This window comes from Loxodonta africana, chromosome 3 (assembly GCF_030014295.1).
Source record: "Loxodonta africana isolate mLoxAfr1 chromosome 3, mLoxAfr1.hap2, whole genome shotgun sequence".
Classification (NCBI taxonomy): Eukaryota; Metazoa; Chordata; class Mammalia; order Proboscidea; family Elephantidae; genus Loxodonta; species Loxodonta africana.
In genome coordinates, this window is record NC_087344.1 from 207,695 (window position 1) to 263,832 (window position 56,138).

The 56,138-nt window shown below is 51.9% G+C and overlaps 2 protein-coding genes across 2 annotated transcripts; both read right to left on the reverse strand.

The window, feature by feature from the left end:
* Window positions 1-456: 456 nt before the first annotated feature.
* On the reverse strand, window positions 457-36,840 carry SHC2 (SHC adaptor protein 2). The gene is made up of 12 exons (XM_064280022.1): window positions 36,361-36,840; window positions 30,299-30,369; window positions 24,424-24,484; window positions 24,123-24,242; window positions 21,742-21,795; window positions 21,506-21,557; window positions 21,284-21,410; window positions 19,660-19,813; window positions 17,729-17,792; window positions 11,968-12,126; window positions 8,396-8,694; window positions 457-597 (listed from the first exon to the last, which is right to left on the reverse strand). Exons 1-12 carry the CDS (start codon window positions 36,838-36,840, stop codon window positions 469-471), a joined length of 1,770 nt encoding a protein of 589 aa, XP_064136092.1. The 3' UTR covers window positions 457-468.
* A 2,843-nt stretch (window positions 36,841-39,683) lies between these two features.
* Window positions 39,684-43,928, reverse strand: CIMAP1D (CIMAP1 family member D). The gene is given in 4 exon segments (XM_003422533.4): window positions 39,684-40,231; window positions 41,555-41,668; window positions 43,006-43,113; window positions 43,802-43,928. Coding segments are annotated over 4 exon segments (897 nt in total).
* Between the last annotated feature and the right edge of the window lie 12,210 nt (window positions 43,929-56,138).

Sequence of the window (56,138 nt, forward strand, 5' to 3'; positions counted from 1 at the left end):
GGGCAGTGTTTCGTTCTGTTGTGCATAAAGTTGCTATGAGTCAAAGCTGACCTCACTGCACCTAAGAACAACAATAAAAGGAAATGAAGCCCTGATACACACTACAGTGTGGGTGACCCTTAAAAGCTTCATGTGTATTGACAGAAGCCAGTCACAGAAGGTCACAAATTGAATGGTAACATTTATGTGGTATCTCCAGAAAAGGCAAATCCATAGAGACAGAAAGTAGATTAGTGGTTGCCAGGGGCTGGGGTGAGGGGTAATGAATGGAGTGACTGTTGTTGGGTGTGGGGTCTCTTTTTGAGGTGATGGAATGCTCTGGAACCAGACAGAGGTGCTGGGTACTACTGAGCTGTAACTCTAAGCAGGTGAATTGTACGTACATGAACTGTGTCCCGATTTTTTTTTTAATGACAGAGAAACCTGGCTAGTGGATGGCGGCCCCATACGCACCTGGAGACACCTCGCTCAGGGCTCCCGCTTGACCACGCCACGCAGGTGCAGCTCACTCTCGGCAGCCACAATGGGCTGCCCATTCTGCAGGTGGTAGTCGATCAGGTGGCTGATGCTCTCAAACAGCACATCCTTTGTCCGCACCTGCTGGGCCGGGGGCAGCAGTCAGCACACGGGGACCTGTCAGGGCAGGTGCACCACCCCATCCAGCCACGCTGAGTGGAATCCATATCTTAACAAGCCCTCAGGTGATCCTGAGGCTTGCTGGCAGCTGAGGACCCCTGACCAGTGAATGCCAGGGCTTCAACCACAGATCAGCCTCAGAATCCCAGAGCTCTGACCAACAACTGGTAGTGGGCTGAGTGGTGGCCCCCCAAAAGATGTCACATCCTAACCCCTGGAACCTGTGACTGTGATCTTATTGGAAATAAGGTCTTTGCAGATGTGATTACGTGAAGGATCTGGAGATGAGGAGGTCATCCTGGATTATCCAGGTGGATCCTAATTACAACAACAAACGTCCTTGTAAGATGGGGAGAGGACAGAGACAGAGAGAGGGAGGCCACATGAAAAAGGAGGCAGAGATTGGAGTGATGCTGCCTCACGCCAAGGAACACAAACGATTGCCGGCCACCGCCAGAAGCTAGGAGATGGGCAAATGACAGAGTCTCCCCTAGAGCCTCCAGAGGGAGCCTGGCCCTGCCAACACTTTGACTTCAGGCTTCTGGCCCCCATTATTGGGGAGGACAGATCTCTGCTGTGGTAAACCATCCACTTTGTGGTGACTTCATACGGCAGCCCCAGGAGACCAGTAACCCTGCAATCTTGGAGACACACACCTGAACACTAGAATGCAGAATCTGAAAACCAACCACATCTTAGAACGAGAAAATCCCAACATCACCTAGTGCCGGAAGTGGGCAAAATGCTGAGGGGCCCTCACGTGCATGGCCTGGACTTCTCATGGATAATGCTAGGCTCACAGGGCACCGAGCACCAGGGAGCAGGCAAAGATGCACATCCCCTGGCTCCATGGTAAAATCATATATCTCAATGGCACTGGGGACAAGAACTGGGAATATGCATTTTAACAAAGACTGCAAAGTATCCCCCACGTGTCTGTCAGTTTGTCCTACTGTGTGATTTTCATGTTGCTGTGATGCTGAAAGCTATACCATGGTATTTCAAATATCAGCAGGGTCAACCATGGTGGACAGGTTTCAGCAGAGCTTCCAGATTAAGACAGACTAGGAAGAAGGACTCCTAAAAAATTGACCAGTGAAAACTTTATGAACAGCAGCAGAACACTGACTGACATAGTGCCAGAAGATGAGTCCCTCAGGCTGGAAGGCACTTAAAAGGCAACCGAGGAAGAGCTGCCTCCTCAAAGTAGAGTCGACCTTAATGACGTGGATGAAGTCAAGCTTTCAGGACCTTCCTTTGCTGAGGTGGCATGACTCAAAATAAGAAGAAACAGCTGCACATATCCATTAGTAATCAGAACGTGGAATGCACCAAGTATGAATCTAGGAAAATTGGAAGTCATCAAAAATGAAATGGAATGAAGAAAGATTGATAAACTAGGGATTAGTGAGCTGAGATGGACTGGTATTGGCCATTTTGAATCGGACAATCATATGGTCTATTATGCCAGGAATGACAAACTGAAGGTGAATGTCATCACACTCATCATCAAAAAGAACATTTCAGGATCTGTCCTGAAGGAAAAGGCTGTCAGTAATAGGATAAAATCCAAATGCCTACGATGAAGATCAGTTAATACAACTATTATTCAAATTTATTCACCAACTACTAATGCCAGAGTAGGGGAAATTGAAGACTTTTACCAACTTCTGCAGTCTAAAGTTGATCAAACATGCAGTCAAGATGCCTTAATAATTACTGGCAATGGAATTAGAAAGTTGTAAACAAAGAAGGATCAGTGGTTGGAAAATACGGCCTTGGTGATAGAAACGATGCTAGAGATTACATGACAGAATTTTGCAAGACCAACAACTTCTTCACTGCAAATACCTTTTTTCAACAACAAACTCTGACTATACATGTGGATGGAATACACAGGAATCAAATTGACTGTATCTGTGGAAAGAGATGATGGAAAAACTCAATATCATCACTTAGAAGAAGGCCAGGGGCCAACCAAGGAACAGACCATCAATTGCTCCTATGCAAGTTCAAGCTGAAGCTGAAGAAAATTAGAACAAGTCCACAAGAGCCAAAATTACAACCTTGAGTATATCCCACCTGAATTTAGAGATCATCTCTAAAATAGATATGACTCATTGAACACTAATAACTGAAGACCACACAAGTTGCAGAATGACGTCAAGGACATCATACATGAAGAAAGCAAGAGGTCATTAAAAAAGACAAGAAAGAAGGAAAAGGCCAAAATGGATGTCAGAAGAGACTCTGAAACTTGCTCTTGAACGCAGAGCAGCTAACGCAAAAGGAAGAAATGATGAAGTAAAAGAGCTGAACAGAAGATTTCAAAGGGTGGCTCGAAAAGACAAAGTAAAGTGTTATAATGAAATGTACAAAGACCCAGAGTTAGAAAACCAAAAGGGAAGAACATGCTCAGCATTTCTCAAGCTGAAAGAACTAAAGAAAAAATTCAACCCTCGAGTTGCAATATTGAAGCATTCTGTATGCGAAATACTGAACGATGCAGGAAACTTCAAAAGAAGATGGAAAGAATACACACAGTCACTATACCAAAAATAATTGGTGGACATTCAGCCATTTCAGGAGGTACCATATGATCAACAACCAATCATATTGAAGGAAGAGGTCCAAGCTGCACTGAAGGCATTGGTGAAAAACAAAGCTCCAGGGATCAATGTAATATGCCAACTGAGATGTTTCAACAAACGGATGCAGGGCTGGAAATGCTCACTCATGTATGCCAAGAAATTTGGAAGACAGCTACCTGGCCAGCTGACTGGAAGAGATCCATATTTGTACCCACTCTAAAGAAAGGTGATCCAACAGAATGCAGAAATCATCAAACAATATCATTAATATCATATGAAAGTAAAATCTTGCTGAAGATAATTCAAAAACGGTTGTAGCAGCATATAGATGGATTCAGAAGAGAACATGGATCCAGGGATATCATTGCTGATGTCAGATGGATCCTGGCTAAAAGCAGAGAATGCCAGAAAAATGTTTACCTGTTTATTGACTATGCAAAGCCATTCCACTGTGTGGATCATAACAAATTATGGATAACATTTTGAAGAATGGGAATTGTAGAATACTTATTTGTGCTCATGAGGAACCTGTACATAGACCAAGAGGCAGTCGCTGCAACAAAACAACTGGAATCTGTGTAGTTTAAAGTCAGGAGTGGTGTGTGTCATGGTTGTACCCTTCCATCATACTTCCATCTGTATAGTGAGAAAATAATCCGAGAAACTGGACTATATGAAGAATGTGGCATCAGGACTGAAGGAAGACTCATTAACAACCTGCGTTATGCAGATGACACAACCTTGCTTGCTGAAAATGAAGAGGACTTGAAGCACTTACTGATGAAGATCAAAGACCACAGCCTTCAGTATGGATTACACTTCAACATAAAGAAAACAAAAATCCTCACAACTGGGCCAATAAGCAACATCATGATAAACGGAGAAAAGATTGACATCGTCAAGGATTTCATTTTACTTGGATCCACAATCAACATCCAGGGAAGCAGCAGTCAAGAAATTAAACAACGTATTGCATTGGGCAAATCTGATGCAAAAGACTTCTTTCAGGTGTGAAAAAGGAAAGATGTCACTTTGAAAACTAAGGTGTGCCTGAGCTGAGCTATGGAATTTCCAATAGTCTCATATGCATGAGAAAGCTGGACAATGAATACGGAAGATCAAAGAATTGATGCCTTTGAATCACGGTGTTGGCAAGGAATATTGAATAAACCGTGGACTGCCAGAAGAATAAACAAATCTGTCTTGGAGGAAGTACAGCCAGAGTACTCATTAGAAGCCAGGATGGAGAGACTTTGACCCATGTACTTTGGACATGTTATCAGGAGGGACCAGTCCCTGGAGAAGGGCATCACACTTGGTAAAATAGAGGGTCACCGAAAAAGATGAAGACCCTCAATGAGATGGACTGACACAGTGGCTGCACCAATGGGCTCAAACATAGTAAGATTGCGAGGATGGCACAGGATTGGGCAGTGTTTCCTTCTGTTGTACATAGGGTAGCTATGAGTCAGAGCCAACTCAATGGCACAGAATAACAACAACTTGAAAGTAAACTCAGAAGCTTCTCCAGTTTTAGGATCTTCTAATCTCATCCCTTCTCGAGCTGCTCGAGAAGACAAAGTAAAGTATTATAATGACATGTGCAAAGAGCTGGAGATGGAAAACCAAAAGGGAAGAACATGCTCGGCGTTTCTCAAGCTGAAAGAACTGAAGAAAAAATTCAAGCCTCAAGTTGCAACAGTGGAGGATTCTTTGGGGAAAATATTAAATGATGCAGGAAGCATCAAAAGAAGGTGGAAGGAATACACAGGGTCATTATACCAAAAAGAATTAGTCGATGTTCAAACATTTCAAGAGATGGCATATGATCAGGAATCGATGGTACTGAAGGAAGAAGCCCAAGCTGCTCTGAAGGCGTTGGCAAAAAACAAGTCTCCAGGAATTGATAGAATATCAACTGAGATGTTTCAACACACAGATGCAGCGCTGGAGGTGCTCACTCGTCTATGCCAAGAAATATGGAAGACAGCTTCCTGGCCAACTGATTGGAAGAGATCCATATTTATGCCTATTCCCAAGAAAGGTGATCCAACCGAATGCAGAAATTATAGAAAAATATCAATATCACACGCAAGGAAAATTTTGCTGAAGATCATTCAAAAACGGCTGCAGCAGCATATTGACAGGGAACTGCCAGAAATTCAGGCCGGTTTCAGAAGAGGACGTGGAACCAGGGATATCATTGCTGATGTCAGATGGATCCTGGCTGAAAGGAGAGAATACCAGAAGGATGTTTACCTGTGTTTTATTGACTATGCAAAGGCATTCAACTGTGTGGATCACAACAAACTATGGATAACACCACAAAAAATGGGAATTCCAGAACACTTAACTGTGCTCATGAGGAACCTGTAAATAGATCAAGAGGTGGTTGTTCAGATAGAACAAGGGGATACTGACTGGTTTAAACTCAGGAAAGGTGTGCGTCAGGGTTGTATTCTTTCACCATACCTATTTAATCTGTATGCTGAACAAATAATACGAGAAGCTGGACTATATGAAGAACGGCATCAGGATTGGAGGAAGACTCATTAACAGCCTGCCTTGTGCAGATGACACAACCTTTCTTGCTGAAAGTGAAGAGGACTTGAAGCACTTACTAATGAAGATCAAAGACCACAGCCTTCAGTATGGATTATACCCCAACATAAAGAAAACAAAAATCCTCACAACTGGACCAATAAGCAACATCATGATAAATGGAGAAAAGATTGAAGTTGTTAAGGATTTCATTTTACTTGGATCCACAATCAGCAGCCACGGAATCAGTGGTCAAGAAATCAAAAGATGCACTGCATTGGGCAAATCTGCTGCAAAGGACCTCTTTAAAGTGTTGAAAAGCAAAGATGTCATCTTGAAGACTGAGGTGCGCCTGACCCAAGCCATGGTATTTTCAATCGCATCATATGGATGTGAAAGCTGGACGGTGAATAAGGAGGAGCAAAGAAGAATTGACACCTTTGAATTGTGGTGTTGGCGAAGAATATCAAATATACCACAGACAGCCAAAAGAACAAACATATCTGTCTTAGAAGAAATACAACCAGAATGCTCCTTAGAAGCAAGGATGATGATACTGCGTCTTACACACTGTGGACATGTTGTCAGGCGGGATCAGTCCCTGGAGAAGGACATCATGCTTGGCAAAATACAGGGTCAGCGGAAAAGAGGTGGGTTGACACAGCGGCTGCAACAGTGAGCTCAAGCATAACAACGATTGTAAGGATGGCACGGGACCGGGCAGTGTTTCATTCTGTTGTGCATGGGGTCGCTATGAGTTGGAACGGACCCGACAGCACCTAACAACAACAACAACAGTCTCATTACAGCGACCTGACAGTGAGGGGACTATATGAAGATGGAAGGAATAACCTGTCTCTTCCAACTGTTAGATCCCAGGAAGCTGCACAACCTCCCTCAGTCTGAGTGAGCTCCCCCACACAGAGGCCGAGACAAGGAATCACCATAGCCCTTACCTAAGGGCTCTTCAGAGGATTAACCTGGGTGATGCCAGCTCATAAAAGTGCTTTGTCAACTCTAAGAAGGCTGTTAACCCCCAAGCAACTTCTCACCTGGGAAATAACCTGCAAGCCTAAGGCCCTTGGACACTGGAAAATGCTTCATAAAACCTGAAAACTCCTTGTAAACAGGAAAATGCTCCCTAAACTCCAAGGCACCTTGTAAGTTGGAGAATGCTTGTTGTTTGTTTTCTACCGTTTGCTATCGAGTTGATTCCGACTCACAGCGACCCTATAGGACAGAGTAGAGCTGCCTCATAGGGCTTCCAAGGAGCACCTGATGGATTCAAACTGCTGACCTTTTGGTTAGCGCCCATAGCTTTTAACCACTGCAGCACCAGGGCTCCCGACAATGCTTAGTAAACCCTAAAATGCTTTAGAATCTGGAGAATGCTAAATTGCACGGACTGGAAGGCACCAGCAACTTTAAGACGTATCGTTAATTTCTGTACCACAAGAAAAGAGGGAAAAACCTCCCAATTAAATATTGATGCAGTTCAAAGATGCAATCGATAATAAAAAGAAAATAAATCCAGATTTCAGAAATGCCAAAATGCAAAAAAAAAAACAACGTGTATATTGTTTTTTTTAATTATATTGTAATTGAAGCAATTCAGGAGTAACTTGTAGACTCCAAAAGTCCTCGCAATCTGAAACATATTTTGTACCCTCTAAAATACGTCAGAAACTGAAATACTGTATTCATTACTCAAGGGCATCATTATTCCTAAGGCTTGGTCAGTGACGGTAAAATGTGAAAAAAAAATGCATCTTAGAATCGATGAAATACGGTACTTTGTAAACCCTGAAAGGCTTTGATACTAGGAAAGGTTTTGTAAACCCCAAAAAGCTTTATAGACTGGGAGATCTTTGGTCAGCCCTAACTAATTCTAAACTTCCTGGTACACAGGATAGAATCTGTCAGCATAATGGGCTTTGTCATCTGGGAAATACTTCATAAAATCTGAAGGGCCTCGCAGCGCTGGGCAGAGCAGCTGGAGGCCGGATCGACCTCACCCGAACCCCCGGAGGAAGGGCCCCAAGCACCAGGCACTGAACGAATGTCCAGGTGCCCGAAGCAGACGCAGCTCCCAGGCAGTAAGGGTCAAGGCGGGGTTCTGTGTCGCTCAGGGTGTCTGAAGGATGCTGCTTTTCCTTCCAGAAAACCCACTCCGCATATCCCCATTTCACAGAGAAAGGGACTGAGGCTCACAGAGAAGCCGTGTCCAGGCTGTGTCCCTAGGCCATCTCAGGCCCCGCCCCTGGCCATGATCCCGCCCCCTGCCCTCCCAGGCCCCGCCCCTGGCCATGGTCCCGCCCCCGCCCTCCCAGGCCCCGCCCCTGGCCATGGTCCCGGCCCCTGCCCTCCTAGGCCCCGCCCCTGGCCATGGCCCCGCCCCTGCCCATGGTCCTGCCCCCTGTCCTCCCAGGCCCCGCCCCTGCCCGTGGTCCCGCCCCCTGTCCTCCCAGGCCCCGCCCCTGGCCACGGCCCCGCCCCTGCCCCCCAGGCCCCGCCCCTGGCCATGGCCCCGCCCCTGCCCTCCCAGGCCCCGCCCTCCCAGGCCCCGCCCCTGGTCACGGCTCCGCCCCTGCCCTCCCAGGCCCCGCCCCGACCCCGCCCCTCCTTACCACGCCCTCGGGGTCCACGAGCAGCAGGTGTTTGGGCTGCCCCAGGTGCATGCCCGTCAGCACGTACTGCCCGGGGTTGGTAACGCTGTCACGAACCAGGAAGTCCCCATCCGCTCGAAGCAGTTTCTCCGCCGCCCGGCGGCTCATGCGACCGTGGTACCAGGGCTCCTGGCGCAGCTGCTCCTCCGTGGGGGCGATGGGAGCCCTGCGGGTAGGGGGGCTGGGCCACTGGTCCTCCAAGGGAGGGGGGGCCGCAGCTGTCGAGCACTCGTGGAGCTTCAGGGCGTCCTCGAAGGGTCCTGCAGGCGGAGGACAGGAGAGATGGGGAGGGCAGGGGTCGCGGCGGCAGACTCCTCCTGGGACAAGGCCTGGTGGAAGGGAGCGGCCCAGAGCGGGGACGGCGGGGGGCTGGGAGGAGCAGCTTCCCGTGGCTGACTGATGGAACAGCACTGACACCCGTGTGTTAGCCCAGCTCGGAGTCAGCCCCGTACATGCCATCTGCATGCTTACCTTGTACCCCGTCGCTTTGCCCCCCAGTCTCACTGCCTCAATGAATTATTCAGTATGTCCTCTCGGATTTTGTTGTTGTTAGGTGCCCTCGAGTCGGTTCTGACTCATAGCGACCCTACGCACAACAGAACGAAACACTGCCGGGTCCTGGCCCATCCTCACAATCGTTGTTATGCTTGAGCCCATAGTCGCAGGCACTGTGTCAATCCACCTCGTTGACGGTCTTCCTCTTTTCCACTGACCCTGTACTCTGCCAAGCATGATGTCCTTCTCCAGGGACTGATCCCTCCTAACGACATGTCCAAAGTGTGTAAGACGCAGTCTCGCCATCCTTGCTTCTAAGGAGCATTCTGGTTGTACTTCTACGACAGATTTGTTCTTTTTTTCGCAGTCCATGGTATATTCAATATTCTTCGCCAACACCATCATTCAAAGGCGTCAATTCTTCTTCGCTCCTCCTTATTCACCGTCCAGCTTTCACATCCATATGATGCGATTGAAAATACCATGGCTTGGGTCAGGCGCACCTTAGTCTTCAAGGTGACATCTTTGCTCTTCAACACTTTGAAGAGGTCCTTTGCAGCAGATTTGCCCAATGCAATGCGTCTTTTGATTTCTTGACTGCTGCTTCCACGGCTGTTGATTGTGGATCCAAGTAAAATGAAATCCTTGACAACTTCAATCTTTTCTCCGTGTATCATGATGTCGCTCATTGGTCCGGTTGTGAGGATTTTTGTTTTCTTTATGTTGAGGTGTAATCCATACTGAAGGCTGTGGTCTTTGATCTTCATTAGTAAGTGCTTCGAGTCCTCTTCACTGTCAGCAAGCAAGGTTGTGTCCTCTGCATAACGCAGGTTGTTAATGAGTCTTCCTCCAATCCCGATGCCCTGTTCTTCTTCATATAGTCCAGCTTCTCATATTATTTGCTCAGCATACAGATTGAATAGGTACAGTGAAAGGATACAACCCTGACGCACACCTTTCCTGACTTTAAACCAGTCAGTATCCCCTTGTTCTATCTGAACAACCACCTCTTGATCTATTTACAGGTTCCTCATGAGCACAGTTAAGTGTTCTGGAATTCCCATTTTTTGCGGTATTATCCATAGTTTGTTGTGATCCACACAGTCGAATGCCTTTGCATAGTCAATAACACACAGGTAAACATCCTTCTGGTATTCTCTCCTTTCAGCCAGGATCCATCTGACATCAGCAATGATATCCCTGGTTCCATGTCCTCTTCTGAAACCGGCCTGAATTTCTGGCAGTTCCCTGTCGATATGCTGCTGCAGCCGTTTTTGAATGATCTTCAGCAGAATTTTGCTTGCGTGTGATATTAATGACATTGTTCTATAATTTCCACATTCGGTTGGATCGCCTTTCTTGGGAATAGGCATAAATATGGATCTCTTCCAATCAGTTGGCCAGGAAGCTGTCTTCCATATTTCTTGGCATAGACGAGTAAACACCTCCAGCGCTGCATCTGTTTGTTGAAACATCTCAATTGATATTCCATCAATTCCTGGAGCCTTGTTTTTCGCCAATGCCTTCAAAGCAGCTTAGACTTCTTCCTTCAGTACCATCGGTTCCTGATCATATGCCACCTCCTGAAATGTTTGAACATTGACTAATTCTTTTTGGTATAATCACCCTGTGTATTCCTTCCTCCCTTTTGGTTTTCCATCTCCAGCTCTTTGCACATGTCATTATAATACTTTATTTTGTCTTCTCGAGAGGCCCTTTGAAATCTTCTGTTCAGTTATTTTACTTCATGAATTCTTCCTTTTGCTTTAGTTGCTCGATGCTCAAGAGCAAGTTTCAGAGTCTCCTCTGACATCCACCTCGGTCTTTTCTTTCTTTCCTGTCTTTTCAGTGACCTCTTGCTTTCTTCGTGAATGATGTCCTTGATGTCATTCCACAACTCGTCTGGTCTGCGGTCACTAGTGTTCAGTGCGTCAAATCTATTCTTGAGATGATCTCTAAATTCAGGTGGGATATACTCAAGGTCATGTTTTGGCTCTCGTGGACTTGCTCTGATTTTCTTCAGTTTCAGCTTGAACTTGCATATGAGCAACTGATGGTCTGTTCCACAGTCGGCCCCTGGCCTTGTTCTGACTGATGATATTGAGCTTTTCCACTGCCTCTTTCCACAGATGTAGTCAATTTGATTTCTGTGTGTTCCATCTGGCGAGGTCCATGTGTATAGTTGCCATTTATGTTGGTGAAAGAAGGTATTTGCAATGAAGAAGTCATTGGTCTTGCAAAATTCTATCATTCGATCTCTGGCGTTGTTTCTATCACCAAGGCCACATTTTCCAACTACTGATCCTTCTTTGTTTCCAGCTTTCGCATTCCAATTGTCATGTTAGTATTAGCTTATGTCACAGAAGATGGTGGAGAGATCGGGGTGTCTTGAGGGAGGGGGTGACTCCTTGTGGGACCAGCATGGAGCCAACACACCCACAGTAGAAGAGGGTAGAACTGTTATCTCGGGAAATGAGGAGAGTGTTTTAGACACTTCATACCAGGAAGGAAAAGCCTCCTCCACCAGACTGAGCCCTCTATCAGTCTGGGGCATCCCACAGGGAAAGGAGGAATGGGTTCTACCGTCAGACTAGTCACTGTATCAAGGTGTGAACTAGGCCTACCCCATCAGACTGAGCTTCCTCTGGGAGCAGGCTGTACCTTCCCCCATCAGATTGTACAAATTCATTCAGGGGAGGGAAATAGGCCTCCCCTGTCTGACTTGCCACTCTTTTAAGGCAGAGTCCAGGCCACCATCAGACTGGGTCTCTCCCCCAACTCTGTCAACCTGGAAAGTCCCAAGGGAAGAAGACTGAACGTCCCCCATCAGACAGCATTCCCATAGGGAGAAGGAGGCTGTGCCTTTCCCATCAGACCTCAGAGCTGCATGAGGGGGCCTCCTCTGCCAGAATGGCCACTTTTTGGGGAGCAAAACCCAGGTCTCCCCACTCAGGCAGCCCTCTCCTCTGTGCCCCTCTGGCTGGCCTCCTCCCTCAGTGGGCCACCCCTCCCCCATCCAGCTGGTCTCCCCAACATACGCATGTCAAACAGGTCCTTCTGTGGGCTATCCTCATGCTGCGGGGGCGCCGGCGCCTCCAGCTCCAGGACGTCCAGACCCTGCGTGTTGACGTACAGGTGGTCCTCATAGTCGCGGGGGCCCCGGGCATCTGCCTGCACGTAGCCGTCCCCCGGCGGGGCTGGGGGTGGTGAGGAGGGGTGGCAGGGTCACTGGGGGGAGCCCAGACAAGGGGGCCCTGGATACGGGGGCACAGTGGGGTAAGCATCCACCTTGACCCTTCTCCACACTTGTCTCCCTGCCAGGAACACAGTGACCAGCCTCCCCGGGACAATGTACACCGTGTGCACAGCCTCAAGTCAAAGGTCTTAAAAGGGTGAAATGCCCCATAAACGCCCAGACAGGGACATCAGTAGAGGAAGTGGGCAGGGGTGCTGAGGGGCAGTGAGGTCCTGCTCAGGGAGGGGAAGTTGCCCACCCCAATCCCAAACTCCAGGGCCAAATCTTCCCAGTTTTCAGAAGAAGTCAAAAATCGGATTTTTATGTTAAGTCTCCACATTTAAAAAATACTAACAGTAACTCTTTTCTCCTCGTGATTATGTGATTGACATGATACATCTGTTGCTGTCCAGTCCATTCTGACTCAGCGACCCTACAGGACAGAGTAGAACTGCCCCATGTGGCTTCCAAGGAGCACCTGGTGGATTTGACCTTTTGGTTCGCAGCCGTAGCTCTTAACCAGCTGTGCCATCGGGGTTTCCAACACGATACATAGGAAAGTCTTATTTCTGTGCAGGTTAGCTTCAGGGTTTGCTTTCTTTTCTTTTTTAAATTTTAGTATTGAATGTGCTTCATACTTTTGTTCCCACGGTTCAAATGCCACAACTACAAGCAAGGTATCTGAAGAGGAGTTCCCTCTAGATTCTGCCGGATCCCGACCAATTCACCCTTAAAAGGTGAGGGTGGGTTCTTTGTCCTCTCAGCCGGGAAGCAAAGTGTCTTATCAAACTGTTAGAAGAATAAGTGAGAGTGAGAGTGGCATTCTGGGGCAAGTTCATTTCCATTTCTCTGGACTGGAGCAAGATTGAGTGTCTTTTCCTGGGTGTAAAGGTATTGGTGTCTTTTTTTCTCAAGCGTCTGTTCATGGCCTTTACTACACAACCCGTACACATTACCATCAAGTCAATTTGACTCATAGTGACCCTAAAGATGTCAAATTCAGCCCCAGGGCCTTCAGTTTGCAATCCCTGCTTTATGTAGATTCTATCATTAACCTCACAGAGAACTGGGTTCAAATCCCAGGGCTGTCCTCTGTGACTTGGGCAAGCTAGTCAACCTCTCTGTGCCTCAGTCTTTCCATCTTTAAAACGGGCAGAGTAACAGTAGCTTCTTCATACAGTCGGGGTAAGGATTAAAGCTTTAGAACAGTATGAGTGTTAATTCTGTGCCAGCTTGGGCTGGCTGATGAGGGGCAGAGAGGTTTCATGAAGCCCAACCTTCTTTCCTGGGTGGCACAGATTCTCCCTGCCTTGAGTGGTCAGGGCTGGGTGAGAGGGAACAACCTGGGTTTGGTGGAGTCCAGAGAGTGACAGGAGCTCTTGCATGGGGTGAATGGGTGGTGGAAGAGTTCCTGGATGTTGGAGCTGGGGCACTGACATATTGGTAGGAGTTCTTGGCCAGAGAAATGCAGAAGGCTCGCCAAAAAGCAATCACAGCACGTGGAAAGGCACAGGAGCAGGAAACATTCGTGAGCCCTGGTATTCAGGGGCAAGCAGCCCATGTTTCAGAGAAAAAGCAGATGAGGGCCAGATTACAGTGGCTTCAGATGCCCAGGCAGGCACTCAGTGACACGTGCAATTTAACCCCCAGGCACCGGGAGCCACTACGTGCTCTGACGCTGGCAGTGAAACACCCGTATTATTTGGGAAGATCTAAAAAAAAAAAAAAAGCCTTGCTTGCTAGAAGCAAAGAGGACTTGAAGCACTTACTGATGAAGACCAAAGACCACAGCCTTCAGTATGGATTGCACCTCAACATAAAGAAAACAAAAATCCTCACAATCGGACCAATAAGTAGCATCATAAATGGAGAAAATATTGAATTTGTCAAGGATTTCATTTTACTTGGATCCACAATCAATGCCCATAGAAGCCAAAATAAAAAGAAAGAAATGTGTTGCTGTCTAGTCAATTCTGACTCATAGTGACCCTATAAGACAGAGTAGAACTGCCCCATAGGGTTTCCAAAGAGCAGCTGGTGGATCCAAACTGCTGATCTTTTGGTTAGCATCCAAGTTCTTAACCATTGTGCCACCAGGGCTCCTGCCATGGAAGCAGCAGTGAAGAAATCAAATGACATAATGCATCGGGCAAATCTGCTGCAAAAGACCTTTGCAAGTGTTAAAAAGCAAAGATGTCACCTTGAGGACTAAGGTGCACCTGACCCAAGCCATGGTATTTTCAAGCCTCATATGCATGCGAAAGCTGGACAATAAATAAGGAAGACCAAAGAAGAATTGACACCTTTGAATTACGGTGTTGGCCAGGAATATTGAATATAGCATGGACTGCCAGAAGACGAACAAATCTGTCTTGGAACTACAGCCAGAATGTTCCTTCCAAGCAAGGATGGCAAGACATCGTCTCAGGTACTTTGGAAAGGAGGGACCAGTCCCTGGAGAAGGACATCATGCTTGGTAGAGGGTCATCAAAAAAGAGGAAGACCCTCTAGGAGATGGACTGACACAGTGGCTGCAACAATGGGCTCAAACAGCAATGATTATGAGGATGGCGCAGGACCAGACAGTGTTCCGTTCTGTTGTACGTAGGGTCGCTATGAGTTGGAACCGACTCAACAGCACCTAACAACAATGACGAAAAGCCAACACAGATGTTAGCAAGGCTGAGGAAGCAGGCACACAGCCCTGGTGGGCGAGCAGACGTGATTAAGGTCCGCACTCCGTGACCTACCAACTTGAGGCTCAGCCACCACTGGAGGGACACGCTGGTGGCACAGGAGGCCAGCCAGGATGTCTGTGTAACGGAGGGAGCTAGAAAGATGCCAAATGTCTGTGGGTAGGGGGGCCGAGTGAGTAAACAAACTCTAGGGGTGGGGAATTCTATACAGTCGTTCAGGAGAATCCAACTACATAGAAAGACCCCAAAACTGATGAAGGGAACTGGGCAAGAACCAGAGCGATGCTCATGGATGGTACCTCATGTGGAATAGTTTCTCTGTGCACCTATTTCTGAAAAGTCTGAAAGGAGGCACAACACTATGTTTTAATGATTTGATTATGGCCATGATAAGGGCTACCCAGCAAGACAGCAAGAACAGCACACAGACTTTGTCGGGTGATCAGGAGAGCTTCTCTGAGGAGGCAGCACTTGGGTTGAGCTCTGACATGTGAATAGGATGCCCAGGATCAGAGTGAGCTCTGCCAGGGGGCTGGGGCCAAAAGGGATTTTAACCTGTTCTGTCATTTTTTTAAGGAGCACTGGTGGTGTAACAGTTAAGCACTCGGCTGCTAAATGAAAGGTCGGAGGTTCAAACCCACCCGTGTCTCCACAGGAGAAAGGCCTACATGATCTGTCCCTTAAAGGTTACAGCCAAGGAAGCCCGGTGGGGCAGTACTACTCCCTCACATGGGTCACTATGAGTCTGAATTAACTCAGTGGCACACAACAACAAACTGTTATTTTTAACTTTGTATAACATTGTTCATTTTTCTTACTTTGAACACATTATCAGACAGGAGCAATCGCTGAAAGAGGACTGTGATGGTTAAGATTGTGCGTCACCTTGGCTGGGCCATGATTCTCAGTGATTTGGCAGTTACGTAATGATGTCGTTATCCTCCTTTTTGCGGTATAATGTAATCACATCCATGATGTGATCTGATGTGATCAGTCAATTAGTTGGAAGGGGAGTTCCCTCGGGGGTGAGGCCTGCATCCAGTATATATGGATGTCCCGACAGCTCACTGGCTTTTCTTGTTCTGGATCCTGCATCCAGTTTGTCATCATCAGACCTCCAATTGTGGGGACTTGAGCCAGCAGCCTCTGTATTTCCTGCCCATCTTGAGATTTGTTGTCCTCCACAGCCCATGAGCCAGCAGCCTACTGTTTGACCTGCTGATCTTGGGTTGGACAATCCTGCAGCTATCCTGCAGCTACTGAGCCTCCAGCCTGATGCGTTACCCATGGATTTGGGACTTGCCAGTCTCTACAACAGCATGAGCCATTTCCTTGAATAAATCTCTCTCTCTCACTCTCCATATGTCTGGGGCCCTGGTGGTGCAGTGGAAACCCTGGTTGCATAGTGGTTAAGCACTACAGCTGCTAACCAAAAGGTCGTCAGTTCAAATCCACCAGGCGCTCCTTGGAAACTCTATGGGGCAGTTCTACTCTGTCCTATAGGGACGCCATAAGTCAAAATCAACTCGACAGCAACGGGTTTTGGTTTGGGTGGTTCGGTGGTTAAGAGCTCGGCTGCTTACCAAATGGTTGGCAGTTTGAATCCACCAGCCACTCCTTGGAAACCCTGTGGGGCAGTTCTGCTGTGTCCTATAGGGTTGCTATGAGTCGAAATTGATTCGACCATTGTATACACTGTGTACCTGTGTATAACATGGGGTCCCTATGAGCCTCCAGTCCACAGCACCCAACAACAACAAACAATATAACATGATGCATGAATGCTTGTGGACTTAAAACTCATTCGTTTTGTTGAAACAGAGTACATGGAGGAGGGCTATCAGAGGATCTTTACCAACACAGAACGGGCAGTTGCACCCCTGGACATTTGTTCTCTTGAAGTCTGTGCTCTAGAGCTGAGCTTTCAAGGTGACTCCTTGCACTGTTATTTGTCACACAAATGCCTAGAAACCACCCACATGCCCACAAGCGGGGGGAGATAAATTATGGTCCTTCACACAGTGAGGTACTACACAGTGGTGAAGAAGATGGAGAAGCCTAATGTGGGAGGAACGCCAAGATGGATGGTTAAGTGAAAAAAGCAACACGGAGAGTGTGCCTAAAATACCCACCATCTGTGTAAAAATGAGGGGAAATCGTTGTTGTTAGGTGCCGTCAAGTTGGTTCCGACTTATAGTGACCCTATGTACAACAGAACGAAACACCATCTTCACAATTATTGCTTGTGTTTGAACCCATTGTTGCAGCCTCTGTGTCAGTCCACCTCATCAAGGGTCTTCTTTTTTGATGATCCTCTACTTTACCAGGAAACCCTGGTGGCATAGTGGTTAAGTGCTACGACTGCTAACCAAGAGGTCAGCAGTTCGAATCCACCAGGCGCTCCTTGGAAACTCTATGAGCCAGTTCTACTCTGTCCTATAGGGTCGCTATGAGTCGGAATCAACTCGACGGCAGTGGGTTTGCTACTTCACCAAGCATGATGTCCTTCTCCAGGGACTGGTCCCTCCTGTATCTTTAAATTACTATATCTTTAAATTGGCTTGAAGGTGCATGGAAAATCCTGGAAAAGGAATTGAGAAACTCTAAGTACTGACTAGTAACTTGTTTAAGGAGGTTCCTGAGGCAGATGGAGACAGGCATGAGAAACGATTTTTCACTGAATACCTGTTTATACTCTGTGTTTTGAACCACAGGAATGCATTATCTACCTCCAAAACTGCAAATATGGTCATGTTGTAGGTGAAGTGAAGGGACACAGGAGAGAGACAGTCTGAAGGGGAGGCAGCAGGGACAGGGCCTGGTGGGGCAACAGACCCAAGTACTCGCCTGGCCCTGAAGCTATCCTACCTGTCCCTGAGGGTCCCAGGTCCCACAGTAGGCCGCAGGCATCTTTTCGAGTGGGAGGTGCTCCCTGAAAAAGAGGGGTGTGAGGCCCCCTTGGGATGTGAAAACTCCTCTTCCCAAGCCCAGCACCCCAATCTCCCCACCCCCACCTCCTAAATGTCTGGAGACATGAAGACAGATGGGGGAGCTCAGCCCTCAGCCCTCGGCTCCCCAGAGCTCAGGGGTGCCCACCTCTGCAGCCTCATCAATCTTTCCACTCCAGAAGGCAGCCTACACCCTCCTGCCACTTTGCACATGGTGTTCTCTCTGCCTGGATGCCCTTCTCCACCCTCCTCTCCTGGGCAACTTCTGTTCACCCAACAGGGCCCATCCCAAGCTCTGCCCCACAGGGAAGCCCTCCTAACCACCCAAAAATTCAGCATCCTGACGTGTGTTCCCACCACCATCCCTGGTAGCCTTATCATAGCTGTAACCCAATCATGAATGTAATTATTTATTCAGTGTCTGGGGGTGGGGATGATGTCTGAAATGCTTATGCTATCCGAAGTGTTTGGGATGCGGCTGAGCAAAGAGCCGGCACCAACCTGTGCTACTTTTGTGGATGAGTGGATGGATAGATGGATGCGTGGGTGGATGGTGGATGGGTGGATGGATGCATGAGTGGGTCGGTGGGTGGATGGGTAGATGGATGGGTGAATGGTTCAATGGGTGGGTGAATAGGACAGATGAGTAGGTGGGTGGGTGGATAGTTGGATGGGTGGGTAGATGGATGGATAAGCGGGTGGGTGGGTGGAGGGGTGGATGGATGGATGGATGGATGGATGGATGGATGGATGGATGGAAGGATGGGTGGGTGGATCGGTGGGTGGATCGGTGGGTGGATGAATGGGTAGATAGGTGGGTGGACAGTTGGATGGGTGGGTGAATGAATGGATGGGTAGGTGGGTGGCTGGGTGGTTGGATGGGTGGGTGGGTGGATGGATGGATGGATGGATGGATGGATGGATGGATGGATGGATGGATGGGTGGGTGGGTGGCTGGGTGGGTGGGTGGAGGAGTGGGTGGAGGGGTGGGTGGAGGGGTGGATGGGTGGATGGATGGAGGATGGATGAGTGGATGAATGGGTGGGTGGATGAATGGGTGGGTGGATGGATGGGTAGATGTATGGGTGGGTGGGTGGATGGGTAGGTGGATGCTTGAGTGGGTGGATAGATAGGTGGATGGGTGGGTGGATGGATGGGTGAGTGGGTAGATGGGTGAGTGGCTGGATAGATGGATGGGTGGGTGGGTGGTTAGATGGATGGGTGGATGAATGGATGGGTGAGTAAATGAATGGATGGGTGGGAGTGGGGAGGTGGAAGGATGGATGGGCAAGTGGATGGATGGATGGATGGGTGGGTGGGTGGGTCATTGGATGGGTGGATGGATGGATTAGTGGATAGAAGGATGGGTGGTGGGTGAACGGATGAATGGATGGGTAGATAGTTGGATGGGTGGGCGGATGGATGGGTGGGGCGAGTGGATGGATAGATGGATGGGTGAGTGGATGGATGCATAGGTGGGTGGATGGGTGGATTGTTGGGTAGATGAACAGACAGATGAGTGGGGGTGGGAGGGTGGATGAATGGGTAGGTGGGTTGGTGGGTGGGGGGTGGATGGATGGGTGAATGAAAGGATGAGCGGATGTGTGCGTGGGCAGATGGGTGAATGGGTGGACAAGTGGACAGGTGGGTGGACAAATGGGTGAAAGGAGGGATGGATGGTTGGCTGAGTGGGTGGGTGGATGGATGGATGGATGGGTGGATGTCTAGGGAGGGCACGAGACCCTCCTCTGGGACTGGAGGGAAGAGGAGCAGAGGAAGAGCCAGAGATTAGCCTGAGAGGTCAACCCCCAGGAACATCCCTGCCCCTCCCCCATGAGAATGAGAACTGACCTGGCCAAGGGTGCCCAGGGCGCAGGGCTGTGACAGGGCCAGCCGAGAGTCCACCAGCCCACCCAGGGGCGGCTCCTTCCCGGGGATGCTGTTGTAGTAATTGTGTTCCACTGCCTCTTCGTCCCCCCAGGCTGAGTCCTCCAGCCCAGTCAACCTGTGGAGGAAGCGGACAGACAGCAACGTGGGGAGCCCAGGAAGGGGCCCCAGCCCACAGGGACAGAACTAATTACAGGGCCTCCCGAGGGTTCTTCATGCAGTAGAACCCAAGCTCACAGGGACTCAAACAAGGAGACCTGGATTTGAATCCCGGTCCCCAGCCTGTCCCAGAGCACAGAGCTCAGCATGAAACACTTGTCAAATGAGGAACAGGCCCTCTCTCTCCTCGTCTCTAAACTGGGGACACCTCTCAGGGCCGTGGCAAGAATACCCAGCAGATCCTCACAAAGGCTGGCATCTACCCCTTCCTGTCCACTCTGGCCCACCAGGCAGCTGGGGCCTGGTGCTAAATTTTTACCAGAGCCAGGATATCCTGGGGCCAGGTGGAAAACCCATCAGCAGTGATTGCTATTCTAGAAACTTATCCAACAAGTACCACATGGGGGAGCATGGTCAGAGCAAAGTAGCAGGAGCAACCTGCCTGCCCATCCACTGGAAATGGGGCAAATAAATTCTGGTCAGGCACATAGCAAGCACAACACCATAGACAAAAGGCAGAAAGAGCTCCAGGTGAGGAACAGCCTCCCAGACTCAGTGAGGGAGAAACACCGCGCTTGTCCGTGCATACTCTGTGGTGCTGCTAGCGTTTTCATCATGTATGTATCCTGCATTTCTAATAATTAAAAGATCTTTAAATTGTCATCTCTTCTTTCTCTAGAGCAAAACCAAACCCACTGCCATCGAGCCGATTCCGACTCATAGCAACCCTACAGGACAGAGTAGAACTGCCTTATAAAGTTTCCAAGGCTGTAAATAAATCTTTACGGGGACAGACTGCCCTTTCTTTCTCCCGCTGAGCAGCTGGCTCTTTAGAGCAGGGGCCAGCCTACTGTTTACAGCCGCCAAGCTGGAATGGTCTGTATATTTTTAAACCACAAAACTTTTGAGTGGTTGGGAAAACATCAAAAGACGAACATCCTGCCACATGTGACAATTATATGAAATTCAGATTTCAGTGTCTATAAATAAAGTTTTATTGGCCCACGGCCACACTCACTTGTTCATGTAGCATCTCGGCTGCTTTTGCTGAGTGGCAGAGACAGAGACTGACTGGCCCGCAAAGCCAACAATATTAACTGTCTGGCCCTCTGCAGAACTGTTTGAGATGCCTGGTCTAGATTAAGGATCGTAATAGTCAAAGCAGCTGCGGACTGGGCACCAGACATGGCCCTTTCTTACAGGAACTGGGATGTTGAATCTCCACCTGGACACTGGGAAGCAGGGGCTGGTTTTATCATGGTTTTACAGGCGAGAAAACCAGGAGGTTGAGTGATTAGCCCAAGGACCCAGGGAGAGGAGGGACAAAGCTGAGATTCCAAACCAGGCGAGGAACAGAGAGCTAGGCTGTGCACCTGGGTGGGCCAGGTCAGGTGGAAGGCCAGGATAGGTAGGGGGTGGGTCCACTCACTTCTCCGGGGGCATGACCACCTTGGGAGGGCTGTGCAGGTACTGCTTGAAGCGCAGCTCAAAGGCCTGCCCCACGGTGCTGATGACGCTCTGGGCAAGGCCACCACAGCACTCCAGGATGTGGCAAGCTGCGGGCGTGAGTTACGTGGTGTCAGCGGGGCTACGACTAGCTGATGCAACTCCAACCCACAGGCACCCACCCGACCTCCCAGGGCAGCCTCACCTCTCTGGTTGATAGGGTCCTTGGCGACGTAGGCCACGTAATCTGTCATGTCCTGGAAGAGAGCAACCAGTAGAGCCTGCCCCAGCCACCCCATCCAGGACTCCCAACTGCTCACCCCAGCCACATAGCAAGGAGGGGCCAAGTAGACTTCAGGAAGGGCCCGAGAAGGGGAAGTGGTTCTCAGGGCTGGAGGGGCAAAGGGACTGGAAGTCCCCCCACCCACATTCCAGCCTTACCGTGTCACCACCGGACGCAAAGGAGATGGACTGCATGTGGTGGTTGGCGATGGTCTGCGCGCAGAGAGACACTTGATCAGGGACCCGGAGCAGGCGGACCCTGCAGTTGGGCAGGGGGCCGGTGGGCCAGGGACACAGGGAAGGTGGGAGGGCAGGGCAGGGATGGCGAGACTGCAGCTGGTCTGGGATCCACCAGGATGACTGAGAGTTCAGCTGGGCAATGGAGCCCCCAGCCGGTGACCCCCCAGCAGGGAGAGCCAAGGAGGGTGCTGGACCCCCAAGGTCTCACAGCATGTGTAAGAGGGCAAACCACCCCTCACAGGCAAACAGACACACAGATGCTCACACAGACACACAGAAACTCACAGACACACATTAAAACCCCTGTGACACACAGATAGATACACCAACCTGTACCCCTGCTCGCACGCACAACCAGTCAACAACCAGTTGCCATCGAGTAGACCCCACTCACGGTGACCCCGTGTGTCTCAGAGTAGAACTGTGCTCAGTAGGGTTTTCAATGCCTGCTTTTTCAGAAGCAGATCTCTGGGCCTTTTTCCAGAGCACCTCTGGGTAGACTAAAAGCTCCAATCTTTCAGTTAGCAGCTGAGCATCTTACCATTTGCACCACCCAGGGAGTCCTGACTCACACGATAAGATGCTTACACAAACCAGATGCTCGCACTCACACCCAGACACACACTGGCACACAGACTCCTACAGGAGTAGACCCGAGACTCTGAAGGGCACACCCTCCCGTGCAGACACACTGGCACACCGACTCCTACAGGAGTAGACCTGGAGACTCTGAGGGGCACGCCCTCCCGTGCAGACACACACTGGCACCCCGACTCCTACAGGAGTAGACCCAGACACTCTGAAGGGCACACCCTCCCACGCAGACACACTGGCACCCCGACTCCTACAGGAGTAGACCCGGACACTCTGAAGGGCACACCCCCCCGTGCAGACACACTGGCACACCGACTCCTACAGGAGTAGACCCGGACACTCTGAAGGGCACACCCTCCCACGCAGACGCACACTGGCACGCAGACTCCTACAGGAGTAGACCTGGAGACTCTGAAGGGCACACCCTCCCACGCAGACACACACTGGCACACCGACTCCTACAGGACTAGACCTGGAGACTCTGAAGGGCACACCCTCCCACGCAGACACACACTGGCACACCAACTCCTACAGGAGTAGACCTGGAGACTCTGAAGGGCACACCCTCCCACGCAGACACACACTGGCACACCGACTCCTACAGGACTAGACCTGGAGACTCTGAAGGGCACACCCTCCCACGCAGACACACACTGGCACACCGACTCCTACAGGAGTAGACCTGGAGACTCTGAAGGGCACACCCTCCCACGCAGACACACACTGGCACACCGACTCCTACAGGAGTAGACCCGAGACTCTGAAGGGCACACCCTCCCACGCAGACACACACTGGCACACCGACTCCTACAGGACTAGACCTGGAGACTCTGAAGGGCACACCCTCCCACGCAGACACACACTGGCACACCGACTCCTACAGGAGTAGACCTGGAGACTCTGAAGGGCACACCCTCCCACGCAGACGCACACTGGCACACCGACTCCTACAGGAGTAGACCCGAGACTCTGAAGGGCACACCCTCCCACGCAGACGCACACTGGCACACCGACTCCTACAGGAGTAGACCTGGAGACTCTGAAGGGCACACCCGCCCACGCAGACGCACACAGGCACACAGACTCCTACAGGAGTAGACCCGGAGACTCTGAAGGGCACACCCTCCCACGCAGACACACACGCACTCACACACGCCCCCAAGCTGCCAACGGGCCTGCAGAAGCTGTGAGTGGGAAGATCCCAACTCCTGAACAATCAACTCGCCGCGTCAGTGGGTTTATTTGCATGCTCATTTGCATGGCCCTCCTCTTGCCTACCCTCCCTATTCCCAAGCTCGCTGGTCCCTTTTCCCCACGACCCAGGGAGGGGCAACCCCAAGGCCAGGCAGGGCCAGTCAGTGCACCACACGCCTCCACCCTGTGTACCCCACTGAACGTCCACCCCTTTGCCCCCCCCGCAGGGGACCCTCGAGGCTCTGCCTTTGCCCAGTCCCGGACCATCACGGAAGACCCAGCTCTGCCACTGCCTCGTGGGCAGGTGGCTCCACCTCTCTCAGAGGTTCGTGCCTTGTAGAGTGAGGGCAAGGGGGCAGGGGCTGGGTGGGCCTGGGCAGGGCCTGTGGCCGAAGGACCCGGCCTGTGGCCGGTGGGTGGGGACCCGTGGTTGAGGGGCGGGGCCTGTGGCCGGTGGGTGGGGACCTGTGGCTGGGGGCGTGGCTTGTGGCCGAGGGGCGGGGCGGCCTTACCTGGCGTGTGGCGGGCACCGAAAGGTTGAGGCCGTCGATGGAGATGTTGACCGCAATGCTCATGCCGGCAAAGCGCAGGTTGCTTTTGCCCAGGATGGAGGCCAGCGTCTTGTTGGGGGCCTGGGGAGGCAGGGGACAGCGCCAGGGTGCAGCGTGGGATACGGGCTTGAGCACTGGGGAGGGGCCGCAGAGGGGTTGCCGGCTGGGGCAAGGGTCCGAAGAGGGCCTTGGTGCCCCTCCCCCTACCCCCGCCACCAACTCTGCCCACCAGCCGCACCGGGGCCCCCAGCCCCTTACCCACCTTTTTCTTCCAGGAGCCCCGGACGCCGGGCACAGCCTCATGCAGGCGGTTGATGGCTTCCCTGCGCAAGAGACGGGGCAGGGATCAGAGAGCTCCAAGGGGGTGTGGTGGGGGGACTTTACATGTGAGGGGGCTTAGAGGTGGGGCCTTGGAGAAGATGAGAACTTGAGAGAAGAAGGGGGCTCAGAAATGGGAAGTCGTCAGGAACAGGGCTAAGAGAAGGGAGAGGTCACAGGGAGGGGGCAAGAGTTCAGATAAGCGTGAGGGGCTAAGAGAAGGTTGAGGGTCAGGGAGCTGAACAGGAGAGCAGAGAGAGGGAGATGGGACTGAGAAAGAGGCACAGGAGAAGGGCTGAACATACTTTGAGGCCCTAACTTTTAGTACCTCCAGATATGACCTTATTTAGAAATAGGGTCTTTGCAGATACAATTAGCTAAATTAAAATTAGGTCATACTGAAGGAAAAAAAAACAAAAAAACATTGCCATTGAGTCAATTCCTGTTCCTAGCAACCCTATAGGACAAAGTAGAACTGCTCCATAGAGTTTCCAAGGAGCAGCAGGTAGGTTTGAACAGTCGACCTTTTGGTTAGCAGCCAGGCTCTTAAACACTATGCCACCAGGGCCCATACTGAAGTGACGGAACCAAAAAAACCAAACCCATTGCGGTCGAGTTGATTCCAACTCACAGAGACCCTATAGGACAGAGTAGAACTGCCCCATATAGTTTCCAAGGAGTGGCTGGTGGATTCAAACTGCCGACTTTTTGGTTAGCAGCTGTACATCTTAACAACTACACCACCAGGCCTTGTGGGTCCTAATTCAATGACTGGCCTACTTACAAAAACAGTTGCAGTCGAGTAAATCCTGATTTATGATGACTCATGTGTGTCAGAACCATGCATCATATGGTTTTCGACAGCTAATTTTTTAGAAATAGATTACCAGGCCTTTCTTCCAAGGTGCCCCTGGGTGACCTTGAGCCATCGACCGAGCACACGAACATTTTGCACCACGCAGGGACTACTAGAATTACCATGTTGTTGTTGTTAGGTATCGTCAAGTCAGCTCAGACTCACAGCGGCCCTATGTAGAGCAGAACGACACTCTGCCCAGTCCTGCACCATCTCCACAAACACTGCTATGCTTGAGCCCATTGTTGGGGCCACTGTCAACCCATCTCGTTGAGGGTCTTTCTCTTTTTCAATGACCCTTTACTTTACCAAGCATGATGTCCTTCTCCAGAGACTCATCCCTCCTGATAACACGTCCAAAATATGTGAGACAAAGTTTTGCCATCCTCGCTTCTAAGGAGCATTCGGGCTGTACTTCTTCCAAGACAAACTTGTTCATTCTCTGGCATCTTCCCCAACACCACAACTCAAAGGTGTTGATTCTTCTTCGATCTTCCTTATTCATTGTCCTGCTTTCACATGCATATGAGGAGATTGAAAACACCATGGCTTAGGTCAGGCACACCTTAGTCCTCAAGGTGACATCTTTGCTTTTCAACACTTTAAAGACGTCCTTTGCAGCAATATGTCATTTGATTTCTTGAGTGCTGCTTCCATGTGTGTTGATTGTGGATTCAAGTAAAATGAAATCCTTGACAACTCTCTTTTCTCCATTTATCATGATGTTTACTGGTCCAGTTGTGAGGATTTTTGTTTTCTTTATGTTGAGGTGTAATCCATACTGAAGGCTGTGGTCTTTGATCTTCGTCAGTAAGTGCTTCAAGTCCTCTTCACTTTCAGCAAGCAAGATTGTGTCATCTGCATAAGGCAGGTTGTTAATGAGTCTCCAATCCTGATGCCACATTCTTCTTCGTATAGTCCAGCTTCTCAGATTATTTGCTGAGCATACAGATTGAAGAGGTATGGTGAAAGGATACAACCCTGAAGCACACCTTTCCTGACTTTAAACCACACAGTATCCCCTTGTTCTGTCCAAATGACTGCCTCTTGGTCTATGTATAGGTTCCTCATGAGCACAATTAAGTGTTCTGGGAATCCCATTCTTCGCAATGTTATCCATAATTCGTTACGATCCACACAGTCAAATGCTTTTGAATAGCTAATAAAACACAGGTAGACATCTTTCTGGTATTCTCTGTTTTCAGCCAAGATCCATCTGACATCAGCAATAATATCCCTCATTCCACGTCCTCTTCTGAATCCGGCTTGAATTCCCGGCAGTTCCCTATCAGGGTACTGCTGCAGCTGTTTTTTAATTATCTTCAGCAAAATATTAACTTGCTAGGCTTAAAAGACAGCCAATTCCAGAGCTGAGGGAAGATCCCACCACCACCAAGGAAGGAGAGCAAAGAACAGAGGGTGTCCTTTGAACCCAGGATCCCTGCTTTGAGAAGCTCCTGGAGCCAGGATACCAAGGGAGAGAACTGTAACACTGAAGACAGTGAGAAGTGGTGGCAGAGAAGTGGCAGCAATAGAAGCAGGAGACAGTACGGTGGGCCAGGAGCCCACGGATCAAGAAAGCTAAGCGCCTTCTGGCCGAGGCGGAGTGGGGAGACTTAGGGCATTTATTAACAGAGCTAAAAGAGCTTTGTAACACTTGCCTGAGCAGGCCGGAGGCCAGGCCAAGGGGCCGAGAGGTCAACGGGCCAGAGAGAGACCTGTCTGAGAAGAGGCTGTCCTGAGGGAAGAACTGTATTCTCAGAGTTCCTAAACCTGAGTCATAACCTGTTACTTCCCCAATAAACCCCATAATTGTGAGTATGGTCTGTGAGTTCTGTGTGGCCATTGCCATGGATTATCCAACTCAGCAGAGAAGTAGAAAGCGCCATGGGAGGGACGGTTGGTGTCAGAATTGGTAAAAAGGTTGGAGAGAGAAGGCATGTCTGACCTCGGCTTCGCAGGAATCAGCCTTGGCTTGTGGATCGTGATTCACCTTCCTCCTTGTGAAGTTAGAGGAGGCCAGACACCTCCGTCATACTATTTTTACAGCAACAGCACATGTCATCATAATACTTTACTTTGTCTTCTCCAGCCACCCTTTGAAATCTTCCGTTCAGCTCTTTTACTTCATCATTTCTTCCTTTTGCTTTAGCTACTCTACGTTCAAGAGGAAGTTTCAGACTCTCTTCTGACATCAATTTTTGTCTTTTCTCTCTTTCTTGTCTTTTTAATGCTTTCTATACATATGATGTCCTTGATGTTATTCCACAACTCATCTAGTCTTTGGTCATTAGTGTTCAATGCATCAAAACTATTCTTGAGATGGTCTCTAAATTCAGATGGGATATAATCAAGGTTGTATTTTGGCTCTCATGGACTTGTTTTAATTTTCTTCAGCTTCAACATGAACTTGCATATGAGCAATTGATAATTTGTTCCACGGTCGGCCCCTGGCCTTGTTCTGACTGATGATATTGAGCTTTTCCATTCCTCTCTTTGTAATCAATTCAAATTGTCTCAGATGTAGTCAATTTGATTCCTGTGTTTTCCATCTGTTGAGGTCCACATATACAGTTGCCATTTATGTTGTTGAAAAAAGGTACTTGCAATGAAGAAGTCATTTGGTCTTGCAATATTCTATCATGTGATCTCCAGTGTTGTTTCTGTCATCAAGACCACATTTTCAAACTACTGATCCTTCTTCTTTGTCTCCAACTTTTGCATTCCAATCACCAGTAATTATCAATGCATCTTGATCGCATGTTTGATCAATTTCAGACTGTAGAAGTTGGTAAAAATCTTCAATTTCCTCATCTTTGGCCTAGCGGTTGGTGTGTAAATTTGAATAATAGTTTTATTAGCTGGTCTTCCTTGTAGGCATAATGGATATTACCCTATCACTGACAGCTTTGTATTTCAAGATAGATTTCGAAATGTTCTTTTTAAGGATGAATGTGATGCCGTTCCTCTTCGAGTTGTCATTCCCGACGTAGTAGACCATATGATCGTCCGATTCAAAATGGCCAATACCCGTCTATTTCAGCTCACTAATGTCGAGGATGCCTGTTTGTGCATCCCATTTCGTTTTTGAAGACTTCCAGTTTTCCTAGAGTCATACTTCATACATTCTAGGTTCATATTATTAATGGATGTTTGCAGCTGTTTCTTCTCATTTTGAGTCGTGCCACATCAGCAAATGAAGGTCCCGAAAGCTTTACTCCATCCACGTCATTAAGGTCGACTCTACTTTGAGGAGGCAGCTCTTCCCCAGTCATATTTTGAGTGCCTTCCAACCTGGGGGGGGGGGCTCTTCTTCCGGCACTGTATCAGACAGCATTCTGCTGCTATTCCTAAGGGTTTTATTGGCCGATATCTTCAAATGTAGACCACTAGGTCCTTCTTCCTAGTCTGTCTTAGTCTGCAAGCTCCGCTGAAACCTGTCCACCATGGGTGACCCTGCTTGTATTCGAAAAAATGGTGACAAAGCTTCCAGTATCACAGCAACACCCAAGCCACCACAGTATGACAAACTGACAGACGAGTGGTGGAGATTACCGTTAAAAAAAGAAAAAAACCTGTTGCCATCAAGTCGATTCTGATTCATAGCGACCCTATAGGACAGAGTAGAACTGCTCCGTGGCGCTTCCAAGGCGTGGCTGGTGGATTCCAACTGCCGACCTTTTGGTTAGCAGCTGTAGCAAGCCACAGCTCTCAACCACTGGGCCACCAGGGCTCGAAACACTGAAGTCCCACCAAGATATGAACTTGAATCACTGGATTAAGAGTCCAGAGTGCTCACGATTACACCATGGAACCGCTAAGAATTACCACATGACCCACTAATTCCACTCCTGGGTGTGTACCCAAGAGAAATGAAAACATATATCCACACAGAAACTAGAACACACATGTTCAAATCAGTACTATTCATAACGGCTGAGAAGTGGATAAATGGATACACAAAATGTGGTCCATCCATACAATGGGATATCATTCAGCCACAAAAAGGACAGAAGTACTGAGGTATGCTACGACATAGATGAACCCTGAAAACACCATGCTCAGTGAAATACGCCAGACACAAAAGGCCATACGATGTATGACTCCACTTCTGTGAACTGTCCAGAACAGGCAAACCCTTAGAGAAAAAGGTGGATTAACAGTTGTCCAGGGACTGAGGAGGAGGAATGGAGGGTGACAGGTAATGAGCATGGGGTTTCCTTTTGGGGTGACGAGGATGTTCTGGAACTGGGGGTAGAAGTGGGAGTTGCACACCTCTATGAATGTACTAAAAACCACTGAATTGAGCGCTTTAAATGAGTGGATTGTACGGCATATGAATTACATCTCAATAGAGCTGTTTTTAATAAGTCTACAGTGAGCAGAATAAATCCATTTTCATACACAAAACAATGCCTCTTCCTCTAAACCCTGGTTGTCACAGCTGTGTGACCTGATCCAGGCAGCTCAGGGCACCTTGAGGGTAATGTCCCTTCTCCAGGCTGAAGGGAAAGGGAAGGGAAGGGAGATGCTGTACCCACCCTTTGGGGCTCCCAGGTCCCTCCCAACCCTGAACCACAGAGGGGACCAGCCATCAGCTCCCAGTCCCTAGGACACACTGGGAGCTGTTCACAAACACCCCTGATGTAATCTGCTCCGCATCCTGTGAGGGCTAGGCTGTTACCCCAGTTTGCAGAAAAACCTGAGGTCTGGAGAGTGGGCAGGGCCTGGGCCAGGATTCAGACACAATCCACCAGCCTTAGGTCCATCTTAATCCTGGGCAGCACTGTTCCCCAAACTGGAAAGGGAGTTCTTGCTGAGTCAGCTGTCCTCGGATTCCACCCACCAGTCAGCTCTGATCCCACTTCTCCCATCCCTTGCAAAGCCTCACATAGGCCCTACTCGCCAGGAAGACCTGAGACTTGAACACCAGGCAGTCCAACCCCCCGTCTCAAAGGCTCACCTGGTAACCTGCGTGCGAGTGTTAAAATCCAGGGAGCGCATGGAACGGAGAACTTCAATGCAGCCCATGTACTAAGGAGGAAAAGGAAACAAAGCGTTAGAAGGCATGGTCTAAGCACCAGGCAGAAGAACCCATCTAGGGACTTAGAATTGAATCAAAAGTCCTCACTCTTCACCCTCCTCTCTCACCACCCCCTGGACTCCAGTCCTTCTCTGTCCCTTGAAAATGTCCAGCCTTGTTGCCTCAGGGCCTTTGCACCTGCTGTTCCTGCTGCTGTTCCCTTACCCCTGCTATTTGCAAAACTGGCTCCTTCCTCATCTTTATGGCTCACGTTAAATGTCACCTGCTCAGAGCTGCCTTCCCGGACTCTGAGTAGGTTCTTTCCATTACTCTGCTTCACAGAAGCCTGATTATTTCCTCCCGAGACTCCATCATACTGCCTCTTATGTATTATCTTTCTCTTCCTCCAGAGCATGAGCCCACAAGGGCAGAGATGGTGGGGATTTCTTCACATCTATACCCCCAGCAACAGCACGGAGTCTGGCACATGGTAGGTGCCTGTCAGATGTTCATTCGAGGGCTGAAAGTTTGCAAGTCCTTGGTCTAGACCTGTGCTATCTAACAGGGTAGCTACTAGTCCTAAGTGGTTATTTAAATTTTGTTTTGCTGTTGTTGAGAATATTCACAGCAGAACATACACCAATTCAACAGTTTCTACATGTACAATCCAATGACATTGCTTACATTCTTCCAGTTGTGCAACCATCCTCACCCTGCTTCTCTGAGGTGTTCCTCCCCCATTAACATAAACTCACTCCCCCTAAGATTCCTATCTCAACTTTCGAGTTGCTTTTGTCACTTTAATGTCATACAGATAGCTCGTAAAAGAGTATAATGCTCAAGGCTAAACCAGGTAAGCTAAACTATTGTTTGGTAAACAGTGAAGTATTATAATGACATGTGCACAGACCTGGAGATAGAAAACCAAATGGAAGAATGCACTCAGCATTTCTCAAGCTGAAAGAACTGAAGAAAAAAATTCAAGCCTCAAGTTGCAATATTCTATGGGGAAAATACTAAACGATGCAGGAAGCATCAAAAAAAAAATTGAAGGAATATGCAGAGTCATTATACCAAAAAGAACTGGTCAACACTCAACCATTTCAAGAGGTGGTATATGATCAGGAACCGATGATACGAAGGAAGAAGTCCAAGCTGCCGTGAAGGCATTGGTGAAAAACAAGGCTCCAGGAATTGACGGAATATCATTTGAGATGTTTCAACAAACTGATGCAGCGCTGGAGGTGCTCACTCGTCTATGCCAAGAAATATGGAAGACAGCTTCCTGGCCAACTGACTGGAAGAGATCCATATTTATGCCTATTCCAGAGAAAGGTGATCCAACCGACTGTGGAAATTATTGAACAATATCGTTAATGTCACATGCAAGTAAAATTTTGCTGAAGATCATTCAAAAGCGACTACAGCAGTATATCAACACCGAACTGCCAGAAATTCAAGCCAGGTTCAGAAGAGGACGTGGAACCAGGGATGTCATTGCTGATGTCAGATGGATCCTCCTTGAAAGCAGAGAATACCAGAAGGATGTTTACCTGTGTTTTATTGACTATGCAAAGGCATTCGACTGTGTGGATCATAACAAATTATGGATAACACGGCGAAGAATGGGAATTCCAGAACACTTAATTGTGTTCATGAGGAACCTGTACATGGATCAAGAGACAGTTGTTCGGACAGAACAAGGGGATACTGTGTGGTTTAAAGTCAGGAAAGGTGTGTGTCAGGGTTGTATCCTTTCACCATACCTTATTTAATCCGTACACTGAGCAAATAATCCAAGAAGTTGGACTATATGAAAGAGAACGAAGCATCAGGATTGGAGGAAGACTCATTAACAACCTGCGTTATACAGATGACACAACCTTGCTTGCTGAAAGTGAAGAGGACTTGAAGCACTTACTGATGAAGATCAAAGACCACGGCCTTCAGCATGGATTACACCTCAACATAAAGAAATCAAAAATCCTCACAACTGGATCAATAAGCAATATTATGATAAACACAGAAAAAACTGAAGTTGACAAGATTTTATTTTACTTGGATCCACAATTAACACCCGTGGAAGCAGCAGTCAAGAAATCAAACGACATATTGCATTGGGCAAATCTGCTGAAAAGATCTCTTTACAGTATTGAAAAGCAAAGACCTTACCTTGAAGACTAAGGTGGGCCTGACCCAAGCCATGATGTTTTCAATCACCTCATATGCATGCGAAAGCTGGACAATGAATAGGGAAGACCAAAGAAGAATTGACCCGTTTGAATTGTGGTGTTGTAGAAGAATATTGAATACACGATAGACTGCCAAAAGAACAAACAAATCATGTCTTGGAAGAAGCAAGACTGCCCCTTAGAAGCAAGGATGGCAAGACTATATCTCGTATACTTTGGACGTGTTATCAGGGGGGATCAGTCCCTGGAGAAGGACATCATGCTTGGTAAAGAGAGGGTCAGCAAAAAAGAGGAAGGCACTCAACAAGATGGATTGACACAGTGGCTGCAACAATGGGATCAAGCATAACAATGAGTGTGAGGATGGTGCAGGACCAGGCAGTGTTTTGTTCTGTTGTACACAGGGTTGTTATGAGTCTGAAGCAACTCGATGGCACTTAACAACAACAACATTGTTTGGTCTTAAGAAGACTTTAGGGGATATTTTTGGTTTAATTTTTAAAGATTATCTCAGGGCAATAGTTCCAGGGATCCATCCAGCCCCCATGGCTCCAGAAAGTCTGGAGTCCATGAGAATTTGAAATTCTGTTCTGTACTTTCCCCCTTTTGATCAGGTTTCTTCTATAGAATCTTTGGTCAAAATGTTCAGTAATGGTAGCCGGGTACTGCTCAGTTCTTCTGGTCTCATGGTAAAGGAGGCAGTTGTTCATGCAAGCAATTATCCCATATTCCATTTCCTCTTCCTATTCCTGACTCTCCTTCTTCCTCTGTTGCTCTGGGTGGACAGAGACCAATTGCCATGCCTGGGATGGCCACTTGTAAACTTTCAAGACCCCAGGGACTATGCAAAGAACTAGGAAGTAGAACAGAAGCACTGAACACATGAGGCCAATTTACTGGGGTATCCCATGAAACCATGACGCTAAACCTCCAAACTAAGGAACAAAATCCCATGAAGTTTTTGGTTGTGGATAAGTAGCCTCAGCAGCTACTTTTTTTTTTTTTTTTTTTTTGTCATTGTTGTAAATACAACTATCATACAACTTTTGCCAGTTCAACTTTTTACAGGTGTACAACCTATTACAGCAATTATAACAATTGGCTATGCAACCCTACCCTTAATCCATGTGATTTTTCCATCACTGTTAACCCTCCTTTCCCCTTGCCTTCTGTCTCTGGTAACTACTGATAAACTTCAATTTCTGTTTGCCTTTTCCTGTCTTTTTATGTAAGTGACGTCATACAATATTTGTCCTTTAGTGACTGACATATTTCAATCAGCATAATGTCTTCAAGCTCCACGCATATTGTAACATGTATGAAGACTTCCTTCCTTCTACTCGCTGGGCAGTATTTCAGGGTCTGTATGTAGCACATTTTGATCATCCATTCATCTGTTGATGGGCATTTAGGTAAATGTAAATTTTAACTGAAATTAAATAAAATTAAAAATTCCTTCTGGAAAAGGCAAAACCATAGAGACAATGAAAAGATTAGTGGTTGCTAGGGGGTCAGAGGGAGGGGGAGGGATGGGTGCGTGGAGCACAGGGCATTTTTAGGGCAGTGAAACTATTCTGTCTATTACTGCCGTGGGTGACTTAGGACATGTATCTGCCAAAACCCATAGCACTGCACAACACCAAGAGGGAACCCTCATGGAAACTGTGAGTTTAGTTAATAATACTGTATTATTGGCTCCTCATTTGTAACAATGTATTACAGGAATGTAAGATGGCCTTAAGAGAAACAGTAGAAAATGGGGAGGGGCATATGGGAATTCTGTATTTTCTGCGGAATTTTTCTGTAACCTAAAACTGCTCTCGGCAGGAGAGCTGTGGGATGCAGACCCCCAATTCTCCTAAAGAGACCAGGCTTAATGGTCTGACTGAGACTAGAAGGACCCCGGTGGTCATGGTCCCCAGACCTTCTGTTAGCCCAGGACAGGAACCATTCCCAAAGCCAGCTCTTCAGACAGGGACTGGACTAGACTACGGGATAGAAAATGATACTGGTGAACAGTGAGCTTCTTGGCTCAAGTAGACATGTGAGACTATGTTGGCATCTCCTGTCTGAAGCGGAGATGAGAGGGCAGAGGGGGTCAGAAGCTGGCCGGATGGACATGAAAAGAGAGAGTGGAGGGAAGGAGTGTGCTGTCTCATTAGGGGGAGAGCAATTAGGCATATATAGCAAGGTGTATAAAAATTTTTCTGTGAGAGCCTGACTAGATTTGTAAACTTTCACTTAAAGCACAATAAAAAATTTTTTAAAACTGCTCTCAGAAATAATCTATTCCATGACGGAATATATGTAGTTCAGTGACAGTGATATATATATATCACAATTTAAAAAAAAAAGTCTATTAAAAAGAAAAAAAAGTTAATTCCATTCCTCAGTCATATTAGCCACATTTCAAGCGCTGGATGGCCATGCATGGCTGGTGAGGATGACCAGATCAGAGCGCGCAAATACAGAACATTTAATCAGTGCAGAAAGTTCGTTTGGACAGTGCTGGTCTGGACCCCTGGTCGGCAAACTACAGCTCTTGCTGCCTTTTTTTGCTAATAAAGTCTTATGGGGCTGTGGCTATGCCCTTTCATTGCACACTGTCTACAACAGCTTTCACCAAAAGTAGGGCTGAGGTCTCAGGACAGAGACCTCCTGGCCTGCATAGCTGAAAATATTGGCTCTTTGGCTCTTTACAGGAAAAGGTTGCAAGGATCCTGGACACCCAAAAAGTCAAGGTCATGGGAGGGTGTAAGCGGTGTTCAGGGACTGTTCTATAGAGAGAGCAAAGAGACATAACAACCAAGTGTAAACATGGTTGGTCCTGGCCCCAGAGAGCTAGCCCGGGGAGATGTGAACACAACCTCCGGTTCCAAGCCATTCTGGAATCACTAATCATTTTTCTAGATGTGATCTGGGGCTGTGGGTGTGTGGGAGACACGAAGGTGTTTACAGGTGTGCCACCGTGGGCGGAGTCCCTGGGTGCTGCAAACAGTGAAGGCCATAGCTGCCAACTGAAAGTCGGCAGTTCAAGTCCACCAACAGCACCCTCAGGAGGAATTCCTGTCAATCCGCTTCCAAAACCTTAGTCACTGAAAACCCTATGAAGCACAGTTCTCTGACACACGTGGGGTCTCCACGGCAAGCGGCACTAGTGGGCAGCTCGCTTTCTAATGGTTTATCAACGGCTATTATGTACAGGAGTCGATATACTGAGCAGAGAGCGCAAAACTCGAAGAGTCCCAGGTGGAGGACACGGGGATCCACTGATCCGGCTTTTCTGTCTGTGTGAAAAGGTTCCCAGTAACACTGGGATAATGAACAAAGGCCGGTGTCTCTCAAGTCTCAGCTTCCCCGGCGGTCTGGCTGGGCATCGGCCCCTTTCCAGATACCCCTTCTCCCACGAGTCCACACCCCCATCCCAGGCCACGGTCTCAGCGATCCGATCATCTGCCTTGGAGCCTTTAGGGGCGGTCTGGGCGTTCCTCTCCCGGGGACACAGCAGTGCACCCTGGGGTCCTCACTCCTGGACTTTCCCTCCCTGCCGAAATAGGGGTGCTACCCTGCGCATGCGCGTCCCCCTCCCACCTGCCCTCTCCCCGCCCCTCCCCACGTGACGCCGTGGGAACCTGGACCCCAGCGTCTCCCCGGCTGGAGATGGGGGTCCGAGTGATGGGGAGAGGAGGGAGGATGGAGCGGGGAGTCGGGTTCTTGGGGTCCGAGGGATGCCAATGAAAGGAAGTGGGGTAGCCCCAGTACCCGAGGCCCGGGGAGGCCGCGACCGCGGGTCCTGGTCTGCGCACTCACCCGCACGATGTAGGAGACCCCGGGCCCCAGGACCCGGGCATCCGGGTGCAGCCAGCCGTGCGCCGGCTTGTGGATGAAGCTGCCCTTGCGGATCCATTCCGCCGCAGAATCCGGGGGGCCCGCCGCTCCCTGCGCGCCCCGCGACCCCCGCGCCCCCGCCGCCCGACAGCGGCTCAGTGCTGGCAGGGGACACTGCGCGGCACAACGCGGCTCGCAGGCGCCCAGGACCGCGGCCGCCAGCGCCGGAACGCCCGCCGAGCCCGCCGCCTCCGGCTGCGGTTCCGCGTCCCCCGCGTCCCCCGCGCCCCCCGCTGCCACCGCCGCCCGCGGCGCCGGGGGCCCGCGACCCAGGAAGCCACCGGGGGCAGCAAACTTCCACTGGGGCATACGCGGCAGCAGCGCGCAGAAGGTGGTGGGCGCCTCGGGCTCGGGGGGCGCGGGGGGCGCCGGGGGCGCGCGCCCGCCCGGACCCTGCGTCATGGCCGCGGCCGCTGAGCGAGCCCGACCGGGCGTTGAGCCTGGCCAAGGAGGCCGCCGGCTCCCGCCCGCTGCCGCCAGTCCCTCCCCGCCCCCGGCCCGGTGATGTCATCCGCCCGGCCCAGCGCGCAGCCGCGGGGGGCTGCACCCCTGGGACCCCGGCCCTCTGCTCCGCAGCGCCCGGGGAAACTGAGGCCCGCCTAGGGCTCGGGCGTTGGCCCGCATTCGGCAGCCGGGGAAGGGAGGGTCCAAGGGATACCAAGGAAAGGAAGTGGGGTAGCCCTAGCACCCCCCGCCGCCCAGGTTCCTAAAAGGGCAGGGCTGGAAGACCCCATTCTTCCCCTGTTGACCTATGGGAAAACTGGGACCTGGCGAGGAGCGGAGGTGCAGTCCGGGGAAGAGAGAGCCGAGTAGTCTAACGTCAGCCCCCTCCCTGACCACTGTTCAGGCCGAAAGGTGCCTAGAAATCCCTCCCTGCTTCGTTTCCTAGGGGGAAACTGAGTCCTAGAGAGAGGAAGGGGCGCACCCAAGGTCACGCAGCTGAGGCTCACACCCGGAGGGCCGGGCTTGGGCCTGCTGGGTCAAGGAGGAGCACTCAGAGGGCCGGGTCCCTCCTCCGCCCATCCCTGGGCCTCGGGCTGTGGGTCACAGCCCCTGCTCGCCCCATTTCCGGGGAGCTCTGTCAGGCATCAGCTCAGCGGAACCCTCGGGCCTCAGGGACCCTCAGTTCTCCGCCCCGCCCTCCAGGCTTATTTTTTGCACTAGGTAAGGGGGTGTCACTGTCACCCCAGGACCCAGCTTCCTGGCCCCTTATCTTCGCCGGACTCCCTTCTGCCCCACCCCCCATAAGGGCTGACTGCCGGGAAACAAAAGGAGGCGACCGGCGCTGGGGCAGGTGGTGAGCGAGGGAGAGAGAGCCGAGCCGAGCAGATCGATAAATCAGAGCGATGAGATCACAGCCCGGCGCCGCCCTCGGACCCAGGGGAGGAGGAGGCAGCGCCGGAGGGCAGGGGGAGGCAGTGGGGGCGAAGGGAGGGGGGAGGCGGTGAGGGGTGTAGGAGAAGACAGCAAGGGGAGGGGGAGGTGTGGGGAGGACACCGGGAGGCCATAGGGGGCCGGTGGGACCGGGAGGCGCGCGCTGCCCCGATTGGCGGCTGAGGGCGTCGCGGCTGGTGCCCCAGACTCTGGCGTCTGTGTTCAACCAGGGGCCGAAGGCCGGTGGGTGGAGGGCGTCTGCTCCTTCTGACGGCCAGGGGTCCTGGGCGTGGATGTCTGTGTCCGGGCCCCACATCTAACGTGTGTGCTTCGTGTCAGTATTGGGGGGCTATGTAAAAGTGGATCGCAGGAGGGTTGCGGTGTGTGGGGACGTGTGTGTACAGTGTGGACAGGTGTGGACAGGTGTGAATGAGGCCATGCATGTGTGCAGGGGGTCCGTGTGTGTGTCAGTGTCTGTGTGGAGGGGGTCCCTGTGTGTCAGTGTCTGAGTGGGGGGACCAGTGTGTGTGTCTAGCAAAGGATTGTGTGTTCAGGCGTGCCAGCCCCCAGCTTGGGGGGGGAAGGGGTAAGGAAAAGGCTGACACCCACCATGCTCCCTTGGGGTCCCACCTGCAACACTGCCCTTGGAGCTGCCTCCTCCAGGCCCATGGGTGGGGGGCTCACAGAGGGTTTGGTGACATGCCACCAACCCATGTATTTCCTTCCTCTCCCTAGGAAAGAGTGGCAGGAATGGAGCCTGATGGCCAGGGTTCAAACCTTGCCATCAGAGTGATATGGGGGGGGGGAGTCGAGTCCCAGGTTGTTCTCCTCCCAGAGTGCCCTTGGACAAATGTCCCGTCTCTCTAAAGCTTCATTTCTCTCTGTAAACATCACCTGCCTCCCAAGTTGCTATGAAATTTAGATGACCTTGATCAACATCTGGAAACCCTGGTGGTGTGGTCGTTAAGAGCTATGGCTGCTAACCAAAAGGTTGGCAGTTCGAATCCACCAATCGCTCCTTGGAAACTCTATGGGGTAGTTTTACTCTGCCCTTTAGGTCACTATGAGTCGGAATCAACTCAATAGCCACAGATTTGTTTTTGTTATCAATATCTGGTACATATCTGGCAGCTATCAGGATACATCGAGCTCCTACACATCCTTCAAAACGCAGCTTCAACGCCCCTTCTTCCAGGAAGCCTGCCTGGCTTTCCCACTCAAAGCCCTGGCTCCACCTCTGGCCCCCCAGCCCCAGGTCCCTCCCCTAGTCCCACCTGGACCCCCCAGGGCTAGACAGTCAGGGTCTGGCTCTGGGGGACAGTGTCCAGGTCTCCTCCCTATGACATGGGGATGTACATGTGTGATGCTGACCATTATTGGTGCCAAGCAGCGATTTATTGACAGGCAACTCTAGATGGTGGGTGGGTGGACAGGGGCATCGGGGCTGCTTCCAGCCTGATTGGGGCTTAACCCAGGACAGGCACCTTGCTTCCAGGAGGCTGAGGGAAGAGCCCAAGTTTGGTGGAAACCGGAGCTGCATCAGGGATCCAGGCCCTAGGGGGCAGACGCAGAGTTCTAGGACACAGGAAACTCATTCCCCGCCAGCATCTGGGGAGGGCTGGGTGTCCCTTTCCCCACCTGGCCTGGCCTGGTGTGACCAGGAGAAGAAACTGGGGCGGTGGAAGGAGGCTCACCCTGCAACCCATGCAGGGCCTCGGGGTCACAGCCCCCAGGGACTGACAGAGGATGGTGACCTAGAAGGGCCTCGGACAATTCAGAAAAGGGGAGGGCAGAGGCGGCTTTCCCTGGGCCCCTCCTGTGGCTTCTCTGAGCCTTCTCCAGACAAAGCCAGGCCCCACCCATACCCCACTTTACTGCAGGGGAAACCAAGGCTTGTCTGGATGCAGTAACAAGCACCCTGCAGCTGTGGGCTGTCAGGGTGTGGTGTTCCCAGCCACGGTGGCAGCCCGCTTGGAGTGACGGATGCCCATGGTGAAGGCTGGGGCCCTGGCCTTGTGCACTGTGACCTGCTCTGGGCTGTGGGTGCCAGGGCCTGGCGTTGTATCAGGCAGGCGTGGTGCGCGAGGCCGCCCCAGCATGGTGAAGGCTGGCCGGCGGTGCTGGTAGGCATTGGGGTCGGGGATGTCATACTGCCCCGGGCCTGGTATCTCCGCCGGGTCCTGTGAGGGGCGGATGGGGGGTGTGCGGCCCACCACTGTGTAGCTGGGGCTGCTAGGCTTAATGAAGACCTGGGAGCCCCAGAGGGAGGGCAGGGTGTAGGCATTGGGGGCAGGGGCCGAGGTGTCCAGTGGCTGCGGGCAGAGGCGGGGGCCCAGCGTGAAAGCCGGTGGCGTCCGCTGGCGCACGGGGGGCACCTTCTCCGGGCTGTAGGCGCCTGGGCCTGGCGTCACCTCCAGACCTGTGGGAGGACTGCAGAGTGGGCACTGCAGAGGCCCCTATCTCTTCCCTCCCTCCCGGACCTCCAGACACATGGTCCATTCTCCTTCAGGCCCCCCAGCCTCTGCAAGGCTCAAATTTCCCCCATCTCCGCCACCTTGATGCCCTCCCTCCAGGCACCCTCTCCTGGGTCCCCCTGCCCTGGTCCGCCCTCCCTCCAGACATGACCACGGAGAGACACGGTGGTCCTCGTCTGGGTCTAGGTCCACCGCCAGGCTGGAATCCCATAAAAAGCAAGGACATAGTTAACCAACCTCAGCTCCTCACAGTTGGCTGAACACATGTTTGTTTGTGTGGACACATGAGTAGATGGATGGTGAGCGGGTGGCTGAGAGAGCAGCGAATGGATGGATGGATTGAGTCCACGGACGGAGAGGTGGATCAGTTGGTGGGTGGAAGGAAAGATGGCTGGATGGACGGACGGACGGACGGATGGACGGACTGATGGATCAATGGGTGGGTGGAATAACGGATGGGATGATGGATGGCTGGATGATGGATGGATGGACAGATGGATGGACGGACTGATGGATCAATGGGTGGGTGGAATGACGGATGGGATGATGGATGGCTGGATGATGGATGGCTGGATGATGGATGGGTGGATGGATGGATGGATGGATGATGGACGGACAGATGGACAGACTGACAGATGGATGGATGATGGACGGACGGATGGGTGGATGGACGAACTGATGGATCAATGAGAGGGTGGAATGATGGATGGGATGATGGATGGCTGGATGATGGATGGATGGATGGATGGATGGATGGATGGATGGATGGATGATGGACGGACGGACGGATGGATGGACGGACTGATGGATCGATGGGTGGGTGGAATGACAGATGGGATGATGGATGGCTGGGTATGTGGGTGAGTAGATAGATGGATGAATGGATGGATCAGTGACTGAGCAAGTGAATGGGTAATAGGTCAAAAGATGAAGGGGCAGGCGGATGAGAGGATGGAGCCAGGTAATCAAATCAGGTGCTTTAGGTGAAAGGAAGCACTTAGAGCTTGTGAAGGGAACCCCTGCAGTTTGCTGCAATCCCCACTGAGCCCCAGTAGCTCCTGACACTGAGAATGTGTCCCAGCTGCCCCCACAGCACCATGCGTGCAGCCCTTCAGGTTCTCTCATGGGCGTTCGAGTTGCGGCCTCTCTTCTGTGCTCCTTGGATTTTATTATTCCAGACCCAGGATTCTAAGGGCTCCGAAGACACAGGGAAAGGGGGAGGCAAAGGTGGAAAAGTGCTGAGACCATGAGCCCCATACAGTACTCACCCCGAGGTTTGCCCCGGCCCTGCATGGAATAAGCAGGGGAGCAGCTGCGGCCAAAACGCGTGACTTTCGGGTCCAGGAAGTAGATTGGCCCAGGGCTGGTGTCCTCAGGGAGTGCTGGGAAGAGGTGCCCGGCACCCCTGTAGGTGGCGCTGCCCATCACCCAGCCCTCAGTGTCCCCTTATTCCTGAGACACTTCTACCGGCCCCACACCACCCCCAGCCCCTCTTGGAGACAGAGACTCCAAAGCAACGAGGGGTCTCTGGTTCATGTTTGTCAGACTGAGATTTCTCTCACTGTCAAAGCGATCCCTTTGAAAGGCTGCTGTGCTGCAGTTTGTAGCGGCCCCCACCCCTGCGGACCCCTCCTGCTATGGGCTGGGGCCAGTCTGGGTTATTAGGATTGTGCACAGACTGAGAGTAACTAGGCCCTGAGCAAAGGTCCAGTTCCAAGGAGGCGTTTTAGTGCTGTGGCTTGTGTGCTTGTAACGAGCCTGAGAGGGGCCAGTGTTCAAATCCCACAGGGCCTCTCAGAGGCTGTGTCCTCAGGCAAGCCTCAGAGTCTGTCTAACCCTTGTTTCCCTCATTCGTAGGATGAGAAGGATAAAAAGTGAGAAAACGGAAGAGGTGGTGGCAGCGCCTGGCACTTGACCAGTGGGGTCTATTACTGTGACTGTCTTTGTTACTATTTTTCAGCGTATTCAGACATATATATGCAAGCATGTGTGTGCAGTGGGTTTGGCAAGTGTTAATTGATTGACATACTCTGTGCAGGCAAATACGCGTGTCTGAAGCCCGTGTGCCTGACCCATGTACAAGCGTAGGACAGGGAGACTGAGACAGGCTGGGGAGCCGGGGGCAGTGCTGACACTGCTGTAGGACTAGGGAGGACTTCCTGAAGGTGGAGGCATGGGATCCAGGCTTTGTAGGATGAATAGGAGTTCGGGGAGCCCATGGGAGAAGGTAGCACCTGGAGCATAGGCATGGACCACGGGGTGGGAACGGCATAGCCTCAGCCCCACCCCAGGCCTCCTCCATCACAAATCTGAGGCCTCCCCAGGATTGGCCGCAGCTGGGAAAATTCTTTACCAGAGTCAGGTAGCAGCTGTGCCACAGAGCTGCCACGCACACCCCCATGTAGCCAGCCCCTCCTTCACAGCATCTCACAGTAGCCCATCTAGGGTTATTTCATTTTTCAAGGGGGAGACTGAGGCTCAGAGTTAACCGGGCAAGGACACAGCCATCCAGGCTCAACATGCTGAAGCCCCACCTCTTAAGGTAGGCCTGGCCCCTTGCACCATCCAGCTCCTCCTCCAGCCTCTCCCACCTGCCCTCTGCTCCCTGACAGATCAGCACATCCCAGGTCATCCTCCCAGCTCCCCGCCTCTGTCCTCACAGTGGGGGAGGCCTGCATCTAGTCAGGTCGCCCAGCCCCCACACTGCCACCCACCTTACCCCCACTGGGTCTCCGGACCAAGGAGTAGGCAGGACTGGCCACTCTGGTGCAGTCGTGCTGGACGTAGCCGATGGTGGACGGAAGGACATACAGGCCTGGCCCTGCGCCTGCAATGGGCCCTCAGGTCACAGCCAGGGGAGCAGGGCCCTGAGAGGTGGGAAGCAGCCAGAGCCCAGCTCCATCCCCCCACCCGCTCCCACCAGCCCTGGCAGGTGTGGGAGAGACAGGAGGCAGCCACCACCCCCCTCCCACAGAGTGAGTGATGCCCGCATTGTGAGTTGGCAAGGATGACAGGTGGGGAGCCAGTGTCAGCACCACCCTGATGGGGGGAGGGGCCCAGATGAGGTGAGGTCACCACAGATGGGGAGACTGAGTCAGGGCCCTAATCAAGACCCCACAGGCAGCTCCTGTCATTGGTGGAATGTGCAGCCAACCCCCACAAACCACCCAACCATAGGCCCCTCCCCACACACACCCAGGCCCCCAGGGTTCCCTCTCCCTCAGGCATCACTATCAGTTCTTCTGTCACCCTGTCTGGCCCCCACAGCCTGGTCTGGCCATGCCCTCCACACTAGGATGGTGCCTGAGCACCTGACCCTGTCAGTGGACGGCTGTCCAGGCCACCAGAAGCCCATCCTCCCAGCCAATCTCCAGGAAGGAAACTGAGGCCTGGAGAGGGCAGGAACTTGTCAGGGCTGGGGCTGGGCTCCAGAATATTCCAGAAGTGGGGGTGAGGAGGACAATGTCTCCCAGGGCAGAAACCTCTGCCTGGGGCCGCCCCCCATGCCCCTGTACCAGTCTCCAGGGCAGCCACTCCACAGGACTTCCGCAGGCCCGTCTCGGGGATCTGGTACTCAGTGGCCCGCCGGCCCAGGGCCGTGGAGGTTGACCGTGGGGCAGGGTCACAGCTGAGGGTGCCCATGGTGAGCGTTGAGGGCCAGGGAGCACAGGGCCTGGAGCTGCTTCTCAGTGGCCGTGGCTCTGGTGGCCACAACCCAGACACTGTCCCCGGCCCTCAAGCCTCCTCCCGGCCTGGCAGAGCCTTGGCCTCACCACACCTCCCTCGGCCACACAGACAGCCCCTTGTCCCCCCAGCATGGAGTCTTGGGGCCCCGGCCTGAGAGGGCTGGCTGCAGGACACTGGCCTGGAAGTGAGCCTGGGATCGAGTGTCTCCGGCAGCTGGACCATCCAGGCAAGAATCTAGTGTCAGCAGAGCGGGTCCCCAGGGAGCTGACCGAGCTGGGTGGCCAGGCTGGAGCCAGCCCCAGGGAGCGGAGCCACTAACACGACACCAGGACCTGGCAGCAGGCAGGACTGGCGAGGTTTCTGGTGGCCTGGCCCCATTCCTTGCTAGATAAACTGAGGCACAGCCCATTGTCACACAGCAAACTCACAACTCTGGGGGCCTGGTCCAACAAGCATCCCTCCTTCCTCCCTCCAACACGCACTTACTGAGTGCCTATGGTGTATCAGGCTCCATTTTGGGGTAGACAGAGATCCCTGCCCTCAGGGATCTGAAGTTCTCAGAGGGCGGACAGAAAATGAACAATAAATGTATTCAGTGAGTGTATTCTGTAGAATGGTAGAAGATACAAAAGCTGAAGGCAGAGCCTGCTGAGCAGAGCAGAGTCACGGTCCAGGATGGCAGCCCAGGTGCCGGCAGCTCTATTAGGGCAAGGCTGGCCGCTTGGAGAGGGGAGATTTCAGCAAAAACCTGGGGGTGGGCAGGGAAGTGGCCCGTGCAGACCTGGCAGAAGAGTGTTCCAGGAAGGGGACGGCCCGTGCAAAGGCCCTGGGGAAGGAGTAAAGTTGGAGAGAAAGCATTGCTGGTCCTCCAGGACAGCGCACTACCTCCCAGAAGTCCACAGGGACTGATTCCAGCCCAATATAGATTTCTTTTGGTCAGAGAAGCATTTTTTAATTAAAAAGACAAATATCTCTAACAAATTCGCCATTTTAACCAATTTTAAGTGTACAACTTAGTGACATTAATTACATTCATGTTGCACAACCTCACCACTACTTCCAAGACATTTTCATCACCCCGAACAGAGATTCAGTACCCCTCCAGCAATAACTGCTACCCCCCCACCCCTGGTAACAGCTAATAAGCTTCTGTGGCTATGCAGCTGCTTGTCCTTGATACTTCATGTCAGGAGGATCACAGAGTGTTTGCTCTTATGTGTCTGCAAACATGGATTTTATGTCCTTCCCCATCGATGGCTACTGCTATGCCAGGCTCCAAGAACGGACTTAGGGAAACTGCAGAGCAGATTATCAAATTCCCGTCTCTTCCACAGCTTCTCTATTTCTGTATTTTTGGGGACATTGGCTCCCCACTAATGTCATGAGCTTCTTTCTCTCTGCTCAAAGCTCTTCACCAACCGCCAAGCAAATGGAATGTAAATAGAGGCAAATTAATTCAAAGTATATGCAAATGAGCCATGTTTTCCGTCTAATCTGATCCACTCACCAAAAAAAACAAGAACGCCCATTGCCTTCAACTTGATTCCAACTCATGGTGACCCCATGTGTTACAGAGTAGAACTGCCCCGTAGGTGTTTCTTGGCTGTAAGCTTTACGGAAGCAAATTACCAAGACTTTCTCCCACAGCACCACTGGGGGGTTCAAACTGCCAGCCTTTAGGTCAGTGCAGCTGACTTAGTAGTCAAGTACAGACTGTTCGCACCACCAGGGTGATTTGTTGACAGAGGAGAACAGATTAGAAAGAAAAAGGAAGCTTGGGCTGTGCATGATCAAGGGAGCCTCCCGCCCTGGTCCCGGGTCCCAGTTCCTTGTGTGGATGCCGGCTGCGGGATTCCCCCAGGCACGGTGTCACCTCCTAGGCCTCAGGGTCCTAGCTGCAGAACTGAGCATGACCACAGGGACAAGAGACAGCTCTTTCCACGTTTCTTCATTCAACTAGTATCCATCTGCTCAGGTGCTGGGGAAAGAGGAGTGAAGAAAACACGGATGTTCCCCGACCTCTCCTTTTGTTGGGGACACAGGCAATTAAACTTCACATTACTTGAGGAGGCAAACAGTGCCATTTAGAAAAATCAGGGGTGAAGAGGGATTGGAGGTGTGGGGAGTTTGCAATTCGAAATGGGGAGTTCAGGGGAAGCTTCACTAGGAGGAGACGTTTGAGCAAAGAGTCGAAAGGGGGGAAGGAGAAATGCAGGCTTCTGGGGGAAGAGCTTTCCAGGCAGAGGGAAGAGCAGGTGCAAAGGCTCTGAGGCAGGATCGGGCCTGGAGCAAGTGAGCAAGGGCGAGAGAAAAGAGGAGGGAAGGGCAGGGAGGAGACAGGGAAGGCAGAGCAGGGCCCTGTGGGCGGGGAGGTGGGATCCCTGGAGGGCGGCGGGCAGAGCCAGGACTGGCCGAAGCGGTGCTCACGGGCCCCCTCTGGTGGCCGCGGGGAGGACAGCCTGTGGCGGAGAGCAGAGCTGGGACGGGCCGACGCGGTGCTCACGGGCGCCCTCTGGTGGCCTCAGGGCAGACAGCCCGTGGCGGAGAGCAGAGCTGGGACGGGCCGATGCGGTGCTCACGGGCGCCCTCTGGTGGCCGCAGAGCGGAGGCGACTGCGCGGGTGCAGGGGGGCTGACAGGGACGACCGAGTGGTGGCCGCAGAAGGTGTCCTGGTAACAGTGCTATGAAATCATGCCAGTAAATCAGTGTAGACCAGTCGTTCTCACCCTGGGAGAACCCGCCCGTGGCTGTCATGACTGGGTGGTGGGGGGGACGGGCCTACTGGCATCGGGTGGGGGGAGGCCAGAGATGCTGCTCAACGCCCTACAGCGGCACAGGACCGCCCCACCCCAGAGAACGATCCACCCCCAAATGTCAGCGGTGCCGCGGTAGAGAAACCCCGAGTTCGAGGGTTGCAACCAGCATTTCTTTCCACAGCCCAAACACACCTGTGTAAACAGCGCTGCACTCAGGCCACAGAACACTTCCTGTGCCCCGAATCCTCCTGCGCCCTTCCCAGACCCTCCCCGTAACCACCATCCTGACATCTAAAGCAGCCACCCTCGGGTGTGGCTGTAGGTGGTGTGAGGTGGTTGCTTCCATCGTGCGAAGATACCACACGGATGAGCTGGTAGGTGGTCTCCCATTTGGGGCTACTGCCGATAACCCTGCCATGAACACCCTGTCCTTCAGTGGGTATGTGGATCCGTGTCTGTGGGGTATCCACCAGGAGTGGAATTGCTGAGTCACAGAGCTTTAGAGGATACACCAGCTTTTCAAAGAGTTGGTCCAGTCCACCCTTCTGCGGCCAGCATTTAATATGAGAGAACAAAATACTTCAGCAGGGCTAAGTATGACTGTGAAGCTTTTGTTTGTGTGTCTGCGCGTATGAACTGGGTCTCAGTGTAAGTTGAATTTCTTACCGTGGCCACAGACAAAAAAGTTGCAGATCTGTTTCTGCCCCGGGACCTTTGCACGGCTGTGTCCTTGACTTGGAGTGTGTACAAGTCACCACAACCTCAGTGGCTTGAAACAACACAGATTTATTAACTCATAGCTCTGGCGAAATGGGTCTCGAGGGGCTGAAATCAAGGCGTCAGCAGGCCTAGCTTCTTCCGGAGGCTCCAGGGGAGAATTGTCTCTGGCCTTTTCCGGCTTCTACAGGCCCCTCGTTCCTTGGCCCTTGGCCCCTTCCTGTGTCTTCAGAGCCAGCAGCAAGCATCTTCCAGTCTCTCTGTCTGCTTCCATCCTCACATCTCCTCCTCTGACTCTGACCCTCCTGCCTCCCTTTCATGAGGACCCTGTGATCACATGGGCCACCTGGGTGATCCAGGATCATCTCCCGTCTCCAGACCCTTCACTTCATCCATCTGCAGGGTCCCTTTTATGGTGTGAGGCACCGTATTCACAGGTTCCAGGGATTAGGGCAGGGCGTCTTTGGCAGCTATATTCAGCCGACCACAGAGCTTCCCCACGTGGCTGGCTTCTCAGCCTCCCTGCTCAGTTCAGACGCCTCACCCTGGGCCAGCCTCCCCAGCCAGCCCATGTGAGGCAGCCATCACCTGGGTAGGCTCTGCCTCATCACCCTGCCTTGTTCTCCTGGCTGCACTCTCCGAACTCCCCTCTGTTTATCCCCTCACTCAGCATTCATTGAGCACCTACTGTGTACCAGCATGGGGGACAAAGCAGTAAACAGCACTGAGCGACAAGCAGCAAGCAAGCTCAAGAATCGAATCGCATGCAAGAATCGCATGCTGAGACGCGACGCGTCACCTGCTGAGGAGGAAGAACAAAGCTGAGAAAGGCAGTGCTGGCCTCATCACCATCGCGTCTGGGGGTCCAGGATCTCACCTGCCTGGAACAGGCACACAAGAAGCACCTGCTGAAGGAATAAGCCAAGGGGAGCTCTTGTTGGTATTGTGGCTGTGGCCGTCATTAATCAAACCCCCCCCCCCCACACACACACTTTTCTACAAAACATCCTGGGGCTGAAAGTCAGGGGCCAGGGCCGGGGAGGCTCCTCCCAGGAGGCTGAGTTTATGGGGTGACCTGTTGTCTTCCATGTCCCTTGCACACAGGTGACAGCAGGGATGGGAAGGCCGGGGTTGGCAGGGGATGCACCCCGTCCAGTGTCTACTCCCACCCCATCCTCCCGGCTGCCATGACCTGCCGCTTCCACCTCCCTGGGGACCAGCCGCCTCTGTCCTTTGTCTGGCAGCCGGCCCCTGACTCAGACTCACGAGCCGCTGCAGCTGCCTACCCCTTTGTACAGCAGGGACTCAAACAAGAAAGCCTTGTTCTTCCCTGGAGGACACCATGGACCTGCCAGGCCCCCCTCCTCTCTCCATCCCAGAAAGGACCAGCTGTCCTCTTGGGGCAGAGCCAAGGACCTGAGAGAGGACAGGGGGTTAGGACTGCAGCATGTCTTTGGTGGAGGAGGCACGTTTAAATCCATAACCAGGGGGACAAGTCGTTGTTATTTGCCGTTGTGTCAATTCCAACTCATGGCAAACCCGTGTGTGTCAGAATAGAACCCGTGTTTGCAGCCACCAAGCTCCGTGCCTAACAAGCCCCCGTTTCACAAATGGGACACCGATGGTCAGAGGAAGGACTGGGCAACTGGAGAGGGGTCTCAGCAGGCTTTCCTTCCCTCCCTCTCCTTATCTCCTCTCTGGCTTTATGGAGATCACACTGCTCCAGGCCACCTTGCTGCCTCAAGGACCTTTGCACCTGCTGTACCTTCTACCTGGCACACCTTTCCCAGGTGGTTGCTTGCTAGCTCCCTCCACCTCCTTCAAGTCTTTGCTCAAACTCTTCCCCTGACCTGAGACCTGATTTAATCCTACAATTTGGCACATGCTTCTACTGCAATCCCCCCTCCCCGTCTTACTTTTCTCCCCCACAGCATTAGTCTCCCACTAACGTAGTGAATGCTGGGCCCGTTTCACACCAGTGGGCTGGAGCTGACATACAGCAGCTTGTGAGAGCTGACTGTAAATTTTTAGGAACTTTGCAAGCTGGTTGACATCACGTTGGTAGCTTGAAGTTGGCCATGGTGGAAGTATTTACAGCACAGCAGTCAGCCTGCTCCACAAACCCGTGCTTTCGGCCCTGGGGAGCTGGCTGTTCAGCACTTATGAGCTGTTTATTAGTCTCAGTGTCTGTGGCTTCTCACCCCTAGGTGGCACAAACCCGTGAGCGCCCAACTACTGGCCAAAGTGTCGTGACTTGAACCCGTCCAGAGAAGTCTTGGAAGACAAGCCTGTCAATCTGCTTCGGAAAGGTCACAGCCTCGAAAACCCCATAGAGTACAGTTCTATTCTGACACACACAGGTTTGCCATGAGTTGGAATTAACACAACGGCAACTAACAACGACTCGTTCCCCCGGTTATGGATTTAAATGTACTCCTCCACCAAAGGCAGGCTGCAGTCCTAACCCCTGGTACCTGTGAACATGAACTTGTTTGGAAATAGGGTCTCTGAAGATGTGACAGTTAACTTCAGGTCATACTGGAGGAGGGTAGGTCTGAATCCCATATGGCTGGTGTTCTTATAAAAGAGGAGGAGAGACACAGACACAGAGACAGAAACACAGACTCAGAGAGAGAGACACACAGACACAGAGACAGAAACACAGAGAGAGAGACACACAGACACCGAGACAGAAACACACAGAGAGAGACACACAGACACAGAGACAGAAACACAGACACAGAGACAGAAACACAGAGAGAAAGAGACACACAGAGACACAGAGACACACAGGCAGAGACACAGACACATAGAGACACAGAGACAGAGACACACAGGCAGAGACACAGACACATAGAGACACAGACAGAGACATGCAGACACACAGAGACAGAAACACAGAGAGAGAGACACTGAGACAGAGACACACAGAGACAGAGACACACAGGCAGAGACAGACACATAGAGACAGAGACACACAGAGACAGACACAGACACAGAGACAGAGACAGACACATAGAGACGGAGACACAGACACAGAGACACTGAGACAAAGACATGGATCGAAACACACAGAGAGACACACAGACACAGAGACACAGGCACATAGAGTCACAGACACAGACGAACGACCATGTGAAGACATTGCACCTACACTCCAAGGAACACATGGGGCCACCAGAAGCTGAGAGAGACAAGGAAGGACCCTCTCCAAGAGCCTTCAGGGAGAACCTGGCCCTGCCGACACTGGTTTTAGACTTCTGGGCTCCAGCACTGTGAGACGATAAATTTCTGTCATTTAAAGTCACTCCCTCTATGGTACTTTGATCTGGTGGGGCAGGGACAAACCGCTTGCCCCCTTAGAATGTAGGCTCCTGGGGCGGGGGTCTGTCCACCCTGCTCTCTGCCGTTCCCCTGGCACCTAGAATAACGTTTGGCACACATTGCTCAAGCTGGCCCAACTCACGGTGATCCTATGCACTACAGAACGGAATGTTACCTGGTCCTGCGCCATCCCCGTGATGAGTTGCAGATCTTAGTTATCTTAGTCATCTAGTGCTGCTACAACAGAAATACCTCAAGTGGATGGCTTTAACAAACAAAAGTTATTCTCTCACAGTCTAGGAGGCTAGAAGTCCGAATTCAGGGCAACAGCTCCAGGGGAAGACTGTCTCTCTCTGTCGGCTCTGGGGGAAGGTCCTTGTCATCAATCTTACCCTGGTCTAGGAGCTTCTCAGCTAACGGACCCCGGGTCCAACGGACACACTCTACTCCTGATGCTTCTTTGTTGGTGGTAGGTCCCTTGCCCTTCTGCTTGATTCTCTCTTTTATATCTCAAAGAGATTGACTCAAGATACAACTTATTCTTGTAGACTAAATCCTACCTCATTAACATGTCGTTGTTGTTAGGTGCTGTCGAGTCCGTTCCAACTCATAGTGACCCTATGCACAACAGAACGAAACACTGCCTGGCCCTGCACCATCCTTACAATTGTTGTTATGCTTGAGCTCATTGTTGCAGCCACTGTGTCAATCCACCTCATTAACATAACTGCTTCTAATTCTGCCTCATTAACATCATGGAGGTTAGGATTTACAACAGATAAGATGATCACATCATATCACAAAGTGGTGGACAATCACACAGTACTGGGAATCACGGCCTAGACAACTTGACACACATTTTGGGGGGGACACAATTCAATCTATAACAGGATCCACAGAGCTTTCACTGGCTGATTTTTGGAAGTAGATCGCCAGAATTTTCTTCCTAGTCCATCTTAGTCTGGAAGCTCTGCTGAAACCTGTTCAGCATCACGGCAACACGCAAGCCTCCACGGACAGACGGGTGGTGGCTGCACATGGGCCAGGAATCAAACCCAGGTCTCCCACACGGAAAGAGAGAATTCTACCAGGAGACCACCGCTGCCTCATGATTAGCATACACTCGGAGCACAATAGTTGTTGCAGGAGAAATATCCTCGTCCCTAGCAACTGCTCTCAGAGTCTGTGACCTCAAGGCACTCACAAGCCTCACCCCTCACAACGTCATCCTGATCCTAGCACCATGATGCTGTTACCCAGCGCCACCCTCCAAACTCCCCCCAAAATTTGAGTTCCCCAGCATCTCAATCCTGGGCCAGGTAATAAGACCTCAGCCCCTGACAGCCTGACTCCAGTCCTAGCAACAAGAGCTGGTAACAGGAGTTCAGCCCTTAGCAACAGGACCCCTGCCTTAGCAACAAGGTCCCAGCCCCTAGCAACCGCAGGTGCCTAGCAACGTGATGTCAGCTCCTAACACGGTGGTCCAAAGCCCTGACTCTGGTACTCTGGTGTCTAGCGACATCCCTTGGTGCACTCGTTCAGCAAATATTGACGGAGTGCCTTCTCAGAACGAGGCTGCAGCACCAGTCCTCATGCTGCTCACACAGGGGTCTGCCCCAGGGCAGCGCAGTCCGGGTCCCAGTCACTCTGATTCAGAGCGGCCCCACGTGCAGCAGAGCAGACCTGTGCTCCACAGGGTTTCCAGGGGCTGGTTTTTTGGACTAGGTCATGGGGACTTTCTTCGAGGCACCTCCCATTGGACTTGACCTGTTTCTGGATTAACAACAGAGCGTGTTCACCGTTCGCACCACCCAGGACCCCTAAAGATCTGAGCCACCAGTCACGTCTGCTCCCAGCCCCGGGGACCCCTGTGCGCTGGGGGCTGGGGACTGCTGATCTCTGGGGTGCCCCTCCCGCCCGCGTGGCCGCCCTTGTCCCTGGTCCGCTGCACATGAGCAAAGCTCGTGTCCCCGAAAGTGAAACCTGGGGGACAGCGGGCGAGCCTCTTAAAACATGTACATTGTGATTGCGGGGCTCGAAGTCGACCTTTGTGGCTCGCCCTAGAGCCCAGTCGTGGCGCTGCGTCCACCTGGAGGCACCTGCCTCCCCCGCCCACCCCAGGGCGCTGCAACAGGGCGCCATTGCCACAGGCGAGACTGGGGAGCGCGGGCTAGAGGGGCGCTCTGCGGCGCGCACCGCCTTGTGGGAACGTAGTCCCCGGCCGCCGACGCCAGGCCCCCTACGGCCCCGTGGCATGGCGGGAGTTGTAGTCTACCAGAGGCAGAGTGGGCGCAGGGGCTACTGGGAGTTCTAGGCGGACCCGGGGCGCGCGAGGTGTGTGGGCCAGCCTGGGGGCGGGGCGGGGCGGGCGCGGGGCTGCCGGGAGTTGCGGGCGGGGCCGGCGTTGTGGGCGGGGCCTGAGTTGTGGGCGGGGCTGTCGGGAGTTGTGGGCGGGGTTAGAGGTGTGGGCGGGGCCGAGAGTTGTGGGCGGGGCCGGTCGGGAGGCCCTGCAGCCGTAGCGAGCTCAGCGCCCGGGGCTGCAGCACCCCGAGCCCTACGGAGTTGAGCGGAGAAGAAGCGGCTGAACCGCAGCGTCCTGCTGGCCAAGAAGATCGTGACCAAGGGCGGTGGCGCCATGAGTGCCCGCTCGGCCCGCCCCCAACTCGCACGAATGCAGATCCCGAGTCGCAGCCCGGCGGGTCCCCCGCCCCCAGTCCTGGTCGGATGCTGAGTCTGAACCCCACCCTAGACCAGCGGAGACCCCCACCCTTGCCCCTGATCTCGGCACCCAGCCTCAGGCAGGGACCCCTGACCAAATCGCAGCCCACAGCCGGCTGGACAGGCTGGAACTCCCAACCCTGGCCTTGGGTATCGAACTCTGGACCCAGGACCCCCGAACTCAACCAGGTCCACTGTCCCAGAGACTCAGGTCTGCAACCCTAGGTCCCCACCCTCTACAGAACCCCCTGCGTTGGGTCCCATACCCCAGCACCACCCCCGGCTCCACCTGACCAGGCTCTGAACTTGGCCCCCAGACCGCACAGGCTCTGATCCTGCCCCTACCCTCCAGCCCCAGTGCAGACCCTAGGCATGAAGCTAACGGCTGTCACTGAACAACTGCCCCGAAGCGTCTGGCCTGGGCGGGGACCCAGACCCCAGCCCTGCCCCTCCACTTTTTACAGCCAGGTGGACCGTTTCCCTCACCTCCTTCACCACCACCTCCTCCTGACCTAGGGTCTCTCCATCTCGGCCCTGCTGACACGGGGGCTGTCCTGTGCACTGTAAGGTGTTGAGCAGCATCTTTGGTTTCCGCCCAGTCGGTGCCAGTAACAACCCCCCCCCCGCAAGTCATGACACCCACAAATGTCTCCAGACATTGCCCAGTGTCCCTTGGGGGCAGAATCACTCCCAGGTGAGAACCCCAGGGTTAGGGGATTCCACTGACCCCAAGACACTGTGTTCTGTAATCATCTGACCTATAGAAATCCTAGGACACTGTATACATTTAAACCCACACACTGAATGGGGAGAGAGTAAGGAGGGAAATCTCAGAAGCCAGAGGGCTGCCCTGGTTTACACCAAGTAACCCGCCAGGAATTTATTCTGGTGTTCACTGTGAGCAGGGATCTGACTCAATTTTTTTAGAAAATTAGGGCAAGGTCTCTCCTCCTTGGCACTGTTAATGTTTAGAACTGTGCCCCAAGTGGTTTCCAATAACTGACTTTCCAGAAATCCAGGCCTTTCTTCAGAGGTGCCTTTCGGTTAACAGCCAAATGCTTAACCATTTTCGCCAGCCAGGGACTTCTCCTAGGAGAATAGCGCTGTGACCCCAGGTGCCAGTTACCCGACTAGCAGCTCAGCTCAGGAGCTGAGTGGATGTGGTGGCCAGAGTGTGGGGCTGGGTGTGTTGTGGGCCAGGGAGGCCAAGGAGGCAGTGTTCTGGGGACACAGTAGGACCGAGGCAGACAGAGTTGGCGCCCCGTCATGCTCCCTGTCTGGTGGTCACAGGTGCGAGCCATGACACGGGTCCAGGTGCTGTCCCCATGCTGCAGTTGGGGGTGGAATGAGGGGTGACTTCTAAGAGCCACAGCAGGGTCTGGGTTGGAACAAGCCCAAAGGTTTGTGATAAGTGTCATTGGGTTCTCACTGGGGGTTACGGGGGGCTTGGACAGTCCTGCAGCCTCCTGCACCCCAGGGCTTGGCTGAGAAGCTGCTTGGAAACCCCACCCCAGATCTGTGGGTTGTGAGCACCAAGCCCTCCCCAGACCACTCCTGTGTATCCCCTCCATCCCCTCTGTGTGTCCCCCCACCTCCACCCCCCTCACCAGCCCCTAGGTTACCTTTCAGCGCCAAGGCATCAGGGAGCCCAGCATGTAACTGCGGTGCAATGGTTCGCTTTCATGTGGCCTTTCTCGCTATGGTCTTGTAACCCTCACCCAAGTGATTGGGTGGGACTGTGTAAATGGAGTAATCGTAGCCCACCAAGGGAACAGGTCAGCTTTGCCTTCCCCTTGGGCTCAAAATGAGGCACCCTAGAGGCAGGGAAGAAAGGATTCCACCACCAAGAGGGAACAGCCAAGAACAGAGCGCATACTTTGGACCCGAGATCTCTAGAACCAGGAGACCAAAAAAGAGAGCTGTTGAGCACTGAAGACGGTGAGAAGCGGTGGCAGAGACCTGGCAGCAGGAGATGACATGGTGGTCTTTCTGGACCACGGAGAGAGAAAGCTGGGTGCCTTTGGGCAGAGGCTGAGGGCCGAGGAGAGGTGTGCATGCGAGCACTTCTGGGAAGAAGTTGTCCCGATGGAAGAACTGTATCCTGAACCGGAATTGTAACCTGTTACTTCCCTAAGATTTGAAAGGGCAGCTCAAAAAGACAAAGTATTATAATGACATGTGCAAAGAGCTGGAGATAGAAAACCGAAAGGGAAGAACACACTCAGTGTTTCTCAAGCTGGAAGAACTGAAGAAAAAATTCAAGCCTCAAGTTGCCATAGTGAAGTATTCTGTGGGGGAAATTATTAAACGACGCAGGAAGCTTCAAAAGAAGATGGAAGGAATACATAGTCATTACACCAAAAAGAATTAGTCAATTTTCAACCATTTCAAGAGGTGGCATATGATCAGGAACCGATGGTACTGAACGAAGAAGTCCAAGCTGCTCTGAAGGCATTGGCAAAAAACAAGGCTCCAGGAATTGATGGACTATCAATTGAGATGTTTCAACAAACAGATGCAGTGCTGGAGGTGCTCACTCGTCTATGCCAAGAAATATGGAAGACAGTTTCCTGGCCAACTGACTGGAAGAGATCCATATTTATGCCTGTTCCCAAGAAAGGTGATCCAACCGAATGAGGAAATTATAGAA

What these genes read in the sequence shown, in the direction of transcription:
- SHC2 (XM_064280022.1), bottom strand. Translation starts at nt 36,840, where the DNA reads ATGACGCAGGGTCCGGGCGGGCGCGCGCCCCCGGCGCCCCCCGCGCCC. An exon ending in TTGCGTCCGGTGGTGACACG is followed by an intron (nt 21,558 to 21,741) that starts GTAAGGCTGGAA and finishes GCTCTCTTCCAG; the next exon opens with GACATGACAGATTACGTGGC. An exon ending in CCTGGGACCCTCAGGGACAG is followed by an intron (nt 12,127 to 17,728) that starts GTAGGATAGCTT and finishes CACCACCCCCAG; the next exon opens with CCCCGCCGGGGGACGGCTAC.